Source organism: Ranitomeya imitator, chromosome 1, assembly GCF_032444005.1.
Source record: "Ranitomeya imitator isolate aRanImi1 chromosome 1, aRanImi1.pri, whole genome shotgun sequence".
In the NCBI taxonomy this organism is placed as follows: domain Eukaryota; kingdom Metazoa; phylum Chordata; class Amphibia; order Anura; family Dendrobatidae; genus Ranitomeya; species Ranitomeya imitator.
In genome coordinates this window covers 675,283,297-675,355,385 of record NC_091282.1, presented here as the reverse complement: position 1 = coordinate 675,355,385, position 72,089 = coordinate 675,283,297, and positions in this window count along the sequence as shown.

Below are 72,089 nucleotides of genomic sequence, written 5' to 3'. Positions count from 1 at the left end.
ATCACAGATTTTGTGTTCCTACCTGTGATCTCGTCACCATGCGGTCGACTTGGTTTGTGTTTGGCCCTCCTTGTCGGTCTCCTCCACGTTGTCTCGGGTTGCCTCTTCCAGGTGGTCTGTTCCCTAAAAAACGACTCTGATACGAAGACCCACTGCTGTCGGAACTGAGGGAGCCGGGACGCCTTGAGGAATGATATCCTCGACCTTGACCAAAATTTGTGGATTCGTTCCATTTGTAGACGTGTTCCAACCTATAATCTTCTGAGTCTCTGTAGAACTTGTTCCTTTTCTTCTCTTGGAGTGTTTTTCGGTTATCCTCTATAATTTTTTCTATCTTCGTTTTCAAGTTCTGCCAATCCGTATTAGAGATGGTAGAGCAGAGTTGTTCTTCTATAGCTTTAACCTTGGTTTCAGTCTCAAGTATGGCCGTCTGTAGGGTTTCAATAGTAAGAAGAATAAGGTCCAATGAACACTTATTTAAAATTTGTTTGTACCTTTCGCAGTAGTCGGGCTTATCCGCGAATAGTGTGGGACGTAGATTACACCGGAGACCCCTCGGGATACGGCTCAACTTGTAGTACTCTGCCAGAGTAATGGAGTGTAGATCATATGACATTAATCTTCGACGTTCTCTTTCATAGTCCTTACTTCTGATAGCTTGTGTCGGTGTCCGTAGAAATTCGCTAGAATTCGTAACTTTAGAAAGAATGTTAGATGCTGCAGCTTCATCGAAGGCAAAAGTATTCGTAGACATCAGGGAACAGGTGCAACCATCAACACGAAGTATTGTATCCAGAAGAAAAGATGGGCACACTGTAAACCCAATAAGGGAGGTGCTGGCTGGACATCAAACGTCAAATATGCAAGAAAAACAGCCGCACTCAAGTCTTGATTTCAATGCAAAAAGAAAAATTCTTTGTTTTTATTCAAGTGTACATGAACCACCAAATAATTTTCGAGGAGAAAGTAATAAACGATAGCGGACAACGAGGTGACGTTTCGACCAGGTATGGTCTTTCTCAAAACCTCACTGCAAAGATAAATGCGATACATAAGTGTGCTGTACAGATATACCAGTAAAAAGAAAAAAACTAATAATACATACAGATAAAAAACTAATACCCTGTGCAAAACTATAGAACATACAAAATAACAAAACTACAACAATCTACATAAACATATACATATATACAAAGTTACATGCATGCGTGCGTGAATGTACATACACGCTACTGGATATATAGTTAGCAGTACACAGACCACGGACTAAAATTAAAACCCAGGGCCAAAAAATGTAGTATATGAGGGTAGGTAGCAGTCCTCTGGGATTGTGTTGCATAAACGGACTATTCCAGAGAATAGAATCACAAGAACATAGCTATATTGAAGTATACCCACAGATATATAGTCAGTACTGTATAAGACGCCGTATAAACTAACCTTAAGGAGGAGGAGTAGTTTAGGAAAAAATAGAATGAGAGTCCCCAAGGACTAAAAAGAAACGGAAAGGACATGGTTAAGTATGGTGGACTAGAGACCAGGATGAAGCGAGAGAGATTACAGCTCAATATTTACCAGCTCCAGGTAGAGAATGCAAGTAAGTTGTCCGTCACATAGGTGGTGCAGTGGCTCATGTGAGCGCTGTTGGCGCTTTAAGTACACCGCAGTAGCGGTTACATCCGGTATCTACTGGGGTAGGAACGAGGTCTGGTCCGCAATGAGCGGCGCTTGCGCAGTAGAGCCAAGTATCAACAAAGTATGGAGGCGCCGGAGCGTGCGCAGTAAGCTATGTCCAGAATGCGTCTGCGCAAGGTGTACGAGGTCTGGCCCGCAGAGCGATGTGCGTTCCAGACCGGCGCCTGCGCAGTAGGAGTCAAGTATCAGACGCTTACAAGCGAAGCGCTACTATGCTAAGGATCTGAGAGTGGTGTGGAGCTGTGTGTTGAAACATAGAGTGTAGGATGGAAGAGTCCCTCTTGAATAAACATAGCGGCAACAAGGAGACTAGAATATCAAGCGTAAGATAGGAAAAAACAGAGAATATAAAAAGAATATAAAAAGAGGAAGGCAGGAGCACAGGAAGGGGGAAAAAAATAAAAAATAAAAAATAAAAATAAAAAGTATATTAGACTGCCCCAGGAGATCATAGGTATACACGAAACTATAACTAAATCTGGAACCATATGTATATCCCTGTAAGAAAAAAAGGTTAAGACAATGGCATAAAGTGTATAGTATAACACACATATGTATATTATGCAGGGATCTGGAGGGAAATAAAAATAAAAATAAAATAAAAATGAGAAAAAAATACACCAAATACAAATAGAAAAATACAGATAGGAAAAAGATAAAAAAGATAAAAAATAAAAAATAAAAGATGAGCGATCAAATGAAAAAAAAAAAAATATAAAAAAAGAGAAAGAAGTGAAAAAAATGAAAAAATGAAATAAATGAAATAAGATGAAAAAATGAAAAGAATGAAAAATGAAGAGAAAGGGGAAAAGAATTGGAAAAATTTTTTGGAAAAAAAATGAAACAAATGAGACAAATCAAATGAAAAAATGAAAGAAATGGAAAAAAATGAAAAATATGATAAAGAATAATGAAAAAAATATATAAAGGAAAAATGGACAAAAAATAAAAAAGTAAAAAAAGGAAGAAAGAAAAAAAGAAAAAAGGAAAAGAAAAACGGAAAAGAAAAGGAACCAGCAAAATAATGGTAAACTTACCACAAGTGGCAGACTGTAGTGAAAAAAATAAAGGGATTTTCTGTGCTTCCTACCTAAGAAGTCTAGAAAAAGAGGAAGGAAAGGATAAAGAGTTGTTAGGAAGGCGATCTTAATACAATGACATGTAAGGAGTACAGTATATAATCACTATACATTCTGATCATAAAACACTATTTCTAAATGGTTATTTTAGCTAAATATCTTTCTAACAACTGCATAGACCAGAAAACAGCTACATTCTTAACTAATCCATGTTCAACAATACCCGTTTTTTACGTCCTTCCAAAGATTCACAAATCTCTGACTAACCCTCCGGGACGCCCTATCGTGGCATCTACAAATTCCATTCTTTCTCCCCTGTCCATCTTTTTGGAGAAATATCTTACCCCCTTTGTGAAAAAAACCAAATCATTCGTCCTCGATACAGGTCATTTTATCAGCATAATCAAACAGGTCTCCACCTTATCACCACAATGCCTCTTGGCAACCCTAGATGTCAAAAGTCTCTACACGGCAATTAGACATGATTTAGGTCTGGAGGCAGTAGGCAACCTCCTTCGAAACTCAGATTTAAGCTCACAAGCGCAACAATTTTTATTGGATCTCCTATCCGTTGTCCTCAGAGAAAATTATTTTTTGTTCGGTGACCAATTTTTCCTACAAACCTGCGGGACGGCCATGGGGTCAAACATGGCACCAGCGTATGCCAACATTTACATGGATACCTTTGAGAACCAATTTGTATACAATAATGCCCTCTTTAAATCACACTCCAAATATTGGCTCCGGTACATAGACGATGTTTTTTGTCTATGGGACGGACCAACGGACACCTTTGCTCTCTTCGTATCACAGATCAATGGGGTCAGACCCGAACTACAATTTACACCCAACTGTGATATAAAAACAATTCCGTTCTTGGACACCTTGGTCATCAAGAATAACCAGGGGGGCCTTGATACCGACATTTACACAAAACCTACTGACTCGAACAACCTGCTCCTGTTTTCAAGTTGCCATCCTAAATCTACACGTGAGAGCCTTCCATACTCTCAATTTCGCAGGGTTACTAACATTGTGTCAAACACTAACCTAACGGAGTCACGATTAGACGACATGGCACAAAAATTCAGGGATAGGAATTACCCTGATAAGATCCTTCAAAAAGAAAGAATTAGGGCCCTTGAATATCTCCCCTCCAGACCCCGATCCCCTAAACAGGAACGTATTCCGTTTGTACATACTCACCACCCCACGATGCCGCTGATTTATAAGACCATTAATAAGCACTGGCCGTTACTCAACGAGGCCTACCCACAGGTAGTTGCCTTCAAATCCCCAGCACTGATGTGCAAACGTAGACCCAAGAACTTTAGGGACAGCTTAGTTAAGGCCGACATTGGTAGCTTTGCTAAACAACCAAGACAACAATTCCTTGGAACCCAAAGGACGGGTACATTCCCCTGTCTGGGTTGCGCTTGCTGTGCCAATGTAATCAAATCAAGTGAATTCACACATCCACACACGGGTAAGAGATTTAACATCAAAGGATTTTACACCTGTGAAACTAACTTTGTTGTATACCTAATCAAGTGTCCCTGTGGTCTTATGTACGTGGGAGAAACCGTACAGCATGTGCGTAACAGAATTTCAAGCCACAAGTCTTCCATTAGACTCAAGAAAACCTGGCTTCCACTCCCCCATCATTTTGACTCAGCCAACCATTCCGTGTCGCAACTCCGGTATCAGGTAATTGAAAAAGTGGAAAGACCGAGACGGGGCGGTGACCATATAAAACTCCTCAAGGAACGAGAATCGTTCTGGATTTACACATTACAGACTTTGGCCCCGAAAGGCCTGAATAGGGAATTGGACTTCACCATTTAGAAATAGTGTTTTATGATCAGAATGTATAGTGATTATATACTGTACTCCTTACATGTCATTGTATTAAGATCGCCTTCCTAACCACTCTTTATCCTTTCCTTCCTCTTTTTCTAGACTTCTTAGGTAGGAAGCACAGAAAATCCCTTTATTTTTTTCACTACAGTCTGCCACTCGTGGTAAGTTTACCATTATTTTGCTGGTTCCTTTTCTTTTCCGTTTTTTCTTTTCCTTTTTTCTTTTTTTCTTTCTTCCTTTTTTTACTTTTTTATTTTTTGTCCATTTTTCCTTTATATATTTTTTTCATTATTCTTTATCATATTTTTCATTTTTTTCCATTTCTTTCATTTTTTCATTTGATTTGTCTCATTTGTTTCATTTTTTTCCAAAAAATTTTTCAAATTCTTTTCCCCTTTCTCTTCATTTTTCATTCTTTTCATTTTTTCATCTTTTTTCATTTTTTTCATTTTTTCATTTTTTTCACTTCTTTCTCTTTTTATATATATATTTTTTTTTCATTTGATCGCTCATCTTTTATTTTTTATTTTTTATCTTTTTTATCTTTTTCCTATCTGTATTTTTCTATTTGTATTTGGTGTATTTTTTTCTCATTTTTATTTTATTTTTATTTTTATTTCCCTCCAGATCCCTGCATAATATACATATGTGTGTTATACTATACACTTTATGCCATTGTCTTAACCTTTTTTTCTTACAGGGATATACATATGGTTCCAGATTTAGTTATAGTTTCGTGTATACCTATGATCTCCTGGGGCAGTCTAATATACTTTTTATTTTTATTTTTTATTTTTTATTTTTAATTTTTTTCCCCCTTCCTGTGCTCCTGCCTTCCTCTTTTTATATTCTTTTTATATTCTCTGTTTTTTCCTATCTTACACTTGATATTCTAGTCTCCTTGTTGCCGCTATGTTTATTCAAGAGGGACTCTTCCATCCTACACTCTATGTTTCAACACACAGCTCCACACCACTCTCAGATCCTTAGCATAGTAGCGCTTCGCTTGTAAGCGTCTGATACTTGACTCCTACTGCGCAGGCGCCGGTCTGGAACGCACATCGCTCTGCTGGCCAGACCTCGTACACCTTGCGCAGACGCATTCTGGACATAGCTTACTGCGCACGCTCCGGCGCCTCCATACTTTGTTGATACTTGGCTTTACTGCGCAAGCGCCGCTCGTTGCGGGCCAGACCTCGTTCCTACCCCAGTAGATACCGGATGTAACCGCTACTGCGGTGTACTTAAAGCGCCAACAGCGCTCACATGAGCCACTGCACCACCTATGTGACGGACAACTTACTTGCATTCTCTACCTGGAGCTGGTAAATATTGAGCTGTAATCTCTCTCGCTTCATCCTGGTCTCTAGTCCACCATACTTAACCATGTCCTTTCCGTTTCTTTTTAGTCCTTGGGGACTCTCATTCTATTTTTTCCTAAACTACTCCTCCTCCTTAAGGTTAGTTTATACGGCGTCTTATACAGTACTGACTATATATCTGTGGGTATACTTCAATATAGCTATGTTCTTGTGATTCTATTCTCTGGAATAGTCCGTTTATGCAACACAATCCCAGAGGACTGCTACCTACCCTCATATACTACATTTTTTGGCCCTGGGTTTTAATTGTAGTCCGTGGTCTGTGTACTGCTAACTATATATCCAGTAGCATGTATGTACATTCACGCACGCATGCATGTAACTTTGTATATATGTATATGTTTATGTAGATTGTTGTAGTTTTGTTATTTTGTATGTTCTATAGTTTTGCACAGGGTATTAGTTTTTTATCTGTATGTATTATTAGTTTTTTTCTTTTTACTGGTATATCTGTACAGCACACTTATGTATCGCATTTATCTTTGCAGTGAGGTTTTGAGAAAGACCATACCTGGTCGAAACGTCACCTCGTTGTCCGCTATCGTTTATTACTTTCTCCTCGAAAATTATTTGGTGGTTCATGTACACTTGAATAAAAACAAAGAATTTTTCTTTTTGCATTGAAATCAAGACTTGAGTGCGGCTGTTTTTCTTGCATATTTGACGTTTGATGTCCAGCCAGCACCTCCCTTATTGGGTTTACAGTGTGCCCATCTTTTCTTCTGGATACAACCTGAGGTCATTAGCGGAGCGGAGGGCACGGGTAGGTAGGGTGGTAGACTGAGACCAGAGAGGAGATGTAGGGTGGTGCTGAGCCATGGAGAGCTTTGTGGATGAGGGTAGTAGTTTTGTACTGGATTCTGGAGTGGATGGGTAGCCAGTGTAATGACTGGCACAAGGTAGAGGCATCGGTGTAATGGTTGGTGAGGAATATGATCCTGGCAGCAGCATTCAGGACAGATTGGAGTGGGGAGAGTTTGGTAAGAGGGAGGCCGATTAGTAGAGAGTTACAATAGTCCAGACGAGAATGAATAAGTGAAACAGTAAGAGTTTTTGCAGAGTCGAAAGTAAGAAAAGGGCAAATTCTAGAAAGCTTGGCTGCATTACAGTGTGTAGCAGACATTCCCCTGCATGTTCATTGGCTCTCTAAAGAGCACCAAACATGCAGGGCGGGGACCCGAGATCCCGCCGAACAAACCCGGAAATACTCCACCAGCTCCGAGCATCTCGTGCAGTAAGATGCTCGGGCGAGTCCTGAGTAGTGGCGAGCATTGCTCGCTCATCACTATCTGCCACTAATTTTTGAAAATGTGTAGAACCTGGTTGGGTCTCCTTCATGCTTGCTGCCTGTAGCAATAGGCCTCCAAGACCGTCAGACCTCTACTGCCTTGGACTCAACTACCCATGTTACTATTCTTAAATTTTTCTGACAGTGGTAGTCTACAAAACTGATGTTTGTGTCACCTGAGTGTGGCACATCATGAAAGCAGGTAGAACATGTGGTATCATGGATCCCAGCAAAGGAGGCCTACACTGATCTCCCACCCACCTCGTCTTACTTTGACGTTCAATTAAAAGCAGTAAATGCTGTCCCAGACCCTGATACCTCATGCCTGGCTGATTCCTGCAGCGCCATGCTACAATGCTACAATTTGTACTGTGGGTGAATTAAGGCCACTTTCCTGGTGTCTGTCCCTCATTTGATTTGTTTTGTCAACATTTGGGGCTGCTATAAGGTGTTGTGCATGTGTTTGTTTTTGCCTCCCATTGACATGAATGGCATTCAGTAGTGTTGAGCATTCCGATACCGCAAGTATCGGGTATCGGCCGATATTTGCGGTATCGGAATTCCGATACCGAATTCCGATACTTCCCGCGTATCGGATACCGGAATCGGAAGTTCCCAGAATTCAAACTGAACGCAGCAGCCAATGAGGAATGATTGGAAGTGTGGGCACATCCTGTTTAGCATGGTGGGCATGTAAGTACTGGCAAGGCTTGGATTGGCTGCTGAAATGATGTCACTCTGCACTATAAAAAACGCTGCCGCCATTTTGCGCTCACTCTGCTGTGATTTCAGTTAGGGACAGGACGCTGTGTTCTAACTGAGGGCCAGTCGAGCTAGCTAATTGCTTTATTTTCCTTTCCAAAGGCTAATTTAGCAAAACGCTGTGTGTTCTTCACTGTTCACCTTGCTCTTGCCTTGCAGCGCTGTTTTAACAGCGTTCTGCAAGGTCTCTGTGTGTGTGTGTGTGCAGCTCACTCTGTAGTCTGTGTGCAGCCATATACCCGGTTGTATTCAGCTCAGGGGGGGTTCACACTGCCTCACACAGTTGTCCTTTTTTGCTCTTAGTGCAGCCTGCTGCACATTTTTTCTCAAATTTCCTATTAGTGTTTTTCCACCAGTCTCCAGCTCTATTGTGGAAAAACACTACATAGGATAACCTAGAGGGGGGTTTTTGGGCCTTGCAGCGCCGTTTACGGCTGTCTGCACGGTCTCCGTGTGAGCCCAGCTCGCCCTGTAGTCTGTGTGCAGCCATAGCCGGTTGGATTCAGCTCAGGGTTCGTTACTGGCTCATACCTTGAGAAAAATTGTACTTTTTTTCAAATAGTGCAGCCTGTTTAAAATTTGAAAAACAAAAATTCCTATTAGTGTCTTTCCACTCGTATCCAGCTAAATAGTGGAAAAACACTATATAGGATAACCTAGAGGAGGGTTTTTTGGCCTTGCAGCGCCGTTTACAGCTGTCTGCACGGTCTCTGTGTGAGCGCAGCTCGCCCTGTAGTCTGTGTGCAGCCATAGCCGGTTGGATTCAGCTCAGGGTGCGTTACTGCCTCATACCTTGAAAAACAATTTCCTTTTTTTCAAATAGTGCAGCCAGTTTAAAATTTGAAAAAAAAAATGCCTATTAGTGTCTTTCCACTCGTATCCAGCTAAATAGTGGAAAAACACTATATAGGATAACCTAGAGGAGGTTTTTTTGGCCTTGCAGCGCCGTTTACGGCTGTCTGCACGGTCTCCGTGTGAGCCCAGCTCGCCCTGTAGTCTGTGTGCAGCCATAGCCGTTTGGATTCAGCTCAGGGTTCGTTACTGCCTCATACCTTGAGAAAAATTTTACTTTTTTTCAAATAGTGCAGCCTGTTTAAAATTTGAAAAAAAAAATTCCTATTAGTGTCTTTCCACTCGTATCCAGCTAAATAGTGGAAAAACACTATATAGGATAACCTAGAGGAGGGTTTGTTGGCCTTGCAGCGCCGTTTACGGCTGTCTGCACGGTCTCTGTGTGAGCGCAGCTCGCCCTGTAGTCTGTGTGCAGCCATAGCCGGTTGGATTCAGCTCAGGGTGCGTTACTGCCTCATACCTTGAAAAACAATTTCCTTTTTTTCAAATAGTGCAGCCAGTTTAAAATTTGAAAAAAAAAATTCCTATTAGTGTCTTTCCACTCGTATCCAGCTAAATAGTGGAAAAACACTATATAGGATAACCGAGAGGAGGGTTTTTTGGCCTTGCAGCGCCGTTTACGGCTGTCTACACGGTCTCCGTGTGATTTAAACTAGCTCTGTAGCCCGATCTGCACCAAAAAAAAAGTTAAGTTCACCAAACACAACTTAACACTTGTGTAGGCCACATTTGAAAAATAATAAAGTTTAGTCCACAATTTACAACATTAGTGTTTCTTACACCTGTTAGGAGGAGCATTTCAGGAATAAGCACACTAAGGCCTTAGTACTTTTCTGCTTATCTTTATCTGTCAACCAAGATGAAGAGGGCAGGGAGTAAGGCACGTGGGCGTGGGCGCGGAGCAGGGAGAGGGGCAGGGAGAGGACGTGGTGATTCTGTGCCTGCTGCGGGCGCCGGTGACTCGTCGTCACTCAGTTTCAGCAGGGAACAGTCCTTCATGCGCAGCTTTGTCGGAGAGCGCCGTGCACCGCTGCTACGTGAAGACCAAATTGAAGCCGATGTCGGGTGGATGGCAGCTAACGCCTCGGCATCGACTTCAGTTAGTGCCACATCCTCTCAGGCACAGAGCACTGGAGAGCAGCCATCTGTCTCTTCACCACCTGCCAAATTGGCCAGGCAGTCAGAGAGCCCAGGACAGGAGCCGTCTCTACTTCTGTTCTCTGAATCTCTTGGCTTGGAAACAGGGGGCCAGCCAAGCAGCATTGGAGAAATGGAAGAAGAGGCAGTGTGCAGTGATGCCCAAAAGCTTTATCTCTCTGACTCTGAAGAGGCAGGTGGGCCAGTGCCTCCGGTGACCACAGCGCAGTACGCATCTGATGATGAAACTCAGGTGCCGCTTTCTCGTGCGTACTGTGCTGCCGAGACTACCCAGGAGGAGCAGTTGGTGGCAGAGGGTAGTGGAGATGATGAGGTCCTTGACCCATCGTGGCGTGAGGAACAGGAAGGTGGTGGGAGCAGCTCTGAGGAAGAGCTTCCCCTTACGGGCCAAAGAGGGAGAGGGAGGGGGAAGACTGCGGAGCCTGTAGCCTCCACTTTGGCACCCGTTAGGAGCCTGTCTCTTTCCAAAGCCAAAAAGGGCGCTCCCAAGACTTGCAGTGCCTGGTCCTTTTTTGACACAGTTGCAGATGACATTTGCTTTGTCAAATGCAAGCTGTGTCATCAGAAAGTAAAAAGAGGTAAAAGTGTCAGCAACCTCAATACCACAAATATGTGGAAACATGTGCGGAACAGGCACGCGGTGGAGTTACAGAAACACAGTGAAGACGTAGGCCAACCAACAGCGGCAGCTAAAACCTCTTCATCTCGTGTTGCCTCTTCCTCCACTGTTGTCCAGAGACCTAGTGTAATTCCACCCACAGCACCAACTTCCCAGTCATCCTCACACTCCCAGTCTACTCTACAGCCATCGGTAGTCCAGGCATGGGAGAAAAGGTGGGCATTCTCGGCCAACCACCCCCGAGCACAGGCTCTGAATGCAGGCATTGCCAAACTGTTGTCCCTGGAAATGCTCTCGTTCAGGCTGGTGGAGACTGACAGCTTCCGTGACTTGATGGCATTGGCAGTCCCACAGTACAAGGTGCCCAGCCGCTTTTACTTCAGCAGGCAGGCTGTCCCTGCCCTGCACAGGCATGTTGAGGCAAACATAAAACATGCGCTACTGAACGCCGTCAGTAGCAAGGTCCACCTCACCACCGATGCGTGGACCAGTCAGCATGGACAGGGGCGATATGTTTCCCTCACTGCCCATTGGGTTAATGTTGTTGAGCCAGGTACAGATCGTGCGAGTGGCGCAGGACGTGTCCTGCCCACTCCAAGGATTGCAGGAATCCAGTCTGTACGCATCGACTCCTCCTCTTACACCAGTTCCTCTGATTCCTCTCTGCAGGATCCATCACAGTCCACCTCCACATGGACCCGTGAACGTTTACCTATGACCGACATGAGCACAGCCGTGGCCAAACGTCAGCAGGCCGTCTTGAAACTAGTTTCATTGGGGCATCGAAGCCACACAGCGCAGGAGCTCTGGAATGCCATCAAGCAGGAGAGCAATGTGTGGTTACTGCCAGCGAATCTCCAGCCAGGCATGGTAGTGTGTGACAATGGCCGAAATCTGGTGGCAGCTTTGGCCCTTGGCAACCTCACTCACATCCCATGTCTGGCACATGTGCTCAATTTGGTTGTGCAGAGTTTTCTGAGGGACTATCCGGATCTTGATGCCCTGCTGCACAAGGTCCGCCTAGAGTGTGCTCACTTGCGGCGTTCCAGCTTGGCCAGATCCCGCATTGCTGCTCTGCAGCGCCGATTCCGCCTTCCGGAACACCGCATCATATGTGACCTTTTATACATATTAGTCCAAAGAAGTGAATATAGAACACATTCACAGTAGCAATACCTCAAAAACCTAGTAGATATATACACCAGGCTACAGAATGTTTATGTTCAAAAGTAGAAAATTTTATTAACATAAATAAAATATGCATACACAATAATAAAAACAGGATGCCTCCAATCCAAAACACCGGCACCATGGGTGCTTGACAGGTATGTAGCCCATAAAGATATCACTTTGGAACAAAATATACAAGGATCATTTCCATTATAATCATTATGACTGATATTTTGTGGCTACATAACGATATGTCTATGATCTAGTAGAGTGCTGGGGGGGGAGATTACTATACTCCGGTACTGTAGCTGTATAGAATTGCTAAATAAGCCTATTAAATGTGTATATGTTGTATGAAAATAATACTAACAATTATGCCTTGTATATATATATATTGCCAGAGCATATACACCTCACAACCAGGTTATAAATATATATAGATACATAAAGTGCAACATCATGAAAATAGATAGTCAAAATACCATAACCAAAGTGGTCTCAATATCTAACCCTGGTATGTGAAGGCAATATGCACTCCAAAGCCCCAGCAGCAACCTAATCAAGAGACATAGTTACCTCCAAACACTCACTGGGCCGGGAAATACCCCTACGCGCGTTTCGATAAGCTTCTTCTTCCGGGGGCGTGTGTAAATAGGAGGAGAATGAGGGCCAATTTAAATACGATCCTGGCCAATCACCATAGATGAATCAAACATATTGCCTTCACATACCAGGGTTAGATATTGAGACCACTTTGGTTATGGTATTTTGACTATCTATTTTCATGATGTTGCACTTTATGTATCTATATATATTTATAACCTGGTTGTGAGGTGTATATGCTCTGGCAGTATATTTTGTTCCAAAGTGATATCTTTATGGGCTACATACCTGTCAAGCACCCATGGTGCCGGTGTTTTGGATTGGAGGCATCCTGTTTTTATTATTGTGTATGCATATTTTATTTATGTTAATAAAATTTTCTACTTTTGAACATAAACATTCTGTAGCCTGGTGTATATATCTACTAGGTTTTTGAGGTATCATATGTGACCTACCTACCCGGTGGAATTCCACGTTACATATGTTGGAGCGGTTGTGTGAGCAGCAGCAAGCAGTTATGGAGTACCAGCTGCATCAGGCGCAAAGAAGTCGCAGTCAGCGCCGATCAGACTTCACAACCACAGAGTGGGCCACTATGAAGGACGTCTGCCAGGTTTTGCGTCCTTTTGATTATTCCACGCGGATGGCAAGTGCAGATGATGCACTAGTCAGCATGACTGTCCCCCTTATCTGCCTGCTTCAGCAAACTTTGCAAGGGTTAAGGGATGATGTGGTGGAAGAGGTGGAGGATGAGGAGTCACCTTTTCCATCAGCTTCTGGAGAGTCAGCGCCACGTGGTTCCTCACAAAGGGGTACGCAGGGGCCAATTTGTGAGGAGGATGAGGAGGAGTCAATGGAGGAGGAAGAGCTCCGTCCAGAGGAGGGAGCGACACAATTGTCCAGTGGTCAGTGTGTACAGCGAGGGTGGGGTGATGACGAGCGGGCAGAGATCATGTCTCAAGCAGGGGACAGCGTTTCTGGGCCAGTTGGCACTCTGCAGCACATGGTGGATTTCATGCTGCAGTGCCTGAGAAACGACCGCCGCATCGACCACATTCTCAACATGCCTGATTATTGGGTGTTCACCCTCCTCGATCCTCGCTACCGGGACAACGTCCAAAACCTCATCCCTGCGTTGACCCGGGAGCGTAAATTGCGGGAGTACCACGACACACTGGTGAATTCCATCATCTTCTCCTGTCCAACTGAGAGGAGTGCTGCTAGTGCTTTACAAAGCAGCTCAGTGCGTCGAGGCAGTGGGGGAGGCTCTGCCCAAAGAGGGAGCAGAAGCAGTGCCTCTGCCCAAGGCAAGCCCAGTATGGCACAACTCTGGCACACTTTTGTGTGCCCGCCCCAAATGTCTACACCATCACCGGCGGCTCCAGTCAGCAGGAGGCAACGGTTCCGTCAGATGGTGACAGACTACATGGCTTGCCCTCTTACTGTACTCCCAGACGGCTCTTCCCCGTTCAAGTTTTGGGTCTCTAAGCTGGATACATGGCCAGAGCTAAGCCAGTATGCATTGGAGGTGCTGGCTTGCCCTGCGGCTAGTGTCTTATCGGAACGTGTCTTTAGTGCCGCAGGTGGTGTACTAACAGACCGTCGCATGCGACTATCCTCCGATAACGTTGACCGGCTTACTTTCCTGAAAATGAACCAGGCCTGGATCTCGCAGGAATTTGCCACTCCTCTGCCTGATTAAGTAATTGGGTGTCATCCAGGTCTCCTGCTGTGTTCATCTTTCTACCACCTGAACTGCTATTCCTGGGCTCCAACACCGCCAGTTGCGGCTCAGAAGTGCAGGCTGCACAGTAAAAACATACGACCCAGTGTTATTGGGTTTCAGTAACGTCAGCTGATCCCCAGCTGTGTAGCCGGATATGTGTCCTGCGACCGCCACGCTGGCACAACAACCTAAATGTAAGGGAACCTGTCCCCCCCCCCCCGGTCGTTTGTTACTGAAAGAGCCATCTTGTGCAGCAGTAATGCTGCACAAGGAAAAGGTAGCTCTTTTTTTTTAGCTCTTTGCACACGCAGAACTTAACACTTATAAAATGTGTTCACTGATACCGTTATACCGTCCCGGAGCTGGGACTTTCCTTCGTAATGTGACGCAGCACAGCCGTCATTCCTACCCCCTTGGTGCCATGCGCTGCCTCCTCAGCGTTGTTTTAAGCTGTCACGGAGCCTGCGCTGTTCTGTTATCCCTTGGGCATGCCCTATTTGCGCTGCCTGTCTTCTGACATAATTTGGTGTCAGGCTGGCTGCGCCTGTGCGGCCGCGCTGCCCGAGATCCCGCCTTGCAGTGTCTTCTGATTGAGTCACACTGCGGGCCTGGGATCCATGGGCATGCGCAGTGCATATCTTCCCCTCGGGCTCTCGCTCATTTCCCTCCGCCTTCTTTAGACTGTGCGCCGTCAGCTGATCCCTAGCATGCCACGGCCGTAACACCGCACAGTCTGAAGAAGAGGGAAGGAGGGGAGTGAGAGTCGAGGTTATGCACTGTGCATGCCCATGGTTCCAAGGCCCGCAGTGGGATTACGTTAGACGAGACTGCGAGGTGGGATCTGGAGCAGTGTGGACGCACAGGCACTGACAGCCTGACACCAAATTATGTCAGAAGACAGGCAGCGCTAATTGGGCATGGCCAAGGGCTAACAGAACAGCGCAGGCTCCGTGACAGCTTAAAACAACGCTGAGGAGGCAGCGCACGGCATCAAGGGGATAGGAATGACAGCTGTGCTGTGTCCCATTACGAAGGAAATTTGCACCTCCGGAACGGTCTAACGGTATAAAGGGACACATTTTTAGTGTTTACTTCGGTGTTTGCAAGGAGCATAATTAAAAGAGCAACCTTTTCCTTTTGCATCCTTAGTGCTGCACAAGATGGCTCTTTCAGCTACAAACGTCTTGGGGGGGGGTTAAAGGTTCCCTTTCAACTTGCTGCAATCAGGCTTCGGCCTACACTCTGTTCCTCTGCTCCTCCTGCTGTCCCTGGGCTCTAACACCGCCAGTTGGTGCCTGGAAGTGCTGTGTGCACAGTCAACAGTCGCTCCTCTGTTATTGGGGTTCAGTAACGTCAGCTGATCCCCAGCTGTGTGTGCGGCAATACCTCCAATCTGCTCCTCCTGCTGTCCCTGGGCTCTAACACCGCCAGTTGGTGCCTGGAAGTGCTGTGTGCACAGTCAACAGTCGCTCCTCTGTTATTGGGGTTCAGTAACGTCAGCTGATCCCCAGCTGTGTGTGCGGCAATACCTCCAATCTGCTCCTCCTGCTGTCCCTGGGCTCTAACACCGCCAGTTGGTGCCTGGAAGTGCTGTGTGCACAGTCAACAGTCGCTCCTCTGTTATTGGGGTTCAGTAACGTCAGCTGATCCCCAGCTGTGTGTGCGGCAATACCTCCAATCTGCTCCTCCTGCTGTCCCTGGGCTCTAACACCGCCAGTTGGTGCCTGGAAGTGCTGTGTGCACAGTCAACAGTCGCTCCTCTGTTATTGGGGTTCAGTAACGTCAGCTGATCCCCAGCTGTGTGTGCATCAATACCTCCAATCTGCTCCTCCTGCTGTCCCTGGGCTCTAACACCGCCAGTTGGTGCCTGGAAGTGCTGTGTGCACAGTCAACAGTCGCTCCTCTGTTACTGGGGTTCAGTAACGTCAGCTGATCCCCAGCTGCGTATCCGGCAACGTGTCATGCGACCGCCACGCTGGCACAACTAAAATGTAAGGGGACCTGTCCCCCCCCCCCTAGGCGTTTGTTACTGAAAGAGCCACCATGTGCAGCACTAATACTGCACAAGGGAAAGGTCGCTCTTGAAATTATGCTCCTTGCAAACGCTGAACTACACACTCATGTAATGTGTCCCCTCACACCGTCCAACCGTCCCGGAGGTGGGACTTTCCTTTGTAATGTGACGCAGCACAGCCGTCATTGCTACCCCCTTGGCACCGTGCGCTGCCTCCTTAGCGTTGTTTGATTCCGTCATGGACCCTGCGCTGTTATGTTATCCCTTGGCCATGCACAGTTTGCGCTGCCCGTCCTCTGACATCATTTGTTGTCGTCCTGGCTGCGCCTGTGCGTCCACGCTGCCCGAAATCACACCTCGCAGTGTCGTCTAATGTGATCCCACAGTGGGCCTGGTATCCATGGCCATGCGCAGTGCATATACTAGCCTCTCACTCCCCTTCTTCACGCTTCTTCAGACTAGGCGGCGTCAGCTGATCCCTAATAGCATGCCACGGCCGTGACGCCGCACAGTCTGAAGAAGCAGGAAGGAGGTGAGTGAGAGGCGATGATATGCACTGCGCATGCCCATGGATCCCTGGCCCGCAGTGGGACTACATTAGATGACACTGCAGGTTGGATCTCGGGCAGCTTGGACGCACAGGCACTGCCAGCCTGACACCTACATGATGTCAGAAGACGGGCACCGCTAACTGTGCATGGCCAAGGGATAACATTACAGCGCGGGCTCCGTGACAGAACCAAACAACGTTGAGGAGGTGGCGCCTGGCACCAAGGGGGTTGGAATGACGGCTGTGCTGTGTCACATTACAAAGGAAAGTCCCACTTCCGGGATGGTTTGACGGTGTGAGGGGACACATTATATGAGTGTGTACTTCAGCATTTGCAAGGAGCATAATTTTCGGAGCCACCATTTTCCATGTGCAGTATTACTGCTGTACAAGATGGCTCTTTCAGCAACAAATGCCTGGGGGGGGGGTTAAAGGTTCCCTTTCAACTTGCTCCACTGCAGGCTTCGGCCTACACTCTGCTCCTCTTTGATTCCCTGGGTTTCAACACTGTCAGTTGCCACCTGGAAGTGTTGTCTACACAGAAAAAACACTAGGTGATGTGTCAGTGGGGTTCAGCACCGCCAGCTGTTCCCCTGCTGTGTAGTCGGCAACGTGTCCAGCACAAGCCACGCTGGCACAACAGAACAAAAGCTGCCACCAGTGCAGGCTTCGGCCTACACTCTGCTCCTCTCCTCCTCCTGCTGACCCTGGGCTCAAACACCGCTAGTTTTTGCCCGGAAGTGCTAGCTGCACAGAGAAAAACACCAGCCAATGTGTTAGTGGGGTTCAGCAACGCCAGCTGTTCCCCTGCTGTGTAGCCGGCAACGTGACCTGCAAACGCCACGCAGGCACATGAACTGAAATTAAAGGGAACCTGGCCCCACCCCCCCAGGTGTTTCTATGTATAACAGCCACCTAGTACAGCAGTACTGCTGCATTTGTACAAGGTGGCTGACTTTTTCTCCTTGCCCACGTGGAACTCAACACGTACAAAATGTGTCTCATTGAGACCATTCCACTGTCCCTGAGGTGTGACTTTCCTTTCTAATGATACGCAGCACCCCCCTTGGTAGCGTTTCCCATCTTTTGTCATCATGGTTAGCTGGCTGCGCCTGTGCATCCGCCCTGCTAGAAACAACGCCCCTCGTTGTCATATTTATTTTGTCAGCGAGGGTGTGGTTTATGGGCACGAGCAGTGCATATGTTCGCCTGTCTTAACTCATCTCCTTCCGCCTTCTTCAGACTGTGCAGCCTCCTGGCCGTGGTAGGCGATAAGGGATCAGCTGAGGCCGCCCAGTCTGGAGCAGGTGTAAGGACATGTGTAAGCGGCAAACCTATTTACTGCACAAGGCCACGAATCCCAGCCACGCAGTGTGATTTTTTGAAAACACACTGTGGGTCTGGGATTCATGTCCATCGCTAACCGCAACGGCCGACATGAAATGAGGTCAGAAGACAGGAAGCGCTCACAGCGCATGGCCAAGGAATCACAATAGCGCAGACTCCTGTACAGCAAATAACAACGCTCAGGAATCTGCGCCCAGTACCTAGGTGCAAGTTTTGATACCTGTGCTGCGTCTCCTTAAAAAGACAAGTCACGCCTCCACAACTGTTTGACAGTATAATGGGCTAAATAGTGTACGTGTTTTATTCAGCGTGTGCAAGGAGCAAACCAAATAGAGCAACCTTTTACTTGTGCAGCATTAATGCTGCACAAGGTGTGGCTCTTGTACCTTGCAACACCTGAGGGGGGTTAAAGGTAACCTTTGAAATTGGTTCAACTAGGCTTCGGCCCACACTCTGCTCCTCTCCTGCTGACCCTGGGCTCAAACACCGCTAGTTTTTGCCCGGAACTGCTAGCTGCACAGAGAAAAACACCAGTCAATGTGTTAGTGGGGTTCAGCACCGCCAGCTGTTCCCCTGCTGTGTAGTCGGCATCGTGTCCAGCACAAGCCACGCTGGCACAACTGACCAAAAGCTGCCACCAGTGCAGGCTTCGGCCTACACTCTGCTCCTCTCCTCCTCCTGCTGACCCTGGGCTCAAACACCGCCAGTTTCTGCCCGGAAGTGCTAGCTGCTCAGAGAAAAACACCAGCCAATGTGTTAGTGGGGTTCAGCACCGCCAGCTGTTCCCCCGCTGTGTAGCCGGCATCGTGTCCAGCACAAGCCACGCTGGCACAACTGACCAAAAGCTGCCACCAGTGCAGGCTTCGGCCTACACATTGCTCCTCTCCTCCTCCTGCTGACCCTGGGCTCTAACACCGCCAGTTTTTGCGCAGACATGCGAGCTGCACAGAGAAAAACACCAGTCAATGTGTCAGTGGGGTTCAGCAACGCCAGCTGTTCCCCTGCTGTGTAGCTTGCAACGTGACCTGCAAACGCCACGCAGGCACATGAACTGAAATTGAAGGGAGCCTACTCCCCACCCCCAGGTGTTTCTATGTAAAACAGCCACCTTGTACAGCAGTACTGCTGCATTTGTAGAAGGTGGCTGACTTTTTCTCCTTGCCCACGTGGAACTCAACACGTACAAAATGTGTCTCATTGAGAACATTCCACTGTCCCTGAGGTGTGACTTTCCTTTCTAATGATACGCAGCACCACCCTTGTTAGCGCTGCCCGTCTTTTGACATCATTGGTTAGCTGGCTGCGCCTGTGCGTCTGCCCTGCTCGAAACAACGCCCCTCGGTGTCTTATTTTTTTGAACAGCGAGGGTGTGATTGATGGGCATGTGCAGTGCATATGTTTGCCTGTGTTCACTCATCTCCTTCCGCCTTCTTCAGACTGGGTGTCCTCATGGCCGCGGCAGGCGATAAGGGATCAGATGAGGCCGCCCAGTCTGAAGCAGGTGTAAGGACATGTGTGAGCGTCAAACATATTTACTGAACAAGGCCACGAATCCCAGCCACGCAGTGTGATTTTTTGAAAACACACTGTGGGTCTGGGATTCATGTCCATCGCTAACCGTAACGGCCGACATTAAATGAGGTCAGAAGACAGGAAGCGCTCACAGCGCATGGCCAAGGGATCACAATAGCGCAGACTCCTGTACAGCAAATAACAACGCTCTGGAATCTGCGCACAGCAGCTAGGTGTAAATTTTGACACCTGTGCTGCATCTCCTTAAAAAGACAAGTCACGCCTCCACTACTGTTTGACAGTATAATGGGCTAAATAGTGTACGTGTTTTATTCAGCGTGTGCAAGGAGCAAAATTAAATAGAGCAACCTTTGACTTGTGCATCATTAATGCTGTTCAAGGTGTGGCTCTTGTACCTTGCAACACCTGAGGGGGGGGTTAAAGGTAACCTTTGAAATTGGTTCAACTAGGCTTCAGCCTACACTCTGCTCCTCTACTCCCCCTGCTGACCCTGGGCTCAAACACCGCTAGTTTCTGCCCGGAACTGCTAGCTGCACAGAGAAAAACACCAGTCAATGTGTTCGTGGGGTTCAGCACCGCCAGCTGTTCCCCTGCTGTGTAGTCGGCATCGTGTCCAGCACAAGCCACGCTGGCACAACTGACCGAAAGCTGCCACCAGTGCAGGCTTCGGCCTACACTTTGCTCCTCTCCTCCTCCTGCTGACCCTGGGCTCAAACAACGCCAGTTTCTGCCCGGACATGCTAGCTGCACAGAGAAAAACACCAGCCAATGTGTTAGTGGGGTTCAGCACCGCCAGCTGTTCCCCTGCTGTGTAGCTGGCAACGTGTCCTGCAAACGCCACGCAGGCACATGAACTGAAATTGAAGGGAGCCTGCCCCCCACCCCCCCAGGTGTTTCTATGTATAACAGCCACCTTGTACAGCAGTACTGCTGCATTTGTACAAGGTGGCTGACTTTTTCTCCTTGCACACGTGGAACTCAACAAGTACAAAATGTGTCTCATTACAGACCATTACAATGTCCCTGAGGTGTGACTTTCCTTTTTAATGACACGCAGCACCCCCATTGTTAGCGCTGCCCGTCTCCTGACATCATTGGTTGGCTGGCTGTGCCTGTGCGTCCCCCCTGCCTGACACAACGCCCCCCGTTGTCTCATATATTTTGACTGCGAGGGTGTGATTGATGGGCACGAGCAGTGCATATGTTCCCCTGTCTTCACTCCCCTCCTTCCGCCTTCTTCTGACTGTGCGGCCTCATGGCCGCGGCATGCGATAAGGGATCAGCTGAGGCCGCCCAGTCTGAAGCAGGTGTAAGGACATGTGTGAGCGGCGAACATATTTACTGCACAAGGCCACGAATCCCAGCACCGCAGTGTGACTTTAGGAAAAGCCACTGTGGGTCTGGGATTTATGGCCATCGTTAACCGCACCTGCCAACATGAAATGAGGTCATGAGACGGCCTGCACTAACAGGGTATTGCCAAGGGATAACACAAGAGCGCAGTTTGCTGTACTGCAAATAACAACGGTAAGGAATCTGCGCCCAGCACCTAGGTGTAAATTTGTACACCTGTGCTGCGTCTCCTTAAAAAGACTAGTAGTCACGCCTCCACTACTGTTTGACAGTATAATGGGCTAAATAGTGTACGTGTTTAATTCAGCGTGTGCAAGGAGCAAAATTAAATAGAGCAACCTTTGACTTGTGCATCATTAATGCTGTTCAAGGTGTGGCTCTTGTACCTTGCAACACCTGAGGGGGGGGTTAAAGGTAACCTTTGAAATTGGTTCAACTAGGCTTCGGCCTACACTCTGCTCCTCTCCTCCTCCTGCTGACCCTGGGCTCAAACACCGCTAGTTTTTGCCCGGAACTGCTAGCTGCACAGAGAAAAACACCAGTCAATGTGTTAGTGGGGTTCAGCAACGCCAGCTGTTCCCCTGCTGTGTAGTCGGCAACGTGTCCAGCACAAGCCACGCTGGCACAACAGAACAAAAGCTGCCACCAGTGCAGGCTTCGGCCTACACTTTGCTCCTCTCCTCCTCCTGCTGACCCTGGGCTCAAACAACGCCAGTTTCTGCCCGGACATTCTAGCTGCACAGAGAAAAACACCAGCCAATGTGTTAGTGGGGTTCAGCACCACCAGCTGTTCCCCTGCTGTGTAGTCGGCATCGTGTCCAGCATAAGCCACGCTGGCACAACTGACCAAAAGCTGCCACCAGTGCAGGCTTCGGCCTACACTTTGCTCCTCTCCTCCTCCTGCTGACCCTGGGCTCAAACAACGCCAGTTTCTGCCCGGACATGCTAGCTGCACAGAGAAAAACACCAGCCAATGTGTTAGTGGGGTTCAGCACCGCCAGCTGTTACCCTGCTGTGTAGTCGGCATCGTGTCCAGCACAAGCCACGCTGGCACAACTGACCAAAAGCTGCCACCAGTGCAGGCTTCGGCCTACACTTTGCTCCTCTCCTCCTCCTGCTGACCCTGGGCTCAAACAACGCCAGTTTCTGCCCGGACATGCTAGCTGCACAGAGAAAAACACCAGCCAATGTGTTAGTGGGGTTCAGCACCGCCAGCTGTTCCCCTGCTGTGTATCTGGCAACGTGTCCTGCAAACGCCACGCAGGCACATGAACTGAAATTGAAGGGAGCCTGCCCCCCACCCCCCCAGGTGTTTCTATGTATAACAGCCACCTTGTACAGCAGTACTGCTGCATTTGTACAAGGTGGCTGACTTTTTCTCCTTGCACACGTGGAACTCAACAAGTACAAAATGTGTCTCATTACAGACCATTACAATGTCCCTGAGGTGTGACTTTCCTTTTTAATGACACGCAGCACCCCCATTGTTAGCGCTGCCCGTCTCCTGACATCATTGGTTGGCTGGATGTGCCTGTGCGTCCCCCCTGCCCGACACAACGCCCCCCGTTGTCTCATATATTTTGACTGCGAGGGTGTGATTGATGGGCACGAGCAGTGCATATGTTCCCCTGTCTTCACTCCCCTCCTTCCGCCTTCTTCTGACTGTGCGGCCTCATGGCCGCGGCATGCGATAAGGGATCAGCTGAGGCCGCCCAGTCTGAAGCAGGTGTAAGGACATGTGTGAGCGGCGAACATATTTACTGCACAAGGCCACGAATCCCAGCACCGCAGTGTGACTTTAGGAAAAGCCACTGTGGGTCTGGGATTTATGGCCATCGTTAACCGCACCGGCCAACATGAAATGAGGTCATGAGACGGCCTGCACTAACATGGTATTGCCAAGGGATAACACAAGAGCGCAGTTTCCTGTACTGCAAATAACAACGGTAAGGAATCTGCGCCCAGCACCTAGGTGTAAATTTGTACACCTGTGCTGCGTCTCCTTAAAAAGACTAGTAGTCACGCCTCCACTACTGTTTGACAGTATAATGGGCTAAATAGTGTACGTGTTTAATTCAGCGTGTGCAAGGAGCAAAATTAAATAGAGCAACCTTTGACTTGTGCATCATTAATGCTGTTCAAGGTGTGGCTCTTGTACCTTGCAACACCTGAGGGGGGGGTTAAAGGTAACCTTTGAAATTGGTTCAACTAGGCTTCGGCCTACACTCTGCTCCTCTCCTCCTCCTGCTGACCCTGGGCTCAAACACCGCTAGTTTTTGCCCGGAACTGCTAGCTGCACAGAGAAAAACACCAGTCAATGTGTTAGTGGGGTTCAGCAACGCCAGCTGTTCCCCTGCTGTGTAGTCGGCAACGTGTCCAGCACAAGCCACGCTGGCACAACAGAACAAAAGCTGCCACCAGTGCAGGCTTCAGCCTACACTTTGCTCCTCTCCTCCTCCTGCTGACCCTGGGCTCAAACAACGCCTGTCTCTGCCCGGACATGCTAGCTGCACAGAGAAAAACACCAGCCAATGTGTTAGTGGGGTTCAGCACCGCCAGCTGTTCCCCTGCTGTGTAGTCGGCAACGTGTCCAGCACAAGCCACGCTGGCACAACCGACCAAAAGCTGCCACCAGTGCAGGCTTCGGCCTACACTTTGCTCCTCTCCTCCTCCTGCTGACCCTGGGCTCAAACAACGCCAGTTTCTGCCCGGACATGCTAGCTGCACAGAGAAAAACACCAGCCAATGTGTTAGTGGGGTTCAGCACCGCCAGCTGTTCCCCTGCTGTGTAGCTGGCAACGTGTCCTGCAAACGCCATGCAGGCACATGAACTGAAATTGAAGGGAGCCTGCCCCCCACCCCCAGGTGTTTCTATGTATAACAGCCACCTTGTACAGCAGTACTGCTGCATTTGTACAAGGTGGCTGACTTTTTGTCCTTGCCCACGTGGAACTCAAAACGTACAAAATGTGTCTCATTGAGACCATTCCACTGTCCCTGAGGTGTGACTTTCCTTTCTAATGATACGCAGCACCCCCCTTGGTAGCGCTTCCCGTCTTCTGACATCATTGGTTGGCTTGTTGCGCCTGTGCGTCCGCCCTGCCTGAAACAATGCTCCTCGTTGTCTTATTTTGACTGTGAGGGTGTGATTGATGGGCACGAGCAGTGCATATCTTCACCTGTCTTAACTCATCTCCTTCCGCCTTCTTCAGACTGTGCAGCCTCATGGCCGCGGCATGCGAGAAGGGATCAGCAGAGGCCGCCCAGTCTGAAGCAGGTGTAAGGACGTGTGTGAGCGGCCAAAATATTTACTGCTCAAGGCCACGAATCACAGCACCGCAGTGTGACTTTATGAAAAGGCACTGTGGGTCTGGGATTTATGGCCATCGTTAACCGCACCGGCCAACATGAAATGAGGTCATAAGACGGGCAGCTCTAACAGGGCATTGCCAAGGGATAACACAAGAGCGCAGACTCCTGTACAGCAAATAACAACGCTCAGGAAGCTGCGCCAAGCACCAAGGCGTTATTTGGGACACCTGTGCTGCGTCTCCTTAAAAAGCCAAGTCACGCATCCACTACAGTTTGACTGTAGAATGGGCTAAATTGTGTACGTCTTTCATTCAGCGTGTGCAAGTAGACAAATTAATAGAGCAACCTTTCACTTGTGCAGCATTAATACTGCACAAGGTGTGTCTCTTGTACTTTGTAACACCTGAGGGGGGGTTAAAGGTTTCCTTTGAAATTGGTTCAAATAGGCTTCGGCCTACACTCTGCTCCTCTCCTCCTCCTCCTGCTTCAACACGGGCTCTAACATCGCTAGTTTTTGACCGCAAGTGCTAGCTGCACAGAGAAAAACACACGCGATTGTGTTAGTGGGGTTCAGCAAAGCCAGCTGTTCCCCCACTGTGTAGCCGGCAAAGTGTCCTGCAAACGCAACGCAGACACAAAGCTGCCTCCAGTGCAGGCTTCGGCCTACACTCTGCTCCCCCTGCTTACCCTTAGCTCCAACACTGCTAGTTGGGGCTCTAGGAAGACAATCTTTAATAGGCAACGCATCTGGGTTCCAGCACCGCCAGCTGGTTCTCGGCAGTGTTCTTGTCACAGGTACTCCCTCGTGCCAAGCCTGGTTTCAGCACCGTCAGCTGTTTCCGGGTTGTGTCAAGCTCACTGAGACGCCTATGCTTGCCCCGTCGTGGTGCGGTCGGGTTAGCCAACTCCAGGGTGCCTCCAGTTTAGGAGCTTCCTATGTGGGCTGCGTGAACTGGTAGTCAAGGCTGGTTCTGTCGTGCCAGTAGGCCCAGCTCCCCCTGTAGGACTGTTGGGGTTCGGTAACTGCGGCTGCCTCGCGGCCTAGCTGTTCTCTCCTCTCCTGTGGGCCTTGGGGTCCACCACCTGGTTCCAGCACCGTCAGCTGGTTCCGGGCCGAGCCTTTGGCTTAGGTGCCTCCTCCTGGGTATCCGAATTCCGCCAACGTCAGGCGGTCCTTGGTAGTGCTTTTAAGCGCGGGCACCTACAGCTTAGTAACCGGGTTCCAGCACCGTCAGCTGGTCCTCGGTCGTGCCATTGGCTCTTGCACACTGGGGCAACGCATTTGGGTTCCAGCAACGCCAGCTGGTTCTCGGCAGTGTTTTTGACACAGGTACTCCCTCGTGCCAAGCCTGGTTTCAGCACCGTCAGCTGTTTCCGGGTTGTGTCAAGCTCACTGAGACGCCTATGCTTGCCCCGTCGTGGTGCGGTCGGGTTAGCCAACTCCAGGGTGCCTCCAGTTTAGGAGCTTCCTATGTGGGCTGCGTGAACTGGTAGTCAAGGCTGGTTCTCTAGTGCCAGTAGACCCAGCTCCCCCTGTAGGACTGTTGGGGTTCGGTAACTGCGGCTGCCTCGCGGCCTAGCTGTTCTCTCCTCTCCTGTGGGCCTTGGGGTCCACCACCTGGTTCCAGCACCGTCAGCTGGTTCCGGGCCGAGCCTTTGGCTTAGGTGCCTCCTCCTGGGTATCCGAGTTCCGCCAACGTCAGGTGGTCCTTGGTAGTGCTTTCAGGCACGGGTACCTCCTGCTTAGTAACCGGGTTCCAGTAACGTCAGCTGGTCCTCGGTAGTTCCATTGGCTCTTGGACCTTCGGCTACCCATCCGGATTCCAGTACCGTCAGCTGGTTCTCGGCAGTGTCTTTTGCTCTTGTACCTTCTGCTCCCCATCCTGGTTCCAGTAACGTCAGCTGGTTCCGGGCAGAGCCTTTGGCTTAGGTGCCTCCTTCTGGGTATCCGAGTTCCGCCAAAGCCAGGCGGTCCTTGGTAGTGCTTTTTAGCACGGGTACCTCCTGCTTTGTAACCGGGTTCCAGTAACGTCAGCTGGTCCTCGGTAGTTCCATAGGCTCTTGAACCTTCGGGTAGCCATCCGAGTTCCAGTTCCATCAGCTGGTTCTTGGCATTTTCTCAGCCTTCTTGTACCTTCTGCTACATTTCCAAGTTTAAGACCCTAAAGTCGACGACCCGGAAGACCACCCCGATGACGACGACCCGGAAGACCACCCCGATGACGACGACGACGACCCGGAAGACCACCCCGATGACGACGGCGGAGACGACGACGGCGGAGACGACGACGGCGGAGACGACGACGGCTGAGACGACGACGGCGGAGATGACGACACTGGAGACGACGACCCTGGAGACGACGACATGGAAGACCGAGAAGCAGAAGAACAAGAGGCTGCAGAACAAAGAGCAGAAGAACATTAAGCATAAGACTTAATATCAGAGCAAAAGATATTATCTAAATTATATGCAGAAGAAGACTAAGCAGTGTATGGGGGTGAGTCCGTTCCTCCTCGTGGTGCCCCTGGATAAAGCCTGATGCTGCAGGCCAAACTGAACGCGGACAAATGTAACTTTTGTGACTGGCAGAACGGAAGGTGTAATCTTCCAACTTTTATAGATAATAACTACGGGAATGCCTGTCACAAATGAGAATATGATGAAGAAGTAGAATAGGAAGAATAATAACAGTGGAATAAAATGAATATGAAGAATGTAATAAAAAAAAAAATAGGTAGAAGATGAAGAAGAAGATGAATAAGGTGAAGAAGAAGTTGATGTCAAAGATGCTGATGATGATGGAGATGAAAGTGTGGGAAAAGTAAAAAAAAAAAAAGAAAAAAAAGAAGGGGAAGGGCGTGGAATAGTGAAACATCAATATCTGACAAAATAAAAAAAAATTTACATACTCAATATCTTTTTCACTCCGAACGTCTTTAAAAAAAAAAAAAACATGCTATTCTATTTGATTGGGCTAAACCTCATTGCCTTTAATGTCTCCGCCACCTCCCACAATACATCCTACATTATTCTTAGTTGTTTTCCTTGATGTAGAATGAACCTACAAGGAAAGAAAGGGTTTATTTTAATTCCGATATTTTGGTCCCATTGACTTGCATTGGGATCGGGTATCGGTATCGGCGATATCCGATATTTTTTGAATATCGGCCGATCCCAACCGATACCGATACTTTCCGATATCGGAAGGTATCGCTCAACACTAGTCATTAACCATAATATAAGTCTACAATATCTCTTTCTCTACAGGATGAAGCTGATAGAAGTGGACTGAGTCTGGTTGTTGGAGGTCACAACTTGTAAATGGAAAGAGAGCTCATCTGAAGTGGTTCATCACCCAGGGTTGCAGAGGTGAGATTGCCTCAGTCACTATTCCAGGCAGAGGAAGAGAAGATAGAAACATGGGCCTTCAGTTGCTGGGTAAGAATAGAGGCTTATCATAATGTTTCAATGGCAGAAAGACAGCGAGGAGAAGAACATCCCTGAAAGATCAGGGATATTAGCCACAAAAGAGTGGCCAGAGTCTGCTGCCTAAAGGATATGATGAGCAAAAGTCCAGGCAAAGAGCATTCCAGCTCAGCAGTGTCCGTACAGTGAAGGGATGGACACTGTCTCCGCAGGGACACTGTACAACTCTGATTTACACAAAATTTGCAACTTTTGCCGTCTTCTTGCCATTCCGGACTGATCCACCAAAATAGGCAGCACATGGGCAGGACATGGCATGGCAACGCCTGCTCGATGAATTCTTTAAAAGTTATAATACTCTTGACACACTGAGCAAATACTAATGACACATTGAAGACACACTGGTGACAAACTGACCAAATACTGATGACACACTGACCAAAGACTAATGACACATTTATGACACACGGACCAAACACTAATGACACATTGATGACAGACTGATGACACACGGACCAAACACTGATGACTCACTGAACAAACAGTAATGACACACTGACCAAACACTGATGACAGACCGATGGCACACTGACTAAACACTGATGACGCACTGATGCCACATTGATGACACATTGGTGACAAACTGACCAAACACTGATGATACATTATTAGAAAGATACCAGTGGGGTAGAGATATCCATCAATTTAGAACTACTCATATTACAATTACATATATGTATACAGATAGTTGCACAGCAAGGAGGTGTAACTGATATTACTTAATATCGTCCCTCGAAACACAGTTCCTAAAGTATCAGCCACCCGCTGCTCTATAATAGTGACATCAAGAAACAAATATAGCCTATTTGTATAGTGTAAATCAAAGATAATAATTACCCATTTCCAGTTCTTGTGAGAACCTCGATCACCCCAACGCGCGTTTCGCGTGCTTGTAATAGCCTCGCTTCCTCCCTGTGTTTCGAGGGACGATATTAAGTAATATCAGTTACACCTCCTTGCTGTGCAACTATCTGTATACAACAAATGCCTACTCTTGCGGTTTAAAGTGGGAACCTCTGGTCAAGTTATTACACTTGGGTATGGTTCACATTTAACTATGTCCTTGATTTACGATATCCATTTTTTACTAATGTGATTGTTTGATTAAAATAAAATTTGTATGTTTAGCAAACTCTATGTCCTCCTCTTTATGTAACTGATGATACATTGATGACTCACTGGACAGACAGTGACAACACAATGACCAAGAACCGATGACACACTGATAACTCAGTGACTAAACATGGGATTGTATCTCTTCCAGATGCTAAACAGCTGCTGAGGTGTTCCAAAACCCTGAGGGCATACAACTAGTCCTCTTGCTGCCAGAATAGCGTCCAATCAGAACCATGGTCCAGTCAGACGACTCAGCCATGTAATGTGATCATCTGCACAGGTGATGATTCCAACCCCTGGGCAATACTAAGGAAATCCTGAAAACCTGCACTGTTGGCGGCCCTCGAGGCCTGGAGTTGGGGACCACTGCCCTAGGCAAACAAGCAGTGAGAACCACAGTAAGGGGGAAGACATCATGACCCAAGCCCCACAGGAGAGGATGCTACTGCAACACACTCGCAGCAAAAAAACCTTGGTAGGGAGGGCAATGAAGACCTAACTGAGTGTAGCAGGGAAGACCCTTCCAGATTGATAACAATAGACTATAACAAACTGGCGGCTGACGTGGCAAGTAGCATCATGCCAGACATCCAGAAGACCCTGGAACAGGCTATTAACCCTGCTGTTCTGTTCGGTCTGGGGAGACCTATTTTGAACTTTGGTATTTTTTGGGGTGTTCAAGATGCGGTTCTGAAACTTGTGGTTGATTGACTTAAATGAGGATGGGTCGGTCGGCCACGGGTTTCAGAGCCGCATCTTGAATATTTTAAAGAATATTGAAGTTCAAAGTCGGTCATTTTTGACCAACAGAACAGCAGGGTTAAGAAGGCCCTCCAGCACATTCAAGAGGAATTGAGCAAACATAAAAGACAGATAGAGGAGCTGGAGCAGAGGGTCTCACAACTGAAGGGTAATAAAGTGCAGATCTCCTCACAATTGAAAGATTGAAAGAGACAACTACAGAAACAAAACACCTGTCTGAGAAGGTCGAGAACCTGGAAAACAGGTCAAGGCGCAGCAACTTAAGACTAGTGGGGCTCTCGGAGTCGATCCCTGCAGGTGAACTGCAAAGACTCTGCGAAAGAGACCTACCAATGGCCCTGGGAATTATTCATGGTTGTAGGGTTCAAAGGGCTCATAGAGTTGGGCCAGATCTACGATCTCACAACCAATGATCGACATTAAGACCACGTCAAATGATCATGAAATTCCTGGACTATAATGATAAGTCTGACATAATGAGAGCATATAGAAGATGTTCCCGGCCAGTGACTTTGAGAGGGATGAAAGTCGTACTATTTGAAGACTATTCTGCGGAGGTGGCAAAATGAAGGAGAGCCTTTATTAAAATATGTGCAGCACTCTATCAAGCAAAGAAATGCTTTGCACTGCAATACCCAGCAACACTGAGGATTTTCCAAAACGAAGGTGATAACCTTATCTACAAGTCACCAAGTGATGCAGAAAAAGATATAGAAAAAATACTGCGCAACGCAAAAATCATTGAACGAAGAAGAGACCATGAGGAAGACAGCTTCCCCTCAACACCAAAGCCTCAGAGGGCATATGGTCGGCCTAGGTGAAGCACCATAGAAATTTACTGCACCATATACTGTACATTTTGCTCTTGACAGTTCCCCCCACTACCACACACACTTTTCCTACAAACAGGACAATCTCCCCAAGATGACAGAAGTGTCCATCTGCTCCATATTTGGGGAAGGGACCCAGGTTTTGGCAGAGTGGAGGGCAAGGAGCTATGCAAATGTGCTGCCCAGGGTGGAGGAGAAGATGCAGATGGCATTTTGACAATTATTTATGACATGTGGTGTGGGATATATTTCTCCCCAAAGGTTTTTCTCTCTCTTTTTTTTCTTTTTTTTGGTGGTTCTTACTTCCTCAGAAAAAGTCCACAAAGCTATTAGTGGTGTAAGAAGCTAGAAATACACTACAGCGTATTCAGAACTGACTGCTTGCTTTAATGTTTAAATCTCTATTCCCTTTCATATTTTTGTTGAGTCTTTTTTCTTTCTTTTCTACCATTCTCTAACCACTTGAGAATCTCCCTTTAATCCCGAGAACCCTTAGAAGGAAAACATAGTAAGAGGCAATAGGCAGTAGAGACAGTGATTATGACGATCATCTCCTGGAATGTGAATGACCTAAGATCCCAGAATAAAAGAGTAAAGATATTGAGACATCTGAAAAGGTACTCACCAGATATTGTATTGCTTCAAGAAACCCATCTAGAGGAAGAGGATTTTTCTAGGCTCAACAAGCTGTGGGTAGGGAAAGTAGTGGGCTCGGCAGCTCAAAGGAGACACGCAGGGGTAGTGATACTATTCCATCGTAATTTTGTATTTAATCTGCTGTCCCTGGAGTGTGATGATCAGGGAAGATGGGTTTGGGTCACCATAGAGCATGGAGGAGAAGTCTGTTCAATCTATAATGTATATGGACCTAATGGTTCAAACAAAGTCTTCTTTGATGACCTGGAGAGGAAAATTGTCTTGGACAACTCGCCTCTGATTATTACTGGGGGAGACTTGAATACAGTTCACAATGATGAGGAGGACAAAAAGAGCCAGAATCTGATCCCTTCAAAAAAGACTATTCTCCCCTCCTTCCTTGAACAAACTGGATTGAGAGATGTTTGGAGTTGGCTTCATCCAGAGGATAGAGAGCTTACCCACTTCTCTCATGCCCACCAATCCTGGTCAAGGATAGACTATCTGTTGATCTCAGAGAGACTATTAAATAGAACAAAGTAAGTGGAGATCCACTACCTGGTCATATTAGACCATGCTCCGGTGGGTATGGAATTGGTGGATAACCAAATAAAAGGACCACATTACATAAGGAAATTTCCAGCTTATCTTACAAAAGATGAGGGATTTAATGACAAACTATGGGGCTGGTAAAAGGAATTTGATTGGGACAACAGGGAGCATGCAAACCAACACACTTTGTGCTCGAATACAGCAAAAGTGGTACTAAGAGGCAAAATTATGATGTTTGTGGCATCACTAGTGTTGAGCATTCCGATACCGAGTTCAGATACTTTTACCCTTCGCCACGACAGCACCCCACATGAGAGAGATGGATCCGCCCAAAGGAACAGGAAACCTACAGAATAAAAGGAGGCGGTCCCCTCTCCTCATCAGTTTAGGTTTCCTCTTCCTATAGGAATCCGAAGTACCTGCAGTCCAAAAGGATTCCTGGGCCATGCACCCGCCTGCGTCGGTGTCTGTGGAAACGGCAGGGGCTGCGGTTCCAGAAGCAGCGGCGGGGGAGCCCCTGCTTGCAGCCTCCCCCCTCGTCTGGCCAACCATCCATGGTCCGGGTCCGGTCACCGTGGGTCCGCCCGGCTCCATGAGGACGCGCGCGCTGCAGCGGCCGGCTTAATACCTCTGGCCACTGCATGGTGAATGAGAGCGGAACGTCTAACCAGGAAGTCGCCGGAGCACTTCCGGGTTGGTCCAGGGAGGCAGGAGATTCGGCGCCATATTTAAAAAGCGGCGCTGGCGTCGGACCGATGTGTGTGAGATGGCTTCACCGGCCGACGAAGCGCACCTGCCCGCAGCAGAGCAGTGTTCTCCCAGCAAGGAGAGGAGCGCTAGGAGCAACACTAAGAGTGGTGGTCGACCTCCAGAAAATAGGTCTACCACCAAACAAAAGGATCACCTGCCAAAAAATCCGCCGCCAGAACCGGTACCTGTCAGCTTCACTGGGTGAGTTTTTTAAAAAAAAGCCTCTTCCTATATGCTGATATATGTTCCTCCTGTATCCCCTTCTTCTAGACTAAGAAAAGGACGCATAAGTCCAAGCACAAGGAATGTGCCTTATGTTCGCAGCCCCTCCTGGATTCTTATACTAAGAGGTTATGCTCAGAGTGTATCATGCAAACCTTGCGGCAGGAGAATATAATGACTCCATATGATGTCAGAGCCATAGTCCGGGAAGAAATGCAGGGGTTAGCACATACAAGTAGCACCAGTACCCGCCAACCAAGCAGGTCCCGATCCCCAGCAAGTTCAGAGTCAGAGGAGGTACACAAATCCTCGGACGAGTCTGGATCCCAGCCAAGTTCATCTGAAAATGAAGGGGGGCTTTGTCTACCTAACAGCATTGTAGACAACCTAGTAAGATCTGTCAGGAGCACAATGGGGTGCCCAGATGAGAAAGGGAAGAAAACAGCTCAAGACATCATGTTTGCGGGTTTAGGACAGAAAAAACGTAGATCCTTCCCCGTCATACGCACTATTAAAGAGATTAACAAGAAAGAATGGGATAAGCAAAATACAAGAGGTTTCCTACCATCATCCTCTAAAAGATGCTATCCCTTCAGCGACGAGGAGCAGAATTCTTGGGCGAAGGTGCCAAAGGTGGATGCCACAGTAGCTTCCACATCTAAGCAATCGGTCTTGCCAGTGGAGGATTCGGGGGTCCTGACAGACCCGATAGACCATAAAGCAGAAGCCTTACTATAAAGATTGTGGGAGGCTAACACGGGAGCATTCAGGCCAGCTATATCTAGTACCTGCACTGCAAGGTCGCTGCTAGTGTGGATGGAACAGCTGGAGGAACAAATTAGAGGTAGAAATTCGAGAGGGTCAATCCTACTGAAAATTCCTCTAATTAAAGAAGCGATAGCATTCCTGGCAGATGCCTCTGTGGATTCGCTACGCCTAGCAGCCAGGTCAGCCGGCCTAGTGAACACAGCCCGGCGAGCACTCTGGTTAAAAAACTGGAAAGGGGACGCACAGGAAAAGCAAAACTTTGTGCGATCCCCTGCCAGGGTGAGTTCCTCTTTGGGAAAACATTGGATGAACGCCTAAATAAAGCAGGGGAAAGAAAGAATGGCTTCCCTAACCAAGCTCTTCCATCTTACAGGAGAGCCTTCAGAAGACGCCCCTTTACCAGAAACAAACCAGTTGAACAAAGGGAGCGATGGGAGACAAAGGATCCAAAACAAAAAGGTGCTTTGTTTACCGGATCCTATAATCCAAAGCGTAACAGATACCGTTAAACATGAAGTGGGCGGAAGATTAAAATTTTTCTTTCCCAAATGGGAACAAATAACATCTAGCCAATGGATTCTGGATATTGTGCAATACGGCCTAAAGCTGCAGTTTGATCAAATCCCTTGGGATTCTTTTATTGTAACATCACCAAAAGGACGGGAACAACAAAGGGCTCTGGAATCAGAGATCCTATCTCTTCTATCTAAAATAGTCCTGATAGAGGTTCCCCAGGATCAAGAAGGGAGAGGGTTCTATTCCCCTTTATTCTTGATCAATAAACCAAATGGTTCATTCAGAACCATCATATATCTCAAAAAACTAAATTCCTTTTTGCGTAATCATACCTTTAAAATGGAATCCATTAGTTCTACCATAAAACTCTTATTTCCTAGGTGTGTCATGGCCGGGATAGACCTAAAAGATGCCTGTTATCATCTTCCCATACATGCCGAACATCAGCAGTACTTAAGGGTAGCAGTCATCTTGGCGGGACAGGTTCATCACTTTCAGTATGTAGCAATGCCGTTTGGGCTTTCTATGGCTCCCCGCATCTTCACTAAAGTGATATCAGAAGTGATGGCTCATCTACGCCAACGGGACACTTTGATAATACCCTCTGTTGAGATTTTCTAGTAGTAGGAAACTCTATACTTCAGTGTAAAATTCGTTTATCTAATACAATCTCGTCCCTACAGGAGTTAGGTTGGATCGTCAACTTCAAAAAGTCCAGGCTGAATCCAGAAACCGTTCAAACATTTCTAGGAATCCAGCTAGACTCTGTAAGTCAGAAATGTTTCCTCCCACAGTCAAAAAGACTGACTATACAATTAAAAGTGTCAGAGGCAATTGACAACCCCCACATGACACTAAGGAAAGCTATGTCCTTACTGGGATCATTGTCCTCATGTATCCCAGCTGTGCCGTGGGCTCAATTTCATACCCGTCAGTTACAGTATGAAGTATTGTCGGCTCAGGGGAAAGAAGGTCATCTGGAAAGTAAATTAACTCTTTCCAAAGATGTCATAGAATCCCTATCCTGGTAGCTAGATATGGAGCACCTTTCAAAGGGTGTACCATGGATAATAGACCCTTCCAAGATAATTACTACCGACGTCAGCCCTATTGGGTGGGGTGCACATATGGAGGATAGTCTGGCCCAAGATACTTGGGACCAGGCGGAATTAACATGTTCTTCCAATTGGAAAGAGTTAAAAGCGGTAGAAAATGCCCTAAATCATTTTCTTCCACAGATTCAAGGAGCAAATGTGGTACACGGTCGGGGAGTCTGACTATAGCGGCAGACATCTTCCAGCTAGCAGAGCCTCATCTCGCATCCCTAACAGCCCTACAAGTCAGAGGTGTAGAGAACATCAAAGCAGACTACCTCAGTCGAAACATGTTATGCCAAGGGGAATGGACCTTAAACAAGACCATATTCAAAATGATAACAAAACATGGGGTATGCCACAGATAGACCTGTTTGTTACAAGAAACAACAGGCAAGTAAAAAGGTTCGCTTCCCTGAACTTCATGGACCACCCAGATATGTTGGACTCTCTCCACCATCCTTGGAAGTTCAAACTGGCATACCCCTTTCCTCCAATGTCTCTGATTCTACTGGAGATCAGGAAAATCAGAAGGGAACGAGCAAGAGTGATCCTCATTGCCCCCTTTTGGCCGAGAAGACCATGGTTCTCATGTCTCCAGACCATGTGTCTATTCGACCCATGGATTCTTCCATCACACAAGGAGCTGCTATCCCAAGGCCCCTTTTTCCACCCGCAAGTGAAAGGTCTTCACTTGACGGTGTGGAATTTGAGAGGCAGCTATTAAGCTCAAGAGGGTTTTCAGTAGAACTCGTAAACACTCTTTTATTGAGTAGGAAAAGCTCTACCACCCTAATATACAGTAGGGTATGGAATAAATTCTTAGATTTTTACACAGAACTGCTCACTAAACTAGTTGCGGTGACACCTATTCTACGAGAGTAGAGTTCTTACAAAAAGGTCGAGAGTTAGGGTTATCGGTAAATACCTTAAGAGTTCAGATCTTGGCATTAGGAGCCCTATATGGATGCAATTTGGCAGCTGATAGGTGGATCTCCAGATTTACAAAATCTTGTGAACGTAGTAACCCGGTCCATATTCCCCGTCTACCTCCATGGGATTTAAATCTAGTACTAGAAGCCTTGACCAACTCCCCATTTGAGCCGCTAGACTCCATACCCCTAAATGTCCTAACGTATAAAGTAGCCTTATTGGTAGCCCTAACCTCAGCTAGAAGGGTTAGCAACATCCAGGCCCTATCAGTAGATCCACCTTTCTTACTGATATTTCAGGATCGAATAGTCCTAAAACCAGATCCCTCATACCTCCCTAAGGTGGCATCCACCTACCACAGGTCACAGGAGATATTCCTCCCTTTTTTTGATTCACCTGTAACTCCAGAACATAAGTTTCACACCTTAGATGTCAGAAGAGCTATCCAGACTTATATAGAAAGGTCTCAGACATGGAGGCAGAATAGGGCTCTGTTTATCTCCTTTCAGGGCCGCAAGAAAGGACATGGGGTCACCAGAGCTACCATATCTCGGTGGATCAGAGAAGCTATCTGCTTGGCCTATACGTCAAAAGGCGAGATTCCTCCAGTGGGTATAAAAGCGCATTCAACATGAGCCATGGCTTCCTCCTGGGCGGAACAAGCAGATGTGCCAATCCATCTAATATGTAAGGCCGCAACCTGGTCTACACCTTCTACCTTTTGCAACCATTATAGACTCGATCTATCTACATCTTCTGATCTGACTTTTGGTAGAGCTGTTCTCAGTACAGTAATCCCACCCAAATAATGACTCTCTGAAAATCTCTCGTGAGGGGTGCTGTCGTGGCGAAGGATAAAAAACCGGATTACTTACCGGTAATGCTCTTTTAATGAGTCCACGACAGCACCCATTTACTACCCTCCCTAAATTATGCACAGTTCTTTCTTTTAAGTTCACAAATAATGGTTGTATAGAGTTTAAAAAATTTGTGTTGCTGAATAAGAATTAATACTAAAGCCTTTGCGGTTCCCTTTTTATACTCTGTAAACTAAACTAAGGAGGAGAGGGGACCACCTCCTTTTATTCTGTAGGTTTCCTGTTCCTATGGGCGGATCCCTCTTTCTCATGTGGGGTGCTGTCGTGGACTCATTAAAAGAGCATTACCTGTAAGTAATCTGGCTTTTTGCGATATCGGATACGGGAATCGGAAGTTCCCATAGTGCAATGATGCACTATAATGGAGTGTAGGTGGAGACTGCGTGTGTGTGTGGGCGGGGTCTGTGCGTGACCGTGGGGGGTCTGTGCGGGCCTGCCGGTAGTCTGTGCGGGCTGCCGGCGGTCTGTGCGGGCCTGCCGGGGCTCTGTGCGGGCTGCCGGAGCTCTGTGTGGGCTGCCGGGGGTATGTGCGGGCTGCCTGGGGTCTGTGCGGGCTGCCAGGGGTCTGTGCGTGTGTGCAGCTATCGTCCAATGGGAGTATAATTCCCATCGTACGATGCCTGCTACAGTGACAGTGATTGACACATTAGTCAATGATGGGACAGTAGTAGTTCCCTCATCCGGCTAATGTGTTGAATGTAAAAAAAAAAAAAATGCTACATACATACATACTACATATATACTACATACATACATACTACATACATATTACATACTACATACATACATACTACATACAAACTACATACATACTACATACAAACTACATACATACTACATACATAATACATACTACATACATACATACTACATACTACATACATACATACTGCATACATACATACTACATAGATACTACATACGGCATACTACATACAACATACTACATACATTACATACAATACATTCATACATTACATACAATACATACATATAGACATACAGTACATTAAACATACAGTTAGGGCCAGAAATATTTGGACAGTGACACAATTTTCGCGAGTTGGGCTCTGCATGCCACCACATTGGATTTGAAATGAAACCTCTACAACAGAATTCAAGTGCAGATTGTAACGTTTAATTTGAAGGGTTGAACAAAAATATCTGATAGAAAATGTAGGAATTGTACACATTTCTTTACAAACACTCCACATTTTAGGAGGTCAAAAGTAATTGGACAAATAAACATAACCCAAACAAAATATTTTTATTTTCAATATTTTGTTGCAAATCCTTTGGAGGCAATCACTGCCTTAAGTCTGGAACCCATGGACATCACCAAACGCTGGGTTTCCTCCTTCTTAATGCTTTGCCAGGCCTTTACAGCCGCAGCCTTCAGGTCTTGCTTGTTTGTGGGTCTTTCCGTCTTAAGTCTGGATTTCAGCAAGTGAAATGCATGCTCAATTGGGTTTAGATCTGGAGATTGACTTGGCCATTGCAGAATGTTCCACTTTTTGGCACTCATGAACTCCTGGGTAGCTTTGGATGTATGCCTTCAGGTCTTGCTTGTTTGTGGGTCTTTCCGTCTTAAGTCTGGATTTGAGCAAGTGAAATGCATTGTCCATCTGTACTATGAAGCGCCGTCCAATCAACTTTGCAGCATTTGGCTGAATCTGGGCTGAAAGTATATCCCGGTACACTTCAGAATTCATCCGGCTACTCTTGTCTGCTCTTATGTCATCAATAAACACAAGTGACCCAGTGCCATTGAAAGCCATGCATGCCCATGCCATCACGTTGCCTCCACCATGTTTTACAGAGGATGTGGTGTGCCTTGGATCATGTGCCGTTCCCTTTCTTCTCCAAACTTTTTTCTTCCCATCATTCTGGTACAGGTTGATCTTTGTCTCATCTGTCCATAGAATACTTTTCCAGAACTGAGCTGGCTTCTTGAGGTGTTTTTCTGCAAATTTAACTCTGGCCTGTCTATTTTTGGTATTGATGAATGGTTTGCATCTAGATGTGAACCCTTTGTATTTACTGCCATGGAGTCTTCTCTTTACTGTTGACTTAGAGACAGATACACCTACTTCACTGAGAGTGTTCTGGACTTCAGTTGATGTTGTGAACGGGTTCTTCTTCACCAAATTAAGTATGCGGCGATCATCCACCACTGTTGTCATCCGTGGACGCCCAGGCCTTTTTGAGTTCCCAAGCTCACCAGTCAATTCCTTTTTTCTCAGAATGTACCCAACTGTTGATTTTGCTACTCCAAGCATGTCTGCTATCTCTCTGATGGATTTTTTCTTTTTTTTCAGCCTCAGGATGTTCTGCTTCACCTCAATTGAGAGTTCCTTTGACCGCATGTTGTCTGCTCACAGCAACAGCTTCCAAATGCAAAACCACACACCTGGAATCCACCCCTGACCTTTTAACTACTTCATTGATTACAGGTTAACGAGGGAGACGCCTTCAGAGTTAATTGCAGCCCTTAGAGTCCATTGTCCAATTACTTTTGGTCCCTTGAAAAAGAGGACGCTATGCATTACAGAGCTATGATTCCTAAACCCTTTCTCCGATTTGGATGTGGAAGCTATCATATTGCAGCTGGGAGTGTGCAGTTTCAGCCCATATTATATATATAATTGTATTTCTGAACATGTTTTTGTAAACAGCTAAAATAACAAAACTTGTGTCAGTGTCCAAATATTTCTGGCCCTAACTGTAGATTACATATTCACCATTACTTGCCATTTTGATCCCCGATGCCAGTGTCATCTGTAAAAAATATTAACCCCTTCATGACCCAGCCTATTTTGACCTTAAAGACCTTGCCGTTTTTTGCAATTCTGACCAGTGTCCCTTTATGAGGTAATAACTCAGGAACGCTTCAACGGATCCTAGCGGTTCTGAGACTGTTTTTTCGTGACATATTGGGCTTCATGTTAGTGGTAAATTTAGGTCAATAAATTCTGCGTTTATTTGTGATAAAAACGGAAATTTGGCGAAACTTTTGAAAATTTCGCAATTTTCACATTTTGAATTTTTATTCTGTTAAACCAGAGAGATATGTGACATAAAATAGTTAATAAATAACATTTCCCACATGTTTACTTTACATCAGCACAATTTTGGAAGTTATAAGGGTTAAAATTTGACCAGCGATTTGTCATTTTTACAACGAAATTTACAAAACCATTTTTTTTAGGGACCACCTCACATTTGAAGTCAGTTTGAGGGGTCTATATGGCTGAAAATACCCAAAAGTGACACCATTCTAAAAACTGCACCCCTCAAGGTACTCAAAACCACATTCACGAAGTTTATTAACCCTTCAGGTGCTTCACAGCAGCAGAAGCAACATGGAAGGAAAAAATGAACATTTAACTTTTTAGTCACAAAAATTATCTTTTAGCAACAATTTTTTTATTTTCCCAATGGTAAAAGGAGAAACTGAACCACGAAAGTTGTTGTCCAATTTGTCCTGAGTACGCTGATACCTCATATGTGGGGGTAAACCACTGTTTGGGCGCACGGCAGGGCTTGGAAGGGAAGGAGCGCCATTCGACTTTTTGAATCAAAAATTGACTCCACTCTTTAGCGGACACCATGTCACGTTTGGAGAGCACCCGTGTGCCTAAAAATTGGAGCTCCCCCACAAGTGACCCCATTTTGGAAACTAGACGCCCCAAGGAACTTATCTAGATGCACAGTGAGCACTTTGAACCCCCAGGTGCTTCACAAATTGATCCGTAAAAATGAAAAAGTACTTTTTTTTCACAAAAAAATTCTTTTAGCCTCAATTTTTTCATTTTCACATGGGCAACAGGATAAAATGAATCCTAAAATGTGTTGGGCAATTTCTCCTGAGTACACCAATACCTCACATGTGGGGGTAAACCACTGTTTGGGCACATGGTAAGGCTCGGAAGGGAAGGAGCGCCATTTGACTTTTTGAATGAAAAATTATTTCCATCGTTAGCGGACACCATGTCGCGTTTGGATAGCTCCTGTGTGCCTAAACATTGGCGCTCCCCCACAAGTGACCCCATTTTGGAAACTAGACCCCCCAAGGAACTTATCTAGATGCATATTGAGCACTTTAAACCCCCAAGTGCTTCACAGAAGTTTATAACGCAGAGCCATGAAAATAAAAAATAATTTTTCTTTCCTCAAAAATGATTTTTTAGCCTGGAATTTCCTATTTTGCCAAGGATAATAGGAGAAATTGGACCCCAAATATTGTTGTCCAGTTTGTCCTAAGTACGCTGATACCCCATATGTGGGGGTAAACCACTGTTTAGGCGCACGCAGGGCTCGGAAGGGATGGCACACCATTTGGCTTTTTAAATGGAAAATTAGCTCCAATCATTAGCGGACACCATGTCACGTTTGGAGAGCCCCTGTGTGCCTAAACATTGGAGATCCCCCAGAAATGACCCCATTTTGGAAACTAGACCCCTAAAGGAACTAATCTAGATGTGTGGTGAGGACTTTGAACCCCCAAGTGCTTCACAGAAGTTTATAACGCAGAGCCATGAAAATAAAATAAAAAAATTATTTTCTCAAAAATTATCTTTTAGCCTGCAATTTTTTATTTTCCCAAGGGTAACAGGAGAAATTTGACCCCAAAAGTTGTTGTCCAGTTTCTCCTGAGTATGCTGATACCCCATATGTGGAGGTAAATCACTGTTTGGGCACACGCCGGGGCTCGGAAGTGAAGTAGTGACTTTTTGAAATGCAGACTTTGATGGAATGCTCTGTGGGCGTCACGTTGCGTTTGCAGAGCCCCTGATGTGGCTTAACAGTAGAAACCCCCCACAAGTGACCCCATTTTGGAAACTAGACCCCCAAAGGAACTTATCTAGATGTGTGGTGAGCACTTTGAACCCCCAAGTGCTTCATAGAAGTTTATAATGCAGAGCCGTGAAAATAATAAATACGTTTTCTTTCCTCAAAAATAATTATTTAGCCCAGAATTTTTTATTTTCCCAAGGGTTACAGGAGAAATTGGACACCATAAGTTGCTGTCCAGTTTCTCCTGAGTACGCTGATACCCCATATGTGGGGGTAAACCACTGTTTGGGCACATGCCGAGGCTCGGAAGTGAAGTAGTGACGTTTTGAAATGCAGACTTCGATGGAATGCTCTGTGGGCATCACGTTGCGTTTGCAGAACCCCTGATGTGGCTTAGCAGTAGAAACCCCCCACAAGTGACCCCATTTTGGAAACTAGACCCCAAAAGGAACTTATCTAGATGTGTGGTGAGCACTTTGAACCCCCAAGTGCTTCATAGAAGTTTATAATGCAGAACCGTGAAAATAATAAATACGTTTTCTTTCCTCAAAAATAATTATTTAGCCCAGAATTTTTTAATTTTCCCAAGGGTAACAGGAGAAATTTGACCCCAATATTTGTTGTCCAGTTTCTCCTGAGTACGCTGATACCCCATGTGTGGGGGTAAACCACTGTTTTGGCACACGTCGGGGCTCAGAAGGGAAGTAGTGACTTTTGAAATGCAGACTTTGATGGAATGGTCTGCGGGCGTCACATTGCGTTTGCAGAGCCCCTGGTGTGCCTAAACAGTAGAAACCCCCCACAAGTGACCACATTTTAGAAACTAGACCCCCCAAGGAACTTATCTAGATATGTGGTGAGCACTTTGAACCCCCAAGTGCTTCACAGACGTTTACAACGCAGAGCCGTGAAAATAAAAAATCATTTTTCTTTCGTCAAAAATGATGTTTTAGCAAGCATTTTTTTAGATTCACAAGGGTAACAGGAGAAATTGGACCCCAATAATTGTTGCGCAGTTTATGCTGAGTACACTGATACCCCATATGTGGGGGTAAACCACTGTTTGGGCACACGTCAGGGCTCGGAAGTGAGGGAGCACCATTTGACTTTTTGAATACGAGATTGGCTGGAATCAATGGTGGCGCCATGTTGCGTTTGGAGACCCCTGATGTGCCTAAACAGTGGTAACCCCTCAATTCTACCTCCAACACTAACCCCAACACACCCCTAACCCTAATCCCAACTGTAGCCATAACCCTAATCACAACCCTAACCACAACCCTAATTCCAACCCTAACCCTAAGGCTATGTGCCCACGTTGCGGATTCGTGTGAGATATTTCCGCACCATTTTTGAAAAATCCGCGGGTAAAAGGCACTGCGTTTTACCTGCGGATTTTCCGCGGATTTCCAGTGTTTTTTGTACGGATTTCACCTGCGGATTCCTATTGAGGAACAGGTGTAAAACGCTGCGGAATCCGCACAAAGAATTGACATGCTGCGGAAAATACAACGCAGCGTTTCCGCGCGGTATTTTCTGCACCATGGGCACAGCGGATTTGGTTTTTCATATGTTTACATGGTACTGTAAACCTGATGGAATACTGCTGCGAATCCGCAGCGGCCAATCCGTAGCCAAATCCGCACCGTGTGCACATAGCCTAATTCTAAAGGTATGTGCACACTGCGGAAAACGCTGCAGATCCGCAGCAGTTTCCCATGAGTTTACAGTTCAATGTAGACCTATGGGAAACAAAAATCGCTGTACACATGCTGCGGAAAAACTGCACGGAAACGCAGCGGTTTACATTCCGCAGCATGTCACTTCTTTGTGCGGATTCCGCAGCGGTTTTACAACTGCTCAAGTAGAAAATCGCAATTGTAAAACCGCAGTGAAATGCGCAGAAAAAAACGCGGTAAATCCGCCATAAATCCGCAGCGGTTTAGCACTGCGGATTTATCAAATCCGCAGCGGAAAAATCCGCAGAGGACCAGAATACGTGTGCACATACCGAAACCCTAACCCTAACCCTACCCCTAACCCTACCCCTAGCCCTAACCCTAGCCCTAACCCTACCCCTAACCCTAACCCTACCCCTACCCCTAACCCTAACCCTACCCCTAACCCTAACCCTACCCCTAACCCTAACCCTATTCTAACATTAGTGGAAAAAATTCTTTATTTTTTTATTTTCCCTACCTATGGGGGTGACAAAGGAAGGGGGTCATTTATTATTTTTTTTATTTTGATCACTGAGATATAATCTATCTCAGTGATCAAAATGCACTTTGGAACGAATCTGCCGGCCGGCAGATTCGGCGGGCGCACTGCGCATGCGCCCGCCATTTTGGAAGATGGCGGTGCCCAGGGAGAAGACGGACGGGACCCCGGCAGGATCGGTAAGTATGATGGGGTGGGGGGGGACCACAGGGGGGATCGGAGCACGGGGGGGGAAACGGAGTGCGGCAGGCGTGGAACGGAGCACGGGGGGCGTGGAACGGAGCACGGGGGGGCTGGAACGGAGCACGGGGGGGTGGAATGGAGCACAGGGGGAGTGGATCGGAGTGCAGGGGGGTGATTGGAGCACGGGGGGAGCGGACAAGAGCACGGGGGGAGCGGAGCACTGGATGGAGGGGAGCCGGAGCAGTGTACCGGCCAGATCGGGGGGCTGGGGGGGGCGATCGGTGGGGTGGGGTGGGGGCACATTAGTATTTCCAGCCATGGCCGATGATATTGCAGCATCGGCCATGGCTGGATTGTAATATTTCACCCGTTATAATAGGTGAAATATTACAAATCGCTCTGATTGGCAGTTTCACTTTCAACAGCCAATCAGAGCGATCGTAGCCACGACGGGGTGAAGCCTGGGCTAAACTACCACTCCCCCTGTCCCTGCAGATCGGGTGAAATGGGAGTTAACCCTTTCACTGGATCTGCAGGGACGCGATCTTTCCATGACGCCACATAGGCGTCATGGGTCGGATTAGCACCGACTTTCATGACGCCTACGTGGCGTCATGGGTCGGGAAGGGGTTATAATAACAAACTACCAATGTACTCCCTGATCTGCAGAAATCCACGAGTGTCCCACGACGATCTCCTGTGGAGAACGGCAGCATCAGCTGATGCAACCGATCTACAGGGGCTCCAGGAATCCAAAGATGCGTGGAAGGTATCCTTCCGCACTGTATTCCTCCGCCGCTGTAAAAAAATAGTCCCTAGTCTCACTTTTGGCATTGCTGTGTGAGAAATTTTCCCACGCAGCAATTGCCATAAAGTGAGACTTCGAACTATAGTAACCTCAGTGATGCACTGCAGGAGCCATTGTCTCCTGTCAGTGTGTCACTGAGGGTCCTATAGAGCAGTGACATCACCCGATGTCACTGTTCTATAGGGGAGATCGTCGTGGGACACTCGTTATTAATTGGACTACGGCAGACAGGTAGTATACGGTTTATTATTTTATGTTTTTTGCAGGCGCAGAAGTATGGTAAGTATGGTTAAATGAAGAATATCAAAATACTTTTTTCCTAATGTGTGTGATTTATTATCCCTTTATTACTATAGGATTAATAATGAATAGGCGTCTTACTGACGCCTCTCCATTATTAACCTGGCTTAATGTCACCTTACAATAGCAAGGTGACATTAACCCCTTATTACCCCATATCCCACCGGTACACAGGAGTTGGAAGAGAGGGGCTAAGTGCTGGAATTGGCGCATGTTACAGATGCGCCATTTCTGGGGCGGCTGCGGACTGGTATTTGTAGCTGGGGGCCAATATCCATGGCCCCTCTCTAGGCTATGAATATCAGCCCACAGCTGTCTGCTTAGCCTTTCTGGCTATAAAATATAGGGGGACCCCACATCATTTTTGGGGGGTCCCCCTATTTTAATAGCCAGTAAAGGCTATGCAGACAGCTGCGGGCTGATATTCATAGCAGGCTACAAATATTTGCCCCCGGCCATCGGCTTTCCCCCTCTCATGCAGAAAATTGCGCGGGAGCCCACGCCGTTTTTTTCCAGTTTTTTTTTTAAATCGACGCTCATTAAGGTCTCTTTCACACTTGCGTCGGTACGGGTCCTTTGCTATGCGTCGGCCTGACATACCGACGCACATTATGAAATTTGTGCACGGCGTGGGCAGCGGATGCAGTTTTTCAACGCATCCGCTGCCCATTCTGAAGTCCGGGGAGGAGGGGGCGCCTGCACACAGGCACAGACCCCCGGCAGCCCGCACAGACCCCTGACAGCCTGCACAGACCCCTGCTGACGCACAGACCCCCGGCAGCCCGCACAGAGCCCCGTCAGGCCCGCACAGACCCCCGGCAGGCCAGTATAGACCCCCGGCAGGCCCGCACAGACCCCCAGCAGAACCGCACAGACCCCCAGCAGAACCGCACAGACCCCAGGCAGGCCCGCACAGACCCCCGGCATCCCGCACAGAGCCCCGGCAGGCCTGTACAGTCCCCCGGCAGGCCTGCACAGACCCCCGGCAGGCACGCACAGACCCCCGGCAGGCAAGCACAGACCCCCGACAGGCACGCACAGACCCCCGGCAGGCACGCACAGACCCCCGGCAGCCCTCACAGACCCCCGAAAGGCCCGTACAGATCCCCGGCAGACCCACACAGACCCCGCCCACACACACAGACACGCACAGTGTCCGCCCACGCACTGCCCACACTCTTCCCCCCTCCGAAACGGGATGTAGAAGGACAGGAAGGGCTTATTTACATTCCGATATTTGTGTCCCATTGACTTGCATTGGTATCGGGTATCGGTATCGGCGATATCCGATATTTTTTGGATATCGGCCAATCCAATCCGATACCGATACTTCTGGATATCGGAAGGTATCGCTCAACACTAGGCATCACTCAAGAAAAGAGTAGCGGAAAAATACTCAGATTCTAGTGCGAAGCTTAGAAATCAATATACAGAGTTCTTGCATAGCCCCACAACTCAAAACAGGGAACAATGGAAGCTGGCCAAACAAGAGTTTGAAACCTGGATTGATAGGATGGAGCAGATGTTCCACTCTAGGCAGGAGGCTGAATTGCTGAGATATGGGAACAGAGTGGGAAATTGCTGGCAAGACTGGCAAAAGGGAGACTGCAGGCAAATCCAATAGGTAGATTACGAGATGGACAGGGAAATATAACCTCTGACCCCAGGAAATCAATGAAACACTACAAAACTTTTACAAAGAATTGCATAAACCTTCACATACTAATTTGGCAGAGGGTAAAAATTCCTCCAACAAGTCACTCTTCCAAAAGTAACACAAGAAAACAAGATGTAATTAATGCAGAAATAATAAAATTAGATATGAGACAAACCATAAGTCATCTTCAAAATGGGAAAGCACCAGGCCCAGATGGATTTGGCGGGGAGTTTTATAGGGCCCTCAGATAACATATTTTCCCACTGCTAACAAACTAAACACCATTCTCTTAACAGGGGTCATATCAGAAAAATCTAAAGAAAGACATATTAAAGTCATACCCAAACCAGGGAAGGACCTCTTCTTACAGACCCATTTCCCTTATTGATGTAGGCCAGAAGATTATGTCAAAAATAATGGCCAACAGATTGGCAGTAGTATTACCCCAACTGGTGAAACCTGCAGAAGTGGGATTTGGTAAGGGTAGGGCTGCGGTGAAAAACATACAAAAGGTACTAACTGTGTTGGACAGAGTGGGTTGCCGCAGCCAGTCAGGAGAGAAACGGGCTTTGCTGGCTCTGGATCCAGAAAAAGCTTTCGATAATGTTAGCTGGGACTGGCTGGGGGCAACTCTGGACTCATTCAACATAAAGGGCAATTTTAGAATATACCTGCAGGGGGTGTATAGGGACCCAACAGCTAGAATACACACGCCAGGCTTCCTCTCTGAACCATTTAATTTATATAAAGGGACCAGGCAGGGGTGCCCGATGTCACCACTACTGTTCAACTTGACATTGGAACCCTTTGCTCGGTATATGGAAGAGTCAGATTTATTTGAGGGAATCGGGGTGGGTGCTAGCAGCACTAAAATAGCATTATTTGCAGATCATGTCATCTTGTTTTTGTCCTGGCCACTGGGACAATTGGTAAATATCCTTTAGTTTATCCAGAAATTTGGTGAATACTCAGGCTATATAAGGTCAATATCGCCAAGAGCGAACTCTTGGAATTGGGGGACAAAACGCCTGCAGAACAATTGAAAAAACTAGATTTAGAACTACGTATTGGAAAGACACATATCACCTACCTGGGAATTAAGATAGGCAGTCTCCTGGCACAACTATATTCACTAAATTATACACCTCTCATCGAAAAAATGCTAGGAGAACTTTGGAGATGGCAGAATCTCTTATGAGAAGATGCCATTTAATTAAAATGATCAGCTTTGCCAGACTACAGACATTACCTCTGAGACTCAGACATCTAGATATAAACAAAATAAATAGAGCTTTTACCCATTTTATTTGGGCGGGTAAAAGACTCAGAATCGCAATGGGAAAACTGATGCTAACTAGGAGTGAAGGTGGGATCAATTTTCCGAATGTCAGAGCCTACAACATAGCAAGTCTTTTTAGACATGTGATTAATTGGTTACGGGAGACTAACTGCTACTCTAATACCCAATTGGGAAGACAGCTGGCGGCGCCGTGGGAATTAAATGCCCTCTTAATTACAAAACAGGCCAAACTCTCGCAAAATGTAAAATTCTCCCTATTGCTTCGGGATACCATTGCATGCTGGAAGATAGTAAGGAAGGCATTCGGCCTTCCCTTTCAGATCTCTAAACATATGCCACTATTTGGTCACCCGGAACTTCCCCAGGGAACAGAAATCAAAAGAGCGATAGGACAAGCAGGTGATAACATGAAGAAAGCAGGGGATATTATGCATGCAGAGGTTAAACGATGGCTGAGCCCACAAGAAATCATGGACAAATTCCATAAAGAAAGCAGACACAGACCAAACACTGACAACACACTCAAGACGCACAGACCAAACAGTGATGACACACTCATGACGCACAGACCAAAAACTGACGAAACACTAATGACGCACAGACCAAACACTGACGACACACTAATGACGCACAGACCAAACACTGACGACACACTCATGATGCACAGACCAAACACTGACGACACACTCAAGACGCACAGACCAAACACGGATGACACACTCATGACGCACAGACCAAACACTGACGACACAGTCATGACGCACAGACCAAACACTGACGACACACTCATGACGCACAGACCAAACACTGATGAAACACTAATGACGCACAGACCAAACACTGATGAAACACTAATGGGGCACAGACCAAACACTGATGAAACACTCATGACGCACAGACCAAACACTGACAACACACTAATGACGCACAGACCAAACACTGACGACACACTCATGATGCACAGACCAAACACTGATGAAACACCAATGGCGCACAGACCAAACACTGCTGAAACACTAATGGCGCACAGACCAAACACTGACGACACACTCATGACGCACAGACCAAACACTGATGAAACACCAATGGCGCACAGACCAAACACTGCTGAAACACTAATGGCGCACAGACCAAACACTGATGAAACACTAATGGCGCACAGACCAAACACTGATGACACACTCATGATGCACAGACCAAACACTGACGGCACACTAATGACGCACAGACCAAACACTGTCAACACACTAATGACGCACAGACCAAACACTGACGAAACACTCAAGATGCACAGACCAAACACTGACGTCACACTCATGACGCACAGACCAAACACTGACGACACACTCATGACGCACAGACCAAACACTGATGACACACTCATGATGCACAGACCAAACACTGAAGACACACTCATGACACACAGATCAAACACTGACGACACACTAGTGACGCACAGACCAAACACTGACGACACACTCATGATGCACAGACCAAACACTGACGACATACTCAAGACGCACGGACGAAACACGGATGACACACTCATGACGCACAGACCAAACACTGACGACACAGTCATGACGCACAGACCAAACACTGACGACACACTCATGACGCACAGACCAAACACTGATGAAACACTAATGGGGCACAGACCAAACACTGATGAAACACTCATGACGCACAGACCAAACACTGACAACACACTCATGATGCACAGACCAAACACTGACGACACACTCATGACGCACAAACCAAACACTGATGAAACACCAATGGCGCACAGACCAAACACTGCTGAAACACTAATGGCGCACAGACCAAACACTGATGAAACACTAATGGTGCACAGACCAAACACTGATGAAACACTAATGGCGCACAGACCAAACACTGATGAAACACTCATGACGCACAGACCAAACACTGTCAACACACTAATGACGCACAGACCAAACACTGACGAAACATTCAAGATGCACAGACCAAACACTGACGACACACTCATGACGCACAGACCAAACACTGACGACACACTCATGACGCACAGACCAAACACTGATGACACACTCAAGCTGCACAGACCAAACACTGACGACACACTCAAGATGCACAGACCAAACACTGACAACACACTCATGACGTACAGACCAAACACTGACGACACACTCATGATGCACAGACCAAACACTGACGACACACTCATGATGCACAGACCAAACACTGACGACACACTCAAGACGCACAGACCAAACACGGATGACACACTCATGACGCACAGACCAAACACTGACGACACAGTCATGACGCACAGACCAAACACTGACGACACACTCATGACGCACAGACCAAACACTGATGAAACACTAATGGCGCACAGACCAAACACTGATGAAACACTCATGACGCACAGACCAAACACTGACAACACACTAATGACGCACAGACCAAACACTGACGACACACTCATGACACACAGACCAAACACTGACGACACACTCATGACGCACAGACCAAACACCGACGACACACTAATGATGCACAGACCAAACACTGATAAAACACCAATGGCGCACAGACCAAACACTGCTAAAACACTAATGGCGCACAGACCAAACACTGACGACACAATCATGACGCACAGACCAAACACTGACGACACACTCATGACGCACAGACCAAACACTGATGACACACTCATGACGCACAGACCAAACACTGACGACACAGTCATGACGCACAGACCAAACACTGACGACACACTCATGACGCACAGACCAAACACTGATGAAACACTAATGACGCACAGACAAAACACTGATGAAACACTAATGGCGCACAGACCAAACACTGACGACACAATCATGACGCACAGACCAAACACTGACGACACACTCAAGACGCACAGACCAAACACGGATGACACACTCATGACGCACAGACCAAACACTGACGACACAGTCATGACGCACAGACCAAACACTGACGACACACTCATGACGCACAGACCAAACACTGATGAAACACTAATGACGCACAGACCAAACACTGATGAAACACTAATGGGGCACAGACCAAACACTGATGAAACACTCATGACGCACAGACCAAACACTGACAACACACTCATGATGCACAGACCAAACACTGACGACACACTCATGACGCACAAACCAAACACTGATGAAACACCAATGGCGCACAGACCAAACACTGCTGAAACACTAATGGCGCACAGACCAAACACTGATGAAACACTAATGGTGCACAGACCAAACACTGATGAAACACTAATGGCGCACAGACCAAACACTGATGAAACACTCATGACGCACAGACCAAACACTGTCAACACACTAATGACGCACAGACCAAACACTGACGAAACATTCAAGATGCACAGACCAAACACTGACGACACACTCATGACGCACAGACCAAACACTGACGACACACTCATGACGCACAGACCAAACACTGATGACACACTCAAGATGCACAGACCAAACACTGACGACACACTCAAGATGCACAGACCAAACACTGACAACACACTCATGACGTACAGACCAAACACTGACGACACACTCATGACGCACAGACCAAACACTGACGACACACTCATGATGCACAGACCAAACACTGACGACACACTCAAGACGCACAGACCAAACACGGATGACACACTCATGACGCACAGACCAAACACTGACGACACAGTCATGACGCACAGACCAAACACTGACGACACACTCATGACGCACAGACCAAACACTGATGAAACACTAATGGCGCACAGACCAAACACTGATGAAACACTCATGACGCACAGACCAAACACTGACAACACACTAATGACGCACAGACCAAACACTGACGACACACTCATGACACACAGACCAAACACTGACGACACACTCATGACGCACAGACCAAACACCGACGACACACTAATGATGCACAGACCAAACACTGATAAAACACCAATGGCGCACAGACCAAACACTGCTGAAACACTAATGGCGCACAGACCAAACACTGACGACACAATCATGACGCACAGACCAAACACTGACGACACACTCATGACGCACAGACCAAACACTGATGACACACTCATGATGCACAGACCAAACATGGATGACACACTCATGACGCACAGACCAAACACTGACGACACAGTCATGACGCACAGACCAAACACTGATGAAACACTAATGACGCACAGACCAAACACTGATGAAACACTAATGGGGCACAGACCAAACACTGATTAAACACTCATGACGCACAGACCAAACACTGACAACACACTAATGACGCACAGACCAAACACTGACGACACACTCATGATGCACAGACCAAACACTGACGACACACTCATGACGCACAGACCAAACACTGATGAAACACCAATGGCGCACAGACCAAACACTGCTGAAACACTAATGGCGCACAGACCAAACACTGATGAAACACTAATGGCGCACAGACCAAACACTGATGAAACACTAATGGCGCACAAACCAAACACTGATGAAACACTCAAGACGCACAGACCAAACACTGTCAACACACTAATGACGCACAGACCAAACACTGACGAAACACTCAAGATGCACAGACCAAACACTGACGACACACTCATGACGCACAGACCAAACACTGACGACACACTCATGACGCACAGACCAAACACTGATGACACACTCATGATGCACAGACCAAACACTGACGACACACTAATGACGCACAGACCAAACACTGACGACACACTCAAGATGCACAGACCAAACACTGACGACACACTCAAGATGCACAGACCAAACACTGACAACACACTCATGACGCACAGACCAAACACTGACGACACACTCATGACGCACAGACCAAACACTGACGACACACTCATGATGCACAGACCAAACACTGACGACACACTCATGACGCACAGACCAAACACTGATGAAACACTAATGACGCACAGACCAAACACTGATGAAACACTAATGGCGCACAGACCAAACACTGATGAAACACTCATGACGCACAGACCAAACACTGTCAACACACTAATGACGCACAGACCAAACACTGACGAAACATTCAAGATGCACAGACAAAACACTGACGACACACTCATGACGCACAGACCAAACACTGACGACACACTCATGACGCACAGACCAAACACTGATGACACACTCAAGATGCACAGACCAAACACTGACGACACACTCAAGATGCACAGACCAAACACTGACAACACACTCAAGACGCACAGACCTAACACGGATGACACACTCATGACGCACAGACCAAACACTGACGACACAGTCATGACGCACAGACCAAACACTGACGACACACTCATGACGCACAGACCAAACACTGATGAAACACTAATGGCGCACAGACCAAACACTGATGAAACACTCATGACGCACAGACCAAACACTGACAACACACTAATGACGCACAGACCAAACACTGACGACACACTCATGACACACAGACCAAACACTGACGACACACTCATGACGCACAGACCAAACACCGACGACACACTAATGATGCACAGACCAAACACTGATAAAACACCAATGGCGCACAGACCAAACACTGCTGAAACACTAATGGCGCACAGACCAAACACTGACGACACAATCATGACGCACAGACCAAACACTGACGACACACTCATGAAGCACAGACCAAACACTGATGACACACTCATGACGCACAGACCAAACACTGACGACACAGTCATGACGCACAGACCAAACACTGACGACACACTCATGACGCACAGACCAAACACTGATGAAACACTAATGACGCACAGACCAAACACTGATGAAACACTAATGGCGCACAGACCAAACACTGACGACACAATCATGACGCACAGACCAAACACTGACGACACACTCAAGACGCACAGACCAAACACGGATGACACACTCATGACGCACAGACCAAACACTGACGACACAGTCATGACGCACAGACCAAACACTGACGACACACTCATGACGCACAGACCAAACACTGATGAAACACTAATGACGCACAGACCAAACACTGATGAAACACTAATGGGGCACAGACCAAACACTGATGAAACACTCATGACGCACAGACCAAACACTGACAACACACTCATGATGCACAGACCAAACACTGACGACACACTCATGACGCACAAACCAAACACTGATGAAACACCAATGGCGCACAGACCAAACACTGCTGAAACACTAATGGCGCACAGACCAAACACTGATGAAACACTAATGGTGCACAGACCAAACACTGATGAAACACTAATGGCGCACAGACCAAACACTGATGAAACACTCATGACGCACAGACCAAACACTGTCAACACACTAATGACGCACAGACCAAACACTGACGAAACATTCAAGATGCACAGACCAAACACTGACGACACACTCATGACGCACAGACCAAACACTGACGACACACTCATGACGCACAGACCAAACACTGACGACACACTCATGACGCACAGACCAAACACTGATGACACACTCAAGATGCACAGACCAAACACTGACGACACACTCAAGATGCACAGACCAAACACTGACAACACACTCATGACGTACAGACCAAACACTGACGACACACTCATGACGCACAGACCAAACACTGACGACACACTCATGATGCACAGACCAAACACTGACGACACACTCAAGACGCACAGACCAAACACGGACGACACACTCATGACACACAGACCAAACACTGACGACACACTCATGACGCACAGACCAAACACCGACGACACACTAATGATGCACAGATCAAACACTGATAAAACACCAATGGCGCACAGACCAAACACTGCTGAAACACTAATGGCGCACAGACCAAACACTGACGACACAATCATGACGCACAGACCAAACACTGACGACACACTCATGACGCACAGACCAAACACTGATGACACACTCATGATGCACAGACCAAACATGGATGACACACTCATGACGCACAGACCAAACACTGACGACACAGTCATGACGCACAGACCAAACACTGATGAAACACTAATGACGCACAGACCAAACACTGATGAAACACTAATGGGGCACAGACCAAACACTGATTAAACACTCATGACGCACAGACCAAACACTGACAACACACTAATGACGCACAGACCAAACACTGACGACACACTCATGATGCACAGACCAAACACTGACGACACACTCATGACGCACAGACCAAACACTGATGAAACACCAATGGCGCACAGACCAAACACTGCTGAAACACTAATGGCGCACAGACCAAACACTGATGAAACACTAATGGCGCACAGACCAAACACTGATGAAACACTAATGGCGCACAAACCAAACACTGATGAAACACTCAAGACGCACAGACCAAACACTGTCAACACACTAATGACGCACAGACCAAACACTGACGAAACACTCAAGATGCACAGACCAAACACTGACGACACACTCATGACGCACAGACCAAACACTGACGACACACTCATGACGCACAGACCAAACACTGATGACACACTCATGATGCACAGACCAAACACTGACGACACACTAATGACGCACAGACCAAACACTGACGACACACTCAAGATGCACAGACCAAACACTGACGACACACTCAAGATGCACAGACCAAACACTGACAACACACTCATGACGCACAGACCAAACACTGACGACACACTCATGACGCACAGACCAAACACTGACGACACACTCATGATGCACAGACCAAACACTGACGACACACTCATGACGCACAGACCAAACACTGATGAAACACTAATGACGCACAGACCAAACACTGATGAAACACTAATGGCGCACAGACCAAACACTGATGAAACACTCATGACGCACAGACCAAACACTGACAACACACTAATGACGCACAGACCAAACACTGACGACACACTCATGACACACAGACCAAACACTGACGACACACTCATGACGCACAGACCAAACACCGACGACACACTAATGATGCACAGACCAAACACTGATAAAACACCAATGGTGCACAGACCAAACACTGCTGAAACACTAATGGCGCACAGACCAAACACTGACGACACACTCATGACGCACAGACCAAACACTGACGACACACTCATGACGCACAGACCAAACACTGATGACACACTCATGATGCACAGACCAAACACTGACGACACACTAATGACGCACAGACCAAACACTGACGACACACTCAAGATGCACAGACCAAACACTGACGACACACTAATGACGCACAGACCAAACACTGACGACATACTCAAGACGCACAGACCAAACACGGACGACATACTCATGACACACAGACCAAACACTGACGACACACTAATGACGCACAGACCAAACACTGACGACACACTCATGATGCACAGACCAAACACTGACGACACACTCAAGACGCACAGACCAAACACGGATGACACACTCATGACGCACAGACCAAACACTGACGACACAGTCATGACGCACAGACCAAACACTGACGACACACTCATGACGCACAGACCAAACACTGATGACACACTCATGATGCACAGACCAAACACTGACGACACACTAATGACGCACAGACCAAACACTGACGACACACTCAAGATGCACAGACCAAACACTGACGACACACTCAAGATGCACAGACCAAACACTGACAACACACTCATGACGCACAGACCAAACACTGACGACACATTCATGACGCACAGACCAAACACTGACGACACACTCATGATGCACAGACCAAACACTGACGACACACTCAAGACGCACAGACCAAACACGGATGACACACACATGACGCACAGACCAAACACTGACGACACAGTCATGACACACAGACCAAACACTGACGACAAACTCATGACGCACAGACCAAACACTGATGAAACACTAATGACGCACAGACCAAACACTGATGAAACACTAATGGCGCACAGACCAAACACTGATGAAACACTCATGATGCACAGACCAAACACTGACAACACACTAATGACGCACAGACCAAACACTGACGACACACTCATGACACACAGACCAAACACTGACGACACACTCATGACGCACAGACCAAACACCGACGACACACTAATGATGCACAGACCAAACACTGATAAAACACCAATGGCGCACAGACCAAACACTGCTGAAACACTAATGGCGCACAGACCAAACACTGACGACACACTCATGACGCACAGACCAAACACTGACGACACACTCATGACGCACAGACCAAACACTGATGACACACTAATGATGCACAGACCAACTACTGATGACACACTCATGACACACAGACCAAACACTGACGACACACTCATGACGAACAGACCAAACACCGACGACACACTAATGATGCACAGACCAAACACTGATAAAACACCAATGGCGCACAGACCAAACACTGCTGAAACACTAATGGCGCACAGACCAAACACTGACGACACACTCATGACGCACAGACCAAACACTGACGACACACTCATGACGCACAGACCAAACACTGATGACACACTCATGATGCACAGACCAAACACTGACGACACACTAATGACGCACAGACCAAACACTGACGACACACTCAAGATGCACAGACCAAACACTGACGACACACTAATGACGCACAGACCAAACACTGACGACATACTCAAGACGCACAGACCAAACACGGACGACATACTCATGACACACAGACCAAACACTGACGACACACTAATGATGCACAGACCAAACACTGACGACACACTCATGATGCACAGACCAAACACTGACGACACACTCAAGACGCACAGACCAAACACGGATGACACACTCATGACGCACAGACCAAACACTGACGACACAGTCATGACGCACAGACCAAACACTGACGACACACTCATGATGCACAGACCAAACACTGATGAAACTCTAATGACGCACAGACCAAACACTGATGAAACACTAATGGGGCACAGACCAAACACTGATGAAACACTCATGACGCACAGACCAAACACTGACAACACACTAATGACGCACAGACCAAACACTGACGACACACTCATGATGCACAGACCAAACACTGACGACACACTCATGACGCACAGACCAAACACTGATGAAACACCAATGGCGCACAGACCAAACACTGTTGAAACACTAATGGCGCACAGACCAAACACTGATGAAACACTAATGGCGCACAGACCAAACACTGATGAAACACTAATGGCGCACAGACCAAAAACTGATGAAACACTCATGACGCACAGACCAAACACTGTCAACACACTAATGACGCACAGACCAAACACTGACGAAACACTCAAGATGCACAGACCAAACACTGACGACACAGTCATGACGCACAGACCAAACACTGACGACACACTCATGACGCACAGACCAAACACTGATGACACACTCATGATGCACAGACCAAACACTGACGACACACTAATGACGCACAGACCAAACACTGACGACACACTCAAGATGCACAGACCAAACACTGACGACACACTCAAGATGCACAGACCAAACACTGACAACACACTCATGACGCACAGACCAAACACTGACGACACACTCATGACGCACAGACCAAACACTGACGACACACTCATGATGCACAGACCAAACACTGACGACACACTCAAGACGCACAGACCAAACACGGATGACACACACATGACGCACAGACCAAACACTGACGACAAAGTCATGACGCACAGACCAAACACTGACGACAAACTCATGACGCACAGACCAAACACTGATGAAACACTAATGACGCACAGACCAAACACTGATGAAACACTAATGGCGCACAGACCAAACACTGATGAAACACTCATGACGCACAGACCAAACACTGACAACACACTAATGACGCACAGACCAAACACTGACGACACACTCATGACACACAGACCAAACACTGACGACACACTCATGACGCACAGACCAAACACTGACGACACACTAATGATGCACAGACCAAACACTGATGAAACACCAATGGCGCACAGACCAAACACTGCTGAAACACTAATGGCACACAGACCAAACACTGATGAAACACTAATGGCGCACAGACCAAACACTGATGAAACACTAATGGCGCACAGACCAAACACTGATGAAACACTCATGACGCACAGACCAAACACTGTCAACACACTAATGCCGCACAGACCAAACACTGACGACACACTCATGACGCACAGACCAAACACTGATGACACACTCATGATGCACAGACCAAACACTGATGACACACTAATGACGCACAGACCAAACACTGACGACACACTCATGACGCACAGACCCAACACCGACGACACACTAATGATGCACAGACCAAACACTAATAGAACACCAATGGCGCACAGACCAAACACTGCTGAAACACTAATGGCGCACAGACCAAACACTGACGACACACTCATGACGCACAGACCAAACACTGACGACACACTCATGACGCACAGACCAAACACTGACGACACACTCAAGATGCTCAGACCAAACACTGACGACACACTCAAGATGCTCAGACCAAACACTGACGACACACTCAAGATGCACAGACCAAACACTGACAACACACTCATGACGCACAGACCAAACACTGATGACACACTCAAGATGCACAGACCAAACACTGACAACACACTCATGACGCACAGACCAAACACTGATGACACACTCATGATGCACAGACCAAACACTGACGACACACTCATGACGCACAGACCAAACACTGATGAAACACCAATGGCGCACAGACCAAACACTGCTGAAACACTAATGGCGCACAGACCAAACACTGATGAAACACTAATGGCGCACAGACCAAACACTGATGAAACACTAATGGCGCACAGACCAAACACTGATGAAACACTCATGACGCACAGACCAAACACTGTCAACACACTAATGACGCACAGACCAAACACTGACGAAACACTCAAGATGCACAGACCAAACACTGACGACACACTCATGACGCACAGACCAAACACTGACGACACACTCATGACGCACAGACCAAACACTGATGACACACTCATGATGCACAGACCAAACACTGACGACACACTAATGACGCACAGACCAAACACTGACGACACACTCAAGATGCACAGACCAAACACTGACAACACACTCATGACGCACAGACCAAACACTGACGACACACTCATGACGCACAGACCAAACACTGACGACACACTCATGATGCACAGACCAAACACTGACAACACACTCAAGACGCACAGACCAAACACGGATGACACACTCATGACGCACAGACCAAACACTGACGACACAGTCATGACGCACAGACCAAACACTGACGACACACTCATGACGCACAGACCAAACACTGATGAAACACTAATGACGCACAGACCAAACACTGATGAAACACTAATGGCGCACAGACCAAACACTGATGAAACACTCATGACGCACAGACCAAACACTGACAACACACTAATGACGCACAGACCAAACACTGACGACACACTCATGACACACAGACCAAACACTGACGACACACTCATGACGCACAGACCAAACACCGACGACACACTAATGATGCACAGACCAAACACTGATAAAACACCAATGGCGCACAGACCAAACACTGCTGAAACACTAATGGCGCACAGACCAAACACTGACGACACACTCATGACGCACAGACCAAACACTGACGACACACTCATGACGCACAGACCAAACACTGATGACACACTCATGATGCACAGACCAAACACTGACGACACACTAATGACGCACAGACCAAACACTGACGACACACTCAAGATGCACAGACCAAACACTGACGACACACTCAAGATGCACAGACCAAACACTGACAACACACTCATGACGCACAGACCAAACCCTGACGACACACCCATGACGCACAGACCAAACACTGACGACACACTCATGATGCACAGACCAAACACTGACGACACACTCAAGACGCACAGACCAAACACGGATGACACACTCATGACGCACAGACCAAACACTGACGACACACTAATGACGCACAGACCAAACACTGACGACACACTCAAGATGCACAGACCAAACACTGACGACACACTCAAGATGCACAGACCAAACACTGACAACACACTCATGACGCACAGACCAAACACTGACGACACACTCATGACGCACAGACCAAACACTGACGACACACTCATGATGCACAGACCAAACACTGACGACACACTCAAGACGCACAGACCAAACACGGATGACACACACATGACGCACAGACCAAACACTGACGACAAAGTCATGACGCACAGACCAAACACTGACGACAAACTCATGACGCACAGACCAAACACTGATGAAACACTAATGACGCACAGACCAAACACTGATGAAACACTAATGGCGCACAGACCAAACACTGATGAAACACTCATGACGCACAGACCAAACACTGACAACACACTAATGACGCACAGACCAAACACTGACGACACACTCATGACACACAGACCAAACACTGACGACACACTCATGACGCACAGACCAAACACTGACGACACACTAATGATGCACAGACCAAACACTGATGAAACACCAATGGCGCACAGACCAAACACTGCTGAAACACTAATGGCACACAGACCAAACACTGATGAAACACTAATGGCGCACAGACCAAACACTGATGAAACACTAATGGCGCACAGACCAAACACTGATGAAACACTCATGACGCACAGACCAAACACTGTCAACACACTAATGCCGCACAGACCAAACACTGACGACACACTCATGACGCACAGACCAAACACTGATGACACACTCATGATGCACAGACCAAACACTGATGACACACTAATGACGCACAGACCAAACACTGACGACACACTCATGACGCACAGACCCAACACCGACGACACACTAATGATGCACAGACCAAACACTAATAGAACACCAATGGCGCACAGACCAAACACTGCTGAAACACTAATGGCGCACAGACCAAACACTGACGACACACTCATGACGCACAGACCAAACACTGACGACACACTCATGACGCACAGACCAAACACTGACGACACACTCAAGATGCTCAGACCAAACACTGACGACACACTCAAGATGCTCAGACCAAACACTGACGACACACTCAAGATGCACAGACCAAACACTGACAACACACTCATGACGCACAGACCAAACACTGATGACACACTCAAGATGCACAGACCAAACACTGACAACACACTCATGACGCACAGACCAAACACTGATGACACACTCATGATGCACAGACCAAACACTGACGACACACTCATGACGCACAGACCAAACACTGATGAAACACCAATGGCGCACAGACCAAACACTGCTGAAACACTAATGGCGCACAGACCAAACACTGATGAAACACTAATGGCGCACAGACCAAACACTGATGAAACACTAATGGCGCACAGACCAAACACTGATGAAACACTCATGACGCACAGACCAAACACTGTCAACACACTAATGACGCACAGACCAAACACTGACGAAACACTCAAGATGCACAGACCAAACACTGACGACACACTCATGACGCACAGACCAAACACTGACGACACACTCATGACGCACAGACCAAACACTGATGACACACTCATGATGCACAGACCAAACACTGACGACACACTAATGACGCACAGACCAAACACTGACGACACACTCAAGATGCACAGACCAAACACTGACAACACACTCATGACGCACAGACCAAACACTGACGACACACTCATGACGCACAGACCAAACACTGACGACACACTCATGATGCACAGACCAAACACTGACAACACACTCAAGACGCACAGACCAAACACGGATGACACACTCATGACGCACAGACCAAACACTGACGACACAGTCATGACGCACAGACCAAACACTGACGACACACTCATGACGCACAGACCAAACACTGATGAAACACTAATGACGCACAGACCAAACACTGATGAAACACTAATGGCGCACAGACCAAACACTGATGAAACACTCATGACGCACAGACCAAACACTGACAACACACTAATGACGCACAGACCAAACACTGACGACACACTCATGACACACAGACCAAACACTGACGACACACTCATGACGCACAGACCAAACACCGACGACACACTAATGATGCACAGACCAAACACTGATAAAACACCAATGGCGCACAGACCAAACACTGCTGAAACACTAATGGCGCACAGACCAAACACTGACGACACACTCATGACGCACAGACCAAACACTGACGACACACTCATGACGCACAGACCAAACACTGATGACACACTCATGATGCACAGACCAAACACTGACGACACACTAATGACGCACAGACCAAACACTGACGACACACTCAAGATGCACAGACCAAACACTGACGACACACTCAAGATGCACAGACCAAACACTGACAACACACTCATGACGCACAGACCAAACCCTGACGACACACCCATGACGCACAGACCAAACACTGACGACACACTCATGATGCACAGACCAAACACTGACGACACACTCAAGACGCACAGACCAAACACGGATGACACACTCATGACGCACAGACCAAACACTGACGACACAGTCATGACGCACAGACCAAACACTGACGACACACTCATGACGCACAGACCAAACACTGATGAAACACTAATGATGCACAGACCAAACACTGATGAAACACTAATGGCGCACAGACCAAACACTGATGAAACACTCATGACGCACAGACCAAACACTGACAACACACTAATGACGCACAGACCAAACACTGACGACACACTCATGACACACAGACCAAACACTGACGACACACTCATGACGCACAGACCAAACACCGACGACACACTAATGATGCACAGACCAAACACTGATAAAACACCAATGGCGCACAGACCAAACACTGCTGAAACACTAATGGCGCACAGACCAAACACTGACGACACACTCATGACGCACAGACCAAACACTGACGACACACTCATGACGCACAGACCAAACACTGATGACACACTCATGATGCACAGACCAAACACTGACGACACACTAATGACGCACAGACCAAACACTGACGACACACTCAAGATACACAGACCAAACACTGATGACACACTCAAGATGCACAGACCAAACACTGACAACACACTCATGACGCACAGACCAAACACTGACGACACACTCATGACGCACAGACCAAACACTGACGACACACTCATGATGCACAGACCAAATACTGACGACACACTCAAGACGCACAGACCAAACACGGATGACACACTCATGACGCACAGACCAAACACTGGCGACACAGTCATGACGCACAGACCAAACACTGACGACACACTCATGACGCACAGACCAAACACTGATGAAACACTAATGATGCACAGACCAAACACTGATGAAACACTAATGGCGCACAGACCAAACACTGATGAAACAGTCATGACGCACAGACCAAACACTGACAACACACTTATGACGCACAGACCAAACACTGACGACACACTCATGACACACAGACCAAACACTGACGACACACTCATGACGCACAGACCAAACACTGACGACACACTAATGATGCACAGACCAAACACTGATGAAACACCAATGGCGCACAGACCAAACACTGCTGAAACACTAATGGCGCACAGACCAAATACTGATGAAACACTAATGGCGCACAGACCAAACACTGATGAAACACTAATGGCGCACAGACCAAACACTGATGAAACACTCATGACACACAGACCAAACACTGTCAACACACTAATGACGCACAGACCAAACACTGACGACACACTCATGACGCACAGACCAAACACTGATGACACACTCATGATGCACAGACCAAACACTGATGACACACTAATGACGCACAGACCAAACACTGACGACACACTCAAGATGCTCAGACCAAACACTGACGACACACTCAAGATGCTCAGACCAAACACTGACGACACACTCAAGATGCACAGACCAAACACTGACAACACACTCATGACGCACAGACCAAACACTGATGACACACTCATGATGCACAGACCAAACACTGACGACACACTCATGACGCACAAACCAAACACTGATGACACACTCATGACGTACAGACCAAACACTGATGACACACTCATGACGCACAGACCAAACACTGACGACACACTGAAGACGCACAGACCAAACACTGATGACACACTCAAGACGCACAGACCAAACAATGACGACACACTCATGACGCACAGACCAAACACGGATGACAGTTGCAACAATTTTTTGCACACGTGAAAAACACTTACATCTGTATGAGGCTTTACTCCCGCATGCCCATTATACAGAGTGAGGTATGAAACACCAGCCTTCATGAATCAGGCCCCATGTGTCAGAAGTGGTCTACAACTGTGCAGTTCTGTTTTTTTACCACTTAGTCAAATAGAAAACAATTTATAGTGAAAGCTCAGACTCATTGCAATGGGAATTGAACAGTGCGAAGGTTGTAAACCACCAGCGTGCCTTTGGGTCTTCTTTTTTTTTCAGGTGTCACCTGGGTAACAGGAAGGACTGAAATGCTCTGAAAGAAGGAGAAATAATAAAATGCTCTAGCTGCAGGCACATCTATAATATTTTCAGCTCAGGGTTGTAAAAACTGATGATTTTGTTATCAAAGCAGACAGACCTGCACTTATTTCTCTAGTCGGCTCGTGGAGCTGGTCATTATTCTGCACGGCAGCGTCACACTGCACTGTCTATTTCTCTTTTTCTATTTTGTGTTTTTTTTTTGTATTGCTCTCATTCCTACTAGCTTTGATAAAACGGCTGCTCTGGGAGAGGAGAAAAGGAGCTGTTTTCTTGTCTGGTGAATATTTCATTGTTTTGTTTAGTAACAGAATAACAAACCTATTAAATGCTTCAAGCAAATGTCATCATAGACATGATTGGATCTTTCTTTATTATTCATTGGTGACTTAGGCTTTATGGTTGCCCGTCTTATTTCTGTCTCTTATAATTAAAGCCAAAGAAAATCACAGAACTTGGTGAAATTACCCGTGCATATAACAGCTTGGATTGCAATCTCGTAGAGGAGTAACAAGGACAGCATTGTATTGAGCAGCAATCTTATTAGGCATTTCATCCTCTTCAATGTCCGAAGGATTTTATACTAAAAGTGTGGTCCACTACTAGCTCAATCCTTTCTCCTGCCCCACGCTTGGTTCCGATAAAGTAAAAAAGCCTATACTCACCTTCCATGCCAACGCCGTACCTGCGATGTCGTCACTCACAGTCCCGGGGCTCTTGTGCGGTTGCATGTCATGTGGTGTCAGGCTCCTAATCAGCTCTGCCCCCATCTTTGGACAAATTGAGCATGAAGAGTAAGTCAGAGATCAGCTGCACCCCGGACTTCCTCTTCATGTTCAATTTGTTCAAAGATAGGGTCACTTATGCCAGCGCTGATTGGACTCTGGGGTCAAATGTTACAACAACCGCATGGGAGCTCCAGGGAGAGGAAGTGTGGACACCACGGGAACGGCACGGGAGGTGAGTATAAGCTTTTTAATTTTATCAGGGTGAAGAGTGGGGTATGACGAGGAGTTGTCCAAGTAGTGGAGAACGTCTTAAGTTTATGGTGCTGATTAAGAATATGACTTTAGTTTTGCCTGATTGACTCTAGTATCTGAAATATTTAATAGGTAATTAATTAATTATAGTAGTTCTGGCTTCAAAAAGTCACGTTTATAGCATTGTAAGCCTACAAATTGAAACACAAAATAATGATATGGGACATTCCATTACTTCAGACACTGTTAAAGTGTAACACTAATGCCGGCATCCCTGCATGTGTTCCATCTCCCTTCTTTCAGCAGGGACGCCAACATGCTCACTGTCCTGGCCATGCAGCAGTGTCTTTGCTTCATGCCATGGTTCCCCTGGGCCAGCGCATGCCGAGCAGGTGCCCCAGAGACGTATGCTCCCTGATTCTTAAAAGGGGCAGTGCGAGCACTTTGGCAATGTCACCAGCCAATAGCTAGGAGGCATTAAGTATATAAGGCATGCTCCCCAATAGGGAAGTGCCTAAGCAACGTTCCAGTGTAGTTTCCCTACCTTGTGTGTTTGTATGCATTTAGTGTTTTGCCAGATTTCTGTCCTCGAGTTAGTTGTTGTTTGAACCCTACCTGTTGCCTGAGACCTTTGTTGCACCTAAACCAGAAACTGCATTGGTGTTCCCTGAACCTGAAACGGAATTAATAGATCCCTGAATCCTGAAACTGCCCTGATGGTACCTGAACCCTGAAGCTGCACTAGCGGTACCTGAACCCTTAAGCCGCATCGGCATTACCTGAACCCTGAAGCCACACCAGCGTATATGATCCCTGAAACCATACCTGCGGTGCGTGAATCCTTAACTGCACCTTCTGTAGCTGAGCCTGGCACCACTCCGGCGGCGGCGGTACCTGAACTTGAAACTGTTCTGGCAGTACTTGGACCATCACTAGTGTCTATCCTGGTTAGCAGTGCAGAATCTGTACTTTCAGAGCCTGTTCCAGTATGCGAATCTTGTTCTCCTGCAATCCCTGAACCCCGAATCTGCATTGGCACTATCTGAACTCTGAATCCAAACCGGCAGTACCTGAACCCTGTAGCTGCACCTGAATCCTGACGCTTCTCCGGCAGTACCTGAACACTAACACCACACCTGCTGTACCTGATCATGACATCACTTCGGCGGTACCTGAACTTGAAACGGTTCCGGCAGTTCTTGAACCATCATTAGTGTCTATCCTGTTACCAGTGTAGAGTCTGTACTGTCAGAGCCTTTTCCAGTATCCAAAACCTGTTCTGCCAGTGACTCTGAGTCAGTGACCAGTCTATCAGGTGACCCTGAACCCATGTTGTCTGAACGGGTTCTGAATCCTTTAATGTCAGTAACAGCGAGCCAGTGTCTGTGTCTGCGATCCTGACCCTTGGAGTCAGCAGCTGCAGTACCAAGGACTGCCTAGGAGTGGTACCAAGTGGCTACCCGCAGCACAAGTAGCCAGTAGTGATAGTGTGCTCACAGGCACAGATGACAACAAGAAGTATTTACAAAAAAAATTCTATACAAGGTTTAAATCGGTGGGGGCATTATAGACTGCAGTGGACAACCCCTTTTAATGGTGGAAAAAGTTCTGCAATGATACTTTTTGGTAAAAATTGGTCTCGCCTTCTAACCTGCTTATTGTATGCTCAATTACCTTAACTGGATGCTTCTTAACACCATACATAACCTGACCTGACTTGGTGCTTAATGCTAGATTATTATTCATTTTACCCCTTGCTGCAACTAATAAAAGGTCAAACAAAGGAATACCTTAGCGCTAGACCAAAGAGAAAGCCTTTCCACTTTTCTCCTTCAGGGGCACAGCTTCAGTTTTTACCTAGACCTAAGTATGTCTATCTGTACAGTCTCCAACTTTAAGAGAGCGCTGCTCCAATTTTTTTGGCCATCCTTGCTGAAGACTTTCCTGCAAACTGTGTTCTTAATGGGGTACAACTCCAATTTTGTAAGACCCTTGGTGGATGCATACTAATATTCCAATCTCAACTATTAACAGGACAAAGTCTTACATTTTCCTGGACTCACATCAGGCTATAAAACTTTATCCAGTGGTCCACCACCTTATGCTAATAGTACCTTAGGAAAGGACTTATCAACCTTTTTCTTTTGGAGCTCACCAGATTGACCTAGCTGGTGTCTAGGCCATCTGATTAGTGGTGCACGATTATGCCAAAATTGTAAATACAGTTCCCTTTATGTATTTTGTTTCCTAAGTTTTGTATATCATTAAAATAAGCAAATTCATCATGCTAAATTAGGAAAACAGCCTTGCACAAAATTTCTGAACTTGGCTTAATAGACTTAGGCTATGCAAATTGCCTCTTAAGAGAAAAAGAGTATTTAAACTCTATAGCGCCACCTGTTGGAAGTAGCGATCCTACAAGTCATAAACAACCCTTTAACGAGTCGTGCAATATGACTTAGGATAAAAACCAAATCAGTATCTCAATTCGCAGACACGGTGTTTCGGGCTGTTTGCCCTCGTCAGTGCGAAGCATGAGAACTAATTTGGCTAGGTGAGAGGCTCTGGACTGGGGTCTAAGGGGCAACGTTTCTAGACTTAGGCCGGGATCACACATACGCGAGATATGGCCGAGTCTCGCAGGTGAAAACCCTCCTCTGGTGCCAGCACTCTGGAACGTAGCGTGCAGCTGCACAGCAATACATGGAGCTGCACGCTCCGCTCCCAAGTGCCGGCGCCAGAGCTGGGTTTTAACCTGCGAGACTCGGCCGGATCTCACGTACGTGTGATCCCGGCCTTAGGCTAGAAATACACCTCCCAGCTGGTGTCAGCTCCCTTTCCAATTTGCAGTAATCATCCACTCCCTATAGTGTTAGGGTCTGGGAAGATATCCAAACATCTCATAAGTTTTGTATCGAACAGCACCAACTAAGGTTACTTTCACACTTGCGTCGTTTGCTGTCCGTCGCAATGCGTCACTTTGGGAAAAAAACAAATGTGCCCGCAGGATGCGTTTTTTCCCATAGACTTGTATTAGCGACGGATCGCGACGTATGGTCACACGTTTTGTCCGTCATGCACTGGATCCGTCGGAATTTGGCGACACATCGCCTGGAAAAAATGTTCACTATAACGTTTTTTGTCTGCGTCAGAGAAACGTGTTGCGACGGATCCTGCGGCATACGTCGTTGGCTAGAATGGAAGCCTACGGATGCAGGAACCATCGTGACACGTCATATGACAGAATCCAGCGCTGGAATACTTTTTTTACACTGAGCATGCTCAGAATCAGGATTTTGTAGCCGACTGGCCAGACAGCCCCAAATCTATATAAACCTGGCCTGGGGCGTCACCCCCAAATGTACCAGCAAGACTCCTGCCAGAAGCCAGCCAGAAGCCAGCCAGAAGCCAGCCAGCAGCCAGCCAGCAGCCATCCAGAAGACAGCCAGTGTCCAGCCAGAAGCCAGCATCCAGCCAGACGCCTGCCAGCATCCAACTATAAGCCAGTATCCAGCCAGAGGCCTGACAGTGTGCAGCCAGAAGCAAGCCAGCGTCCAGCTAGAGTCCTGCCAACGTCCAGCCAGAGGCCTGCCAGCCAGTGTGAGTACAGCCATTTTTGCATGCGTCTGTGTGCATGCATGTGTGGGTGTGCACGTGTCTGTGTGTGCGTCTGTGTGTTTGTGTCTGCCTGTGTGCTTTTGTGCATGTGCATGTGTGCATCTGTGTGTGTTTTCCATGCGCCTGTGTGCTTTCGTGCGTGTGCATGCGTTGTGCATTCGTTTGTGTGCTTTTGTGCGTGTGCATGCGATGTGCGTGCACCTGTGTGCTTTCATGCGTGTGCATGTGTTGTGCGTGCGTTTGTGTGCTTTCCTGCGTGTGCATGCGTTGTGCGTTCACCTGTGTGCTTTCATGCGTGTGCATGCGTGCGTGCGTCTGGGAGAGTGCGCGTGCATGTTTTTTTACTGCTATGTATTTAACAAGTAGTGTGATCTGTGCAGCATGTGGTTTCAGTGTGTGTGTAATGGTGGTGTGAGCGTGTGTCTTGCGTGTGTGTATGTGTGTGTGTTTTTTTTATTTAATTTTTTTAATTGTATTGTTGAAAACATTTACAGTTAATGTGCTTGTATTTAAAATAGAGAGCATTGTAGCTCCTAATTGTGATGGTAAAAAAATGAAAATGAAAAAAGAATTATTAAAAATTTGGCATTCAAAATGTCCGTCGTATCATTTCATAAAGGTACATTTTAAACTGTGGTGCATGTACAAATTTACACACATGCAATACCGAGTTGGTTGAGGGTTTATTTTTTAATATAAAAGGTTATTGAAAATTTTTAATAGGTTTTTTTTAATTTTTTTAAGTAATTTTTAAAGGGATCTTTTCAAATCACATATGTGGTCAATACATTTTCAACTGATGTTTAGGCATTTCAATGTTACATGAGGGTATTATTATTTATTTATTTATTTTTTGGGTGGGGGGAAATGGTTTTACAGCTTGCACATATTATTGAACTAGGTTATCCAGCTCAGACTGGTGTGCCTTGGGTATATTTTTTGGGGGTTGTTTCTCAAAATGTTGTTTGTTGGGCTGCTTGAACATTGCTCATATCATTTGAGCAGGGTGGTTTTTAAATCTTTTACATTAGCTAGTTTGGGGGTTTGTGGGTCTAAGTATAAATTCTTTATACTTACAGATTCATCAGGGACCACTCAGCCAGCAAGGACCACCGTGCCATCAAGCCACTTTCCTGATGTAAGTATTAAAGACCACAAAGCTTCTAATTCAATTTTTATAGTAGCTTACAAGTGTCTTTATGCTTACAGATACACCAGGGACCACAGCCAGCAGGGACCACAAAGCCAGCAGGGACCACAAAGCCAGCAGGGACCACAAATCCAGCAGGGACCACAAATCCAGCAGGGACCACAAAGCCAGCAGGGACCACAAAGCCAGCAGGGACCACAAAGCCAGCAGGGACCGAGCCAGCAAGCCACTTTCCTGATGTAAGCATTAAAGACCACAAAGCTTTGAATTTAATTTGTATAGTAGCTTACAAGTGTCTTTATACTTACAGATATACTTCTTCTGGGAGACCTCCTCCACAGCGTCTGCGTAGTGAGGTAATTTAACATTTTTTTTATTTTTTGGTGTTCTTATTAAAATTTTTGTAAAACACCATATTCATTAATTATGTTTTCACAGGAAGCTGAAGCAGCCGAGAGCCTCTCAGAAGGAGACGGGATGGGTGGAGAAACAGAAAGAGC